This window comes from Eucalyptus grandis, chromosome 11 (genome assembly GCF_016545825.1).
Source record: "Eucalyptus grandis isolate ANBG69807.140 chromosome 11, ASM1654582v1, whole genome shotgun sequence".
Lineage (NCBI taxonomy): Eukaryota > Viridiplantae > Streptophyta > Magnoliopsida > Myrtales > Myrtaceae > Eucalyptus > Eucalyptus grandis.
The window spans coordinates 27,416,321-27,487,814 of record NC_052622.1 but is presented as its reverse complement, the minus strand read 5'-3'; the positions used below and the strand labels follow the sequence as shown (position 1 = coordinate 27,487,814).

The 71,494-nt window shown below is 38.7% G+C and overlaps 5 protein-coding genes across 6 annotated transcripts; 3 read left to right on the top strand and 2 right to left on the bottom strand.

Annotated features, from left to right (window-relative positions):
• The first annotated feature begins 14,592 nt into the window (after positions 1-14,592).
• On the top strand, positions 14,593-22,442 carry LOC104425634. Its single transcript, XM_010038371.3, has 12 exons — positions 14,593-14,961; positions 16,625-16,689; positions 16,880-16,952; positions 17,205-17,223; positions 17,679-17,798; positions 18,266-18,335; positions 19,577-19,620; positions 19,715-19,756; positions 19,835-19,894; positions 20,573-20,640; positions 21,993-22,050; positions 22,165-22,442. The coding sequence occupies exons 1-12, from the start codon at positions 14,681-14,683 to the stop codon at positions 22,252-22,254; spliced, it is 990 nt and encodes a 329-aa protein (XP_010036673.1). The 5' UTR covers positions 14,593-14,680; the 3' UTR covers positions 22,255-22,442.
• Positions 22,443-29,252: 6,810 nt separating this feature from the next.
• On the top strand, positions 29,253-32,392 carry LOC104425633 (alpha carbonic anhydrase 1, chloroplastic). Its single transcript, XM_010038370.3, has 6 exons — positions 29,253-29,678; positions 29,893-30,107; positions 31,057-31,163; positions 31,491-31,593; positions 31,763-31,945; positions 32,089-32,392. The coding sequence occupies exons 1-6, from the start codon at positions 29,597-29,599 to the stop codon at positions 32,221-32,223; spliced, it is 825 nt and encodes a 274-aa protein (XP_010036672.2). The 5' UTR covers positions 29,253-29,596; the 3' UTR covers positions 32,224-32,392.
• Positions 32,393-34,689: 2,297 nt separating this feature from the next.
• Positions 34,690-36,577, bottom strand: LOC104427601. Its single transcript, XM_010040670.2, has one exon. It carries the CDS (start codon positions 36,406-36,408, stop codon positions 35,173-35,175), a length of 1,236 nt encoding a protein of 411 aa, XP_010038972.2. The 5' UTR covers positions 36,409-36,577; the 3' UTR covers positions 34,690-35,172.
• Positions 36,578-54,232: 17,655 nt separating this feature from the next.
• Positions 54,233-57,063, bottom strand: LOC104425632 (replication protein A 14 kDa subunit B). Of its 2 annotated transcripts, none has more exons than XM_010038368.3 (3): positions 56,873-57,063; positions 55,727-55,990; positions 54,233-54,691 (listed from the first exon to the last, which is right to left on the bottom strand). In XM_010038368.3, the coding sequence occupies exons 2-3, from the start codon at positions 55,980-55,982 to the stop codon at positions 54,627-54,629; spliced, it is 321 nt and encodes a 106-aa protein (XP_010036670.1). In that variant the 5' UTR covers positions 55,983-55,990; positions 56,873-57,063; the 3' UTR covers positions 54,233-54,626. The 2 variants fall into 2 exon arrangements, with proteins under 2 accessions (XP_010036670.1, XP_010036669.1); XM_010038367.3 differs by having other exon boundaries at positions 55,727-55,996; positions 56,873-57,062.
• Positions 57,064-61,058: 3,995 nt separating this feature from the next.
• On the top strand, positions 61,059-66,543 carry LOC120286009 (aspartate--tRNA ligase 2, cytoplasmic-like). Its single transcript, XM_039304966.1, has 9 exons — positions 61,059-61,756; positions 61,861-61,974; positions 62,457-62,747; positions 62,819-62,929; positions 63,033-63,086; positions 64,937-65,016; positions 65,128-65,243; positions 65,728-65,842; positions 66,035-66,543. Exons 1-9 carry the CDS (start codon positions 61,157-61,159, stop codon positions 66,159-66,161), a joined length of 1,608 nt encoding a protein of 535 aa, XP_039160900.1. The 5' UTR covers positions 61,059-61,156; the 3' UTR covers positions 66,162-66,543.
• Positions 66,544-71,494: the final 4,951 nt, after the last annotated feature.

Genomic DNA, 71,494 nt, shown 5'->3' with positions numbered 1-71,494 from the left:
CTAACCTCAATCAAGGACACCGGTTGGTACCCGACCTTTCTCGGGAGATGCGCCGATCTTTATCAGGGCATCGATTTGTTGGGTGCCTGACTTCTATCGAAGACACCAGTTGGTACCCGACCTTTCTCGGGAGATGCGCCGACCTTTTTCAGGGCATCGATTTGTGGGGTGTCTGACTTCTATTGAAGACACCAGTTGGAACCCGACCTTTCTCGGGAGGATGCGCCGACCTTTCTCAGGGCATTTGTTTTGTGGGGGTGTCTGACCTCTGTCAAAGACACCAGTTGGTACCCGACCTTTCTCGGGAGGATGTGCCAATCTTTCTCAGGACATCAATTCTTGAAGATACCTGGACATTCACAAGCATATCAAAGAGTACCTGGATATTCACAAGTACTAACCTGAAGGATATTTGGGCCTTTGCCGACGTCGAAAGGAGTATTTAGCTGATCATACGCATTGAAGGGGTACTTGGATGATCACAAATACGAATTCTTGGGAGATACTTGGACATTCAGAAGTATCGAATGAGCACTTGATAATTGGAAATATCGATGACATACCTTGGGTATTCGTGAAGGTCTCCCACCTCCTAGCAATTGGGAAATATCGAGGGCGTACCTGGGATATTTGTGAAGATCTCTCACCTCCTGGTAGTGGGAATATCGAGGACGGATCTCGCATATTCGTGAAGGTCTCTCACCTCCTGGTAGTTGGAATACCGAGGACGTGCCTCATACATTCATGAAGGTCTCTCACCTCCTGGTAGTGGGAATATCGGGGACGTACCTGGGATATTCGTGAAAGTCTCTCACCTCCTAGTAATTGGGAATATCGAGGACGTACCTGAGATATTCGTGAAGGTCTCCCACCTCCTAGTAATTGGGGAATATCGAGGACGTACCTCGCATATTCGTGAAGGTCTCCCACCTCCTGGTAATTGGGGAATATCGAGGACGTACCTCGCATATTCGTGAAGGTCTCCCACCTCCTGGTAATAGGAATATCGAGGACGTACCTTGGATATTCATGAAGGTCTCTCACCTCCTAGTAATTGGGAATATCGAAGGTGTACCTGAGATATTCGTGAAGGTCTCTCACCTCCTGGTAATTGGGAATATCGAGGACGTACCTGAGATATTCGTGAAGGTCTCTCACCTCTTGGTAGTTGGAATATCGAGGACGTACCTTGGATATTCATGAAGGTCTCTCACCTCCTGGTAATTGGGAATATCGAAGGCGTACCTAAGATATTCGTGAAGGTCTCTCACCTCCTAGTATTATAAACTTGAATATAGCACAAGACTTACCTGGATGACTGCAGGCACTTAAAGGGGTGGAACACCTAGGTAGCCGCAGGTGTACAAATTATTGGAATACTTGAATAAACACAAGTATTTAATGATATGATCTGGGACCACTCAGGTTGGTCCAAGTGTTAGAAAGCATACCTGGATGGCAGTGGGTACTTGATGATATGGGGATACCTAGATAGCAGTAGGTATTCAACGATAAAGGGATACCTGGTCAATCACAAGTATCAATACTCTGGGGACAACTCAAATAGGTCGAGTGTCAGGAAAATGGAGTATTCGAACGGTGGCCGGTACTCAAAGACAATAGGGATACCTAGACAGCAGTAGGTATTCAATGATAAAGGGATACCTGGTCAGTCACAAGTATCAATACTCTTGGGACAACTCGAATAGGTCGAGTGTCAGGAAAAGGGAGTATCCAAACGGTGGCCAGTACTCAAAGACAATAGAAATACCTAGACAGCGGTAGGCATCCAAACTTAAGGGACGACTTGAATAGATCGAGTGTCAAGAAAAGAGTACATGGACAGTGGTAGGTACTTTAAGACAAATGGGGATAAGGATATGCTTACCTAGCAATATCTCTTATCTCTGAGAGTATGTCTGTTATTTGCACAATATGTACACATGATTGTATATGTTGTAAATTCATGAGTTTAAATGAGATTCATGCATGATAATTTTGTCAATTTTGCATCATCTGATTTCCACTAGGGAAGATTTTGAAAGACAACCTTCATTCAGAATGTAGATGTCTTGAGCATGCCAGATGAGGGACTTTCAGTCTGAAAGGACTTTTCACTCACTCTCTTGGAAAAGACTATCCCGACCATTAATGCAGGATTTATAAGGACCACACTTCTCACTGTCATCACGTCAGCAGGGGTCTGAGTATTCTCGCAAGTGGTATGACTTTACCAATGTGAGAGGTCTTTGTTGAAATTGTGATGAAGTCTTGGTCAGCGGCTCATCAAATGGGATTGTCGAGGTCAAGGCTCATGAACAAAGTGCCACATGATCATCTCCGGGTTTGCAAGTCAAGAATCCTGCAAAAAGAGATAGAGTAATCTTGCTCGTACTTCTTCGAGCGATACTTATGTAGACATGAAATCCTACGTTAATTGAAGTGCCCTAGTCTGAAGAGACTTTTACAATGGGATGCAACGTAGATTTGGCCCACATGTAAGAGGGTGAGAGTTGGTGACTGTCTTGGCATTCGTCACTAGTCTTTCTTGTCAAATGGAGGTTCTATGGACCACAATAACAACTTTTTTTCTTGACTGTATTTTTGACTGGGGGGCATTGGCCTTACTTTTACCAGGCACACTGCTTTTTCATGCCCCTATTTTTTATTCAAGTTCTTCTTTTATGGGCATTGACCTTACTTTTATCAGGTACACTGCTTTTTATGCCCCTATTTTTCATTCTTGTTGTCGGAGGAACTGGCCTAGGCAAGTTTAATCGAAGCACCGTTATTAGATTCTTGAGTCTTCATCTTCAACCGGCGCTCAGGCTATGGCAATAACTTCTGCTTTGTCTCGATGTGAGGGTAAAATTACAGACTCACTTGGATTGTACAATGAATACAAGTGCGTAAAGAAAAAATTGTTCTTCATGACTCTAGGGCACTTAAATTAACGCGAGTGTTCATATGCAATAAAGACACTCGAAGATTGATGCAAGTGTAAGCAAGAAAATTTCTATCCCCTTTCTCACCTTGTGATGCTGACTTGCTTTCGACTTGCCCTAGTGTGGGGTGGTTCTTTGACGGGAGTATAGCATAAATTTGTCAGTGTATGCGGCTCAAAGTGAGCGATGGAATGCCTCTCACTGCTTTGGTCATCGTACCATTCGCGAGAGAACTCTTTACCCTGTAGTCAAGAAATTTTCTACACTCATCTCACAAGTGTATAGATGGGGGGGGACTGTGTGTAGGATATAACTTGCCTGTCATCATTCTGACGCGCCTCATCCAGCATGCTCGATCAATCTTGTATTCTTCACTTAGCTGTCTATTCTAATAATCCTCAGTGGAATCAGTGACTTAGACAGACAAAATTATCATCCAGAATTCATCTGGAAATAACATGCAACATTTTGAATATGATGGAGTTTGAACTCTTCAAAACAAGTGAATGGTTTTGACTCAAAAAAGACCCTATTGACAACTTTAGGAGTTAACATAATGGTGTTTTCAAATATGTTAAATTTTGAACATCAAAAGGGTTATTCGCAAATGGGTGTCAATAATTATCCCTATTGATTAGGGATATGACACATGAAGGATCAGCCGAGGTTGGGGATCTGATTAGGCATCTCTATTTTTGCCCCTGCAGAAGAGAAGATGAAAATTGATCAATCAACAGGGCCAAAATTAAAGGTGAATTGAGGCCTGAAGGATCTCTGTCATTTGCTTTGGCAATACATGAGACGTCATTTTGCTTGGGAGAGTTTATCATGCCTCTCATTGATTTGTTATCTTTATTTTTGACAGTCTGGTGATCCTGCAACAAACAAGAGGGAATGTGTTAGTCATGAACTCTTTCAAGAGTCGAATAACTGGAAGCGATACAACTTTACCCTTCACTGGTTTGCAAATGATTGGGTGAACCTGATGTGAGAGGGGGACACGAAGTCCTATGTCCCTTGCTTCGTTAGGTCAATTATTCTCTGAATTGGCTCATGGATGACATGTCTTTTTACACGAAGCCAGGTGAATTTGATGTGGGTCATTTCCACATACTAGCTTGGCCAATATTGATTTGTCAAACCTAACCATTGAGTTTGGTTCTTGAGTTGTGATGCTCCCTGTCAAATAGGGAAAATACGTCAAAAGCGGGTTCAAATAGTGGAAGTATTGGAAACGATACCAAATTACCCTTCCCCAGAGTTTGTATATGTTGATTCCTAAGGATTTCTATATACTGATGACAGCCTCTTCGTCTTGGCATAGTTCAATATTTCCTTCAATTGGCCTTCCTCCTTTGTGACCATGTATGCATGATTGTTGGTCGTTGATTCATCTTCAACGCCTTCCTTCGTGGAATTTCTCCTTCGTCTTTAACTATAGCATCATTGGGCAAAAGTCATGTACCTCAAGCTTCTATGGAATCTGAGATAAAAAATTTCAAGCTTTCTGATGGCAATTACTCCTTGGAAGGAGGCTAATGGCTCGACTGAAAATCGTTATGCCCGGACTCTCCCAAGTCCACCAATTCACAACTTTAATAGTCTAAGTTTTTAACGTGTAAATCAATTTTTAAAATGGAGTCGCCACTAATCAATTTTTGGGTGGGTTGATTAGAAACCAAAGTGAAGTATCGGGAGAAACACTCACTCCTGCGCAACCAGAGAAATTAGGATCGGGGACTTGATTACACTAGTTAATCACTAATGCCCTTTTGGTACCTAATCTTGTTTAAACCTTAAGGTTTTTTTGATGTTCGAGGGATTTTCCATACAATTTGGGGAGGAAAAACATTTTTAGGTCTTTTTCTCATTTTTTGGACATAAAAGGGATTTTTGGATTTTTGGTATTTTTAGAAAATACAAGTCTTTTTGGCTTTTTATGAATTTTTTTGGCTTTTTTGGATTTTTGACATTTTTTGGAAAATATGAAATTTTTTTATTTTTTTATTTTTTCGGAAAATAAAACATTTTTAACATTTTTTTAAGCATTTTTTCTGTTTTCTGGAAATTAAATTATTTTTTAATATTTTTTCGAAAATAAATTATTTTTGATTTTTTTATTACAATATTATATAAAATAATATAAAAGCCGACCCAGTCGAATCCGCGGGTTGGGTCCGACCCGGTCAACCCAAAATGCAAACGGGCCCGACTTTTTTTTTTTTTAAAACGACGCCGTGGAGGCGCAGCGGCGACGACGGCGATAATGACGGCGACGGCGGCAATGACTGGACCGAGAAGAGGGAGGTGGTGATGGCGACTGCGATAGCGCAGTACCTACTCGTGACGACGGCGTGACGAGGGCGGCGATAACAGCGAGACCCCCGCGAATCTCTTCTTCTCCGGCCTCTCTCTCTCTCTCTCTCTCTCTTCTCTACTCCTCCCTCCGGTGAGACCCAAATCCGAAGCCGCAAGCCCTCGGCCCCCCTGAAGTCTCTCAGTGGGGTGTCCAAGGGTCACGACTTCGATCTCCTCTGCCTCTCTCTCCCTTCGTGTGTCTCTCCGGCAGAACCTCTCCCTCTCAAGCTCACCTACTCGCGGATCTAGGTTCGCTTGCCGCCGGCCTCCCCCAATGTCTCTTGGTGGGAGGTCGTTTAGCTTGCGACCCGATCCTTCGCCCCCCCTTCACTCGCTCTTTGATTTCCTCCCTGAAGTCTCTCAAGGGGAAGATCTTGGAGTTCGCTGTTCTCTCACTCCGGCCATATCCGAGCCTCCACCGGCCAGATCTAACCTCCTCGGACTCGCTCGCCGCCGGCCTCCCCCGAAGTCTCTCAGTGGGAGGTCGGCTGAGCTCGCGACCCGACTTCTCTCTCGCTTACTCTTCGATTCCTCCCCCGAAGTCTCTCAGTGGGAAGATCTCAGAGCTCGCTCGTTCCCTTCGACGACGGAAGTGCTCCGCTATTAATAGGCAAGGAGGTCCGGTCGATGGAGAGGTCGGCCGCCGGTCTTTGGCTTGCCGACCAGACCCCCGCGGCTGAACCGGCGTCCCATCCGCCACCTGTCCGCCAGCTGCCCCCCCACGCGCGTCGCCGTCCATCCGTTCATCTGGCATCGCGCCCTCTACGCATGTGTTGCAGAGCAGATGAAGGAGGAAGAAGACCGAAGAGGGCCGAGCTAGAGGAGGAGGAAAATGGGCTGTTGGCTTCGTTTTTTCTTTTTTTTACTATATTTTTTTGTTGTTTTTGTTATTTGTTTATTAATTATCTTATTTATTTGAAATGACAAAATAAAATAAAATTTTAATTAGTAAAATAAACCTAAATAAAATCAAGGCGTCAACACCACTCCGGTGAAAATCCGGCCAAATGACTTATGTGACAATTTTCCAGCGAGTTTGGTCTAAAATGGCGTCGTTTTGCACGCTGATGTGACGAGAAAATGCAAAAATGACGCTGTTTCGTGTCCGACATGTAAATAATAATATAAAAATTAATTTAATTAATTTAAACTTAATTTTATTTAAAATATTCAAACAAAATTTTTTTAAAAAAAAGGGGAGGTCAAAGGGGCGGCCGAGGGCCGAGCCCTCACCGCCGCCGCCTCCCTCCGTCGCCGCCCTTCCCGGCGGCGGGGGAGGCGGCGAGGGCCCGCGAGCCCTCGCCGACCTAAGCAGGGCCGCGACCCTCGCCTAGATCTAGGGAGGGCTCGCGTGGGGCGAGGGTCGCGGGGAGGCAGGCGACGACAAGGGCTCGCCCTCAACCGCCCCCTTCGACCTCCCCCTCTTTTTTTTTCTTAATTTTTTAATTTTTTGAATATTTTAAATAAAATTAAGTTTACATTTAATTTAATTAATTTTTATATTATTATTTACACCTCGACACGAAACGGCGTCGTTTTTGCATTTTCTCGCCACGCGCCGTGCAAAACGACGCCGTTTTGGATTTCGCCAAAGTGGCACTTAAGTGTTCCATTTTACTCCGATATTGACACTTAAATGTACCATTTTAAAGTTATGGCACTTAAGTGTCCCTCCATGCCAAGTTATAGACTCCAAGTGTCCCAACCTCGACAAAATGAGAATGCAAGAAAACATCAAAAGAAAGTGGAAGCCCACTCTTGAGAGTAACCTTCAAAATGTACTCTCTCCGATAACTTCAAAAATTCCGTGTCTTTACCATAACTAAATCAATAAATATAAATGATGCAAATATATTGTTCGGGAAACTTTAAAAAGAAAAACTCCTAAATATATTATATAGAGGTCAATTTAATCTTAAGTCTTTCAATTTAAGCAATTGAGTTCTAAACTTGTTGACGATTTGCTTATGTAATCATTCCGAATAATTTTGATAGGCAATCATTTATGTGGATGCTCGCTATTTTATGTGACATGGCCAATATTGATGTAGACAATTTTTTTTGAATCTTTTAACCTTTTTGAATTTTTTATAAATTTTTGAGCTTTTTTCCTCTTTTTTTCCTTTTTCTTTTCTTTCTTTCTTTCTTTTTTTCTTTTTTTATCCCCTTCTTCCATGACTAGCTGCCAGAGGTGAGGTCGAGCCTCATTGGCTCTCACCTATGGCTAACTATAGAAAAAGGGTGAAAAAGGAAAAGAAAAGAAAATGAAAAGGAAGAAATATAGAAATTAAAAAAAAAAAAAAAAAAAAAAGTATTCACGTCAACATTGATCATGTCATGTACAATAGCTAACATTCGCATTAGTGATCACCCACCAAAAAAAGTCCAAAAAGACTATATTGACAAATCATAAAAAATTTAGGATTCAATTGGCCAACTTGAAAGATTAAAGATTGGATAGTATTTGTATAATAATTTCTAAGATTTTTTTTTTATAATTTTGTCTATCTTGTTCTAGCTTGTTCTATTGTTGGCAGCTAGTAAAGGCCAGGGGGTTCGAAGTAGAAAAATTTCCATCCGTTCACTTTAGTTGAACTTTTTGAGAGAATATTTACACGGGGGTCATGATCATGGAAAGAATACATGGAGGCAATTTGCCGAAAAGTGTATGAATCGGGAAGAATACACGATAGTGCTAGCTGATGGTCAACACGCATGCAAAACATAAGCGGGGTTTTCCTCTAAAAACGCTTTAGTGGAGCAAGAAAAATCAATCCCTTCAATGGAGAACGAAGAAACAGTGATGAGCCCTAGATAGCGACTTTCAATGCTTTGGCCGACCACTCGTTACTTTGTGAAGAATTGAGAGTGATCGGTTGTTCTCATCTCTCTGTCTGTTCTCTTCTTCTTTTTTCGGTAAAAGTTGTTTTGAAAGATTAAACCGTTTGGAAATGGCATGTGTTAAATCGGGATAATCTAAATTTAAGGGGTGAATTTACTTGGAAAAGTTATTTATCGGACCAAATCATCCGTTTTCTTTACGCAACAGACCACGCACACATAAAACCCTAATGTTCTCCCCTCCTCCTTCCTCTCTTGCCTACTCTCAGCCGACCCACCCAGCCATGTCGCCGAGTCTCCATTGTCGTCGCAGCTCGACTAAGTTTTTTTTGTCTTACCCTGATGCCCCCATTTCTTATGAGTTGCGATTGTCTTAAAGTTTCAATTTGGGTTGTGAAGTCCCCGTCTTGATGTTTCAACTTGAGTTGTGACTTGTGAGGTCACTGATGAGCAGATAGGTTCTCCGCACTATGAATAAACCTTATATGAGAATTTATTACATGTGTACTTCATGTAATACTTTTTTTTCCGGCAAGGATCATGCCATACTTCACTATCACTATTAGCGTAAATTAAAATCGTTCGCATTATTTATCAAATGCGTGACATACATATCCATATTATTATATACGTGGTTGAATGACCTCAATATCATGTCAGACATATCAATAAGAAAAATTTTACACTATGTTTATTAGGAGGAATTTGGAAGAAATAGAAATGATTCAAAATATATAATTGTGTTTAGGGATTCGAAAGATTGTGTTTTTTTAATTAATGAATTCTTTCGAACAAAAAAAAAATAATGTATTCTTCTTTCTCACTTAGACAAATATTTACATCTTATTTTATATGCACAAAAAAAATCTATGCCAAAATCCGTTTTCTTTCCCTTTGTTCCCTCACCAGAATCCAAACAGCATCATAACTCAATTCCTTCAAATTTTTCTCCTGGGCTTATCTATATCCATTATTTTCCTGCCTAATCGTTCCATTCAAACTGAGTGTTAATGTTACAATCTAAAAACTTGTTAAGAAATACCGTGACAAAAGAAACACAGAAATCCATCGCAAAAGGATCGTTAAACATTAGATTGGTTAACGGCAAACTCTTCCATTGCAAAAAAAATATCCTCATTAATAACAAGGGATAATCTGACGGTATGTGTAGTTTATATCCTGTCCTAGGGTTTACTAGTTCAGCTAAGAGGAGATCAAAAATGGTCTTTCATCACGTCAGCCTGATGAATGCACCCGAAACCCTAGCTAGTGCGCATTATTAATCCATTCAAAGCGAAATCGTTTTTTTGCTCTCTCTTCGTCTTACTCTAATCTATCGCGTCTCTGTCGCTCCACCCTAAAGCAAGCAAAGCAGCAACCATGCCGTCTTTGAAACGCAATGTCCCAGTTTACTGTCATTTAAAAATAAAAAATAAAAAGGTGTTTTTAGGGCAGAGAAAGAGAATAGTCGGATCGAGATCTCGGTAACAACCCCTTTTACAAGATTCGATTCATTCTTTCAAGATCTCGTTGACAACCTTTACTTGGTAAAGAAGTTTTAATTAACCGACCAAAAAAAAAAAAAAGTTTTTTTAATTGCATTTTCTTGATACATGCGGCTGGGCTTTTTGCGTGAATTAAATACACGGGTTCAGTCAAAAAGGTCGGGGGTTTGCGAGGGAGATAGAAGTTCAGTTGGCGAAGCCAGATTCCACTTCTTGTTTTGCTGTTCACTTCGTGGTTGATGTCCGGTTTTTTCTTTGGAAAAGCTGGACCCATTTCAACGAGACATATATTCCTTTCTCATTCTCTCCATCATTCCATAGTGGTCCCCTCCATTTTCACTTTTAGAAAAAAAAATGTTGGGATAATCAATAAAAAATTATAGATTTTTTTTTCCTGTAAGACAGCAACTTCCTAAACTTTTCTCTGACAATTACCTTGTTAGAATATTTAATAAAATAATCCGTCCATTCGTCTAATAGTTTAAGCCTTTAAAACAATTAGCAGTGGTCCCACAAAATCTCATATGATATTAAACAATGAGGTCATAAGAATCCCCAATCAAATATTTAAGAGTTAATATTATGAAAAACCACAAAGTGATTTATCCTCTATTAGTTTCCATTTTATCATTAAATGACTGAGTTAAATAATACGTGACAATTGACAAATGCGTTTTTGTCACAAGTATACCAGTTCATGATTTTTAATGGTATTAATCCAATTTAATAAAAACTAATGCAGTACATCAATTTGGGATTTTTTATGGTAAAAAAATTAATTTGGGGTAAATTAATCACAAATGTATTAATTTGAGATTTTTGGTGGTCAAAAAATTGGTTTGAAATAAATTTGTCATAAATATATTAGTTTGGAATTTTTTTTGGTATTAATCAAATTTTAACAACCTTTATATAAATGAGGGGAGGTTTTTTTTGGGTCATTGGTATAAATTTCAAAATTTGGGTGAGACGAAAAAAAGTTTGGAATATCCATGCACGTGGGAAATACTTAGCACTTTTTGTGGGAATTTTCCAAAAATATATTTGACCCACAAACTTTTATGCTACCAATGCAATGAAAAGAAAAATTATTGGGATTTCTGAAAATAGATATGAAGTTTATAGTATAGTTCTTTGAACTTAGCCGCAAGGAAAATAAATATATGATTGAAATGGAATTAGACACAAGGTATGACAAGAACCATTTTCAAACCTAAATTTCATTTTTGTCGTATTTTTAGACCATGTTACTTTCGATTTGCAGTTTTGCACTCCGAGGATAAGAAAAATCTACACCACAGCAGCTCCATTCCATGTCTTATAACTCACAATATTTTTCATAATGGTATGGACTACATTGTTATGAAGTAATGACCTCAAGATGCGAGTGCAGTCTTTTGAAATTACAGAATTTAAATTTTAAGGATTAAAAAAATATATTTATGGTTCTTAATGGTTATCTCAATCTCTTCTGAATTTCGCTTATTAAAAAAAAAGCGATCAAATTGATGGAGCCAAAATGAGTTTTACATAAAAGGGTTTTTGTCGTTTTCCGTTGCTGGTTGGCTTCTAGATAGTGGGGGACCACTTCCCAAGAAAGGTCGCGGCCCTTTGTCTGCAGACGTGGTAAAGAAACGACGACCCTTCCATCTCCATGGTCGGGCCGCACCGCCGGGTAGAATTTGTTCTGGTTTTAAGGCATGGTGCGCTCGGCCGTCTCAGGAAAATGATTGCGGTTGACGTCGATCACTCTAACTCAAGACAAACAAACACGTTTTTCTCAAAACTTCATAATTGTTGCCAAAAGATCTAAGGATGTGTTCGGAAATAATTTATGGTATGTTTGTTTCACAGAAAAAAAAAAAAGAGAATAATTTGGAAAATATATTATCAAAATTGATTGGTTACATCCCTTAAAAGAATCAGTAGAAATATTTTTCATTCATTTATTATTTATAAACAATATAAGTGATTGACTTTCAAATCATGAATTTTTTAGTAAACAAACGTATTTTTAAGTGAAAGAGATTTTTTAAAATGTAAATAGTGTTTTGTAAATTATAAAATAAAAACACATTAAAAAACAATTTTGACTTAAATGCTATTTGGAAAACAACGACACTTTGTAAAAGACTTATGCTATTTCTTTTTAAAAATAATTCCAACTCTTTCTGGCAAAACTCAACTACCGGTGAGGCTGTTAGCTAGCATCACCTAACCTAGAAATCTAGGGTTTCTAAAATAGTAGGCAAAATTGGAATTTTAGTAAGTACTTGAGGGCAATAAAAAATTTCATTAATTCTAAGACATGTATGTTGAGAAAGCTAAAAGTTCAAGACACCGCAAAACCTGCTTTATGGCAAAGTCAACTCTTTCTCAAGGTGAATTGAAAAAAAAAATCACTAAATGCCCAAACAAAGCCTTTAAATATATAAATATATATTAATAGTCTCAATCATTCTTATATGTACAAGACACGGCCTAGACTAAACCACATCTATGGGATGATTGATAATAACATGGATGGGTGAAAACATAACCTAGATCTTTACTGGTTGGATGCAACATATCATTGCACGCACATAGAAAACATAAAGGGAAAATGACGGATTCTCATACATCAAGAAGGTAAATTTTCTTACAAGAACAATTAAACGATGTTTACAAAAGCGAAAACACCTTAGTACTAGAATTATTCGAACTAGGACATAGATGATTAGGAGCTTTCCAATTGTACGTATTTCCAATCTGAATAAGCTTCCGAACAACATCATCAATGGTGGGAAAATTTCTTGATTTGAGATTATATTCCATCAAGATTTGGCAAGTAAACCATCCTTTGAATGTTTGTTATTAACGAAATCAATCTTGTGTAGAAAAGTCTTCAAGCTCCAGGACATTGCTTTTGCCTTAAACATTCAAACTCGTGTTCAGGGGCCTCCAGCAAGAAGACCCAATCAATGGGCCATCTACCATTTCTTTGTTGATTTATTACGATTAAAAATTCCAACTAGTGTATTCATACCATATTTATGTCAAATTAATTTTCATGTCACAAAAGCCCAAATCGGTACACTCGCAACAAAACTACATTCCATTAGCTTTTTGTTGTGGTAAGCAATTCAGATGATCACCATGTGGCATGGATCCAACGGAAAAAATGAAATATAAATGTATCTCTTGAACGACATCATTTTGGTGAAGCCGAATCTAAAGAAAATGAACTGAAATTCAAAGGCCTACTAATGTTGCCTCAAGAGCTCCCTCACTTCTTGAAAATCTACTAAAACCACTAAATTTTCCCTGAAGATTTCAGTAGATTTGTCAAGGTTGTACTGGTCTGAGATCTTTTATGACCCAATAATTAATTTAGAGTAAATGTAGCACACAATGTTTACATATATATATATATGGTATGAATCCCTTACAAATATATAAGAAAGGTAAAGTGGAATTGCCAATTAGCCAACAAATATGCTGTCCCCCTTTTTAAGCCCACACTCCTTATTAAGGAGGCTTTGCCCAATGAGTTGGGAGGCTAAGGCCCGTGCGAGCCCCCATGGATCCGTCCCGTCGCAAACCCAAATAGAGGTTAGAACAATGTCAAGTTGTCAACCTTTCTTTTTTGGCGAGAGAACCTTTCTTTCTAAAATAGCACCATGTAGCCTCTTAGTTTAGTTTTCTTTTTACCTCCTTTGTTTATTCTCCGAGAGAAATTTAATATTCTATAAATCTTCATGTTTTTATTTATAGAGATTACTCTTCATTTTTTTAAGGTTATCATCTTTTCTTTCTTCTTTTTTTACCAAGTCTTCTCCATTTTCATTCATCTTTGTTGGGAAATGAAAAATTATATGTTTCAGGAAATCTTCTTCTAGCTCAAGCATTTGCATGTGCCATCATGTAAAAACTTGAGCTGAAGGCCTAACAATGATGGGTTTTTCCAATTTAGAGAGAATTAGGCGGAAAGCCATGAATATATTATTAGATGTACTCGGTATATGTGAGCTTAGAGCATCTCAATTCTTAAATATGTTGGTTCAACGTGAGATCCACCGAAATCAAAAGCTCAAATATATCGAGCTCACATCACTTGGAGCATCTCAGAATTTTTCGGTGTCACGGATATTCACCATGGGGAGTAAAATTGGTCAACCCTCTTTCTTTGAATATGGAATGGAGCAAAGTGCAGAGAAACTTATATAATGAAATTGCCTAAATTTAGTACATTTTTATGTCAGAAGTAATTCATTTCGCAAGCGCTCTCAGTGATCTCCAACCTTGAACAGGTGGGCCGAACTTAGCACGTGTTGAAAAGCTCTTCCATTCAAAGTGCAAAGCTATGTCACCTAAGATGGGTCAGAAAATGGACGAATGGCCATGTTGAGACAATCCTTCACTTTACCACACTTCATAGAGGTGGTGGGTTTCATTTTCTAAGGCTTAACAAGGGCTGAGCCATTTAAATTTATATGTATTGTGAGGAAAGTCATTAAAGACGCAAAAACAATGGCGTTGAAGATTAGGAAGAGACGTATGGAAATACATGATTTATCACTTTAATGTGCTCAACTATGAAAATAGTGTCAATTTAATTAGATAAGATCTGAAATTGACATGCCACAATTCATGTCACTGGCCACAATTCATCAAGTTAAAAACACACGATCTATTTCTAGTCGTTTGTGCACCTATCTTGCTAGTAATTTGCTCGCTTGCCCTAGCAAAAAGCCACCACCTCTCTCGAGGCTCGTCCCCAACCCATCTCTCTACCTCCTGCGCAGATTAAGAGCAAACATTGAAAAAGAATCAAGAATTGCAAAAAAAGATTCTCTTCTTTATTGGGTAAAAGAATAACTGAATTACTTTCACCAAAAAAAAAAAAAGAATAACTGAATTACCTAACAGTTCCCGTCACAAATTGCCCACCTCAAAAGAGCTAGTGCACCCGTGCGCAGTCTCTTCACCACTGAACCACTCCCACCACCACCACCACCTCCAACCACAGCGCACTCCGCAGTCCTCCCAACGATGGCCGGAGTCCTGAACATGCCTCAACCGCCGCTGCTGAGGCCATTCTCGCGCCACCGCACGACCCTCAAGCCCTCGGTGGTTTCCGTCAGCGTCAGGGCGTCGAGTACCGACTCCCCTGAAACTTCCACGGCTACCAAGCCGCCGACTTTCGCTCCTCCCCCCGATTTCAAGCCTCCCGAGCCGAAACGGTTCGGCGTGAGGCCGGACAAGGTCCTCGACGTCTTGGGTGCGTCTCTCGCCCTGATCTTCCGATTGGGCACCGGCGTTTTTGTCTCCGGGTATTGGGTTTTTCTCTGTTTGCTTAGTTCTTTGTTGAGTTTGCCTAAAGTTTCGGTTTTTGAGGCATGAGTTGGTGCTTTTAGCTGGCTGGATTGGTTAATTTGGATTCCTGTGGTGTAAAATCGAAATGGGTTATGTCCTTTCTGCTCTTTTTTTGCGGATTGTTGGTGTGCTAGACCTGCTTTTGGCTTATAACGTTGTGGGGCTTGAAGAATCGTGCATCTGCAACATACGTTTAGGTATTCTACTGTTTGTCTGGTCTTTGAAATGGGCTGTTCAAATAACCAGAAACCTAGCAGTAGACACTACGTGAGTCTTGAAAATTGTAGTGAAAATCTCATTGAAAAATAAACAGGTGTATGAACCCTAGTTCTCGTCAGTAACCGCAATTAAATGACAAACTTCATTTAAGCAAAGCAGTTCACATTGTTAAGCACCTTCCACAAATTTTTGCCATCATACCTTTAAACTTTTCATTATAGCTTTGTGACTAAGGATGAATCAAAGACTTTGTAGTGCATTAAAAGTGCACAACAAACCCAAGTATGCAATGAAGGTGGAGTTCATACTGAAGACAGTTTTGGTTAATATCAGGTGTTTTGTTCTTCTTTTTCACTTTTTGACTGGATTTTCTTCCCTATTGGAAATATGTAGTGACAGTGTTTGGCTAATATCAGAATGGTTCTTTCTGGTTGAATGGGTTTACGAACACCCGTAACAAATGCTTCTTTGGCCTTTGAAAGGAGAAAGAATGGAGTTTCCGAAATGAACTTATCAGGAATTGGAGAGTTCTTCACGGGTGGAAAAAAGGACGAAATCCAACAAAATTACTGTACTTGAACTTGTGCAAAAATGTTGACAGTGATAATTCTCATCATATTCCTTTTCTTAAAAAGCACCCAGACAGTCGCATATTGGGCAATTTTTGGACTCTTGCTGCTGTATTTAGGATCATTGAGAAAAAAGAAAGAATACTATTCTTCTGAGAAATGCCACTTTGAGGAGTTTAATTGAGATACCTAAATGAGACATTATTATTCTCATCATATTCCCTTTCTTAAAAAGCACTCAAACAGTTGCACATTGCGCAATTTTTGGACTCTTTTTACTGTATTTAAGATCGTTGAGAAAAAGAAAGAATACTATTTCTTTGTGAAAGGCCACTTTGAGGAGTTTAATCAAGATACCTAAATGAGACATTCGCTCTTTCCTTTATTATCGAAATTACTGGATCAGAATAAGACATCTGTTTCTTCCCCCTTTCACAATACATGAGAATTCACATAGGGAGTACAGGATACTTGAGATTGTGGTGACCGGGGGATATGATTCAGTTATGACCCGAATAGTTGAAAGTCCTGTCTTCTTTTATTTTACAAGAAATATCAGAACTGAATGACTATGATTATATAGTGGGAGACTTGACATATATCTTTATCTTGTAAAAAGGATGAGACGAATATAGTAATTGCTAAAGAATACAGCGTTAGATCTGAACCTCTTTGATATTGGTTTTGACTAATAAATTCAAGGTGAAAGGTCTAGCTGAATTTATGGTAATGGGGCTTGTATCTTGCATTCTTATTATTTTTCTTGAAAGGTTTGTTAGAATGCCGCAGGCCATTTGAATCTGAACCAGTAACGCTTGTCATTTTATGACAGGTACTCGGCATCCTTTGCTTCCGAAAATGAGATTCCACCTGGCCAGTATGCTTTAGATATTGCTGGTAGGCTGTGGCACCTTTTTTTCATTTAAGAGTAACTTCACTTGCAAGGTTGTTACTTAGCCACTTTTGGTCAATGTGTGTGAAAGTTATATGCAGAAAACCAAGTACAAGTGTTACAGGTTCATTGAGCTACTACTTTAGCATGCTTACTTTCTGATATGCATTTCCTTGTATTCTTCGATTTTAATAGGTGTGAAGGTTAAGGAGACTTCAAAATTAGGTCCTCGGCCAGAGAAGCCTATTGAAATTTATGAGTTTGAGAGGTACTCATGTTGGTATTTTTCATTTTACTTGTTGCTAGATTAGATGGATGATGTCATTGTAACTATCAGATCTTCTTCTGCTTATGGGATGCCAGGATCTTTTTCTATTCGTATGATGTGTTTATACTAATTTTCACCCAGTGCTTTAACGGACGCATTCTGACAGTGTCTTTTTGTTCCCTTTTCTCCCTTCCCTCTCTCTGCTCTCATTCACCTGGGGAATGTGTATGTGTGGATATCGTGGATCACCAGCTGTCCTTTTTGTCGAAAGGTAAAATCTAGTCAACAATCTCCTCTTTTTATTTTTTGATGGATCTACATCTGTCCTTTTGAGAAATATGCCCATCCTTGAATGATTGACAGAGCTAACAGCCGACTGGAAATTGCTCTTGATGAGATACATTCCCCATTGATTTTGTGGTACTGAACTTACCATCTGGGAAGAAATTACACCATTTTTGTTAAAACGAGATGAATTAGTTGTGATTTTCATCTTGATCATAAATTGTTGAAATTCGGTAATGTTCCTTAATCCTCTAATTAGACAATCGACAACAAGTAGTAAGATTTGCAGATTAATGTGACTCTGCTTTTACTATTAATAAGGTATGAATTCTGTTTTGCTTTTTCTTTGTAAATCCATTAATTATGGCGTTCTTTGATGTGCGCCTTAAGACTCAAATTCTGGATGCGGTATTCCAAAATGACATCTCGAATCGTCAACAGGTTAGGGAAATTGTTGCAGTATTGGATCTTGATGTTATATTCTATCCATGCCCACGAAATAGTCCAAATTTCCGTCCCAAGGTGGCTCAGATGGGCGGGAAAAAACAATTTCCATATATGGTATTGTACTCTTCTTCTCAATGTTAAATTTCATCCTGGTGTCAAGTAAGAAGAGGATTTAATTCTTCCTTGAATGGATAAGCTGATACTCCTTACCATGAATTTTTTATGCTGAAGCGTTAGATGTAAGTTTTATAGACTAATGGAGCACATTTCTTAAAAAGCATGAGAAAGATCTTAAACCATACTAGTTAATGGCGCTTTGTGGCTTAAAGCAGGTTAATGTGGTTATTTGCCTTCAGTTTCTGGACTCTATATCCAACAAATGACAAAGCATAGTCTTTTTCTGAAACTCTTGGATCACTCTTATGACCACTCTCCAATCAAATTCCATCATTTCCAATGGAATACTGGTTTTTCATTATGTTCATTTTGTAGCATCTATCTCGCATTGTGGCTAATAATAGGGGTAAATGGTATTAAAGGATCCTGGATTTCAATTAGTATTTCCCTTTTCCTCTTTGCAGGTAGATCCAAACACTGGAGTCGCGATGTATGAATCGGATGATATAATCAAGTATTTGGTAACAAAATATGGTGCGTGCTAGAATAATTTCCTCTTCTGAGTTGGGTTTTCTCAGAAATTATTTATTCTCCTCTTCTGTTATGCACATATGCAGTTGTTAAATAGTTGCTAGCATAATTTCCTCTTCTGAGTAGGGTTTTCTCGGAAATTATTTTCCTCTCCTCTTCTGTTATTCACATATGTAGTTGTTGAATAGGGTTGATGTTGAAGTTGGATAATATTGCACACTTAAAGCAGTAGCATATTCTCATGCAAAAGTTGCAGAGATCATATCATGCCCCTGTTAACAATGCCGTTGCGATATTCTTGTTCTTGAGGATGTTGGTTGAACTTTATTATGAAGGGCCAGAAAACTGAGGAGAGAAAAATTAACCTAGAAAAGGTGAATGCATGACCAAGTTGCAAAGCTACTTGATCACTTTTTGCATCTTGTCTAGTTTTTCTTTATTCTTAGATGTTGGTGTTAGTCTTGTGAAGAATAACTACATTGTGCCAGAAACAAATAGGTTATTAGTACATATTAGAGTCTCATATTGCCCACAGTTGCCCAACCCGAGATTCTTTCCAAGCACATCTAACTTTCCAGTCTCTTGCCATGCCTTCACTATGTCCTTTATTTCTATCCTTATTTCCGTTTGACCATTTGCTAGCCAAAATGGTGCCAACTTTGTAGCACTTGAGTCTTTTAACTATCACTTTTCCATATATCATGTTACTGCCATCTATTCATCTAGACCAATTTTTACCACAAGAAGTATGAAAGTGTCCCAGTCACAAGGCTCCCACAATGCAGGGGTTTGGGGAGGGGTTGATAGACACAGCCTGTTGATCTTGAATGTTCTTAGCTTCGGTAGGTCGTTCATTAGCTTCATGAAAATTATTGCAATGACTCATCATGGTCGATTGCTTAGTGATTCATCTAAGAATCATTAAAAATGACCCATGCCTAACTTCATTTTGAAGCCACCTTTTCTACAAGAAAGGTAAAATTGTTCACCAATGTAGAAAAATAATCTGATTTATCCAATATTAGTTCCAATTTTTATTTATTTAGCTAGCTCTTCAGTAGCATTGACTTACTTTCGATCAAATGTTCTTGTTCTATCCTCTTCATAAATAGCTAACTCGTTCTATCAATTTCTTCACTTATGATGATTTTTAAACTTGAGGTACTGGACTAGTCTTTTTATTATCTCTCATTCTTTACTAAGTACTGAACCAGACAATTTACTTTGTTTTTCCATTGTTGCAGGTGATGGAAGTGTTCCTGTTTTGTTATCTCTAGGTCTTCTCACGGTTGACCTACTACTCTTAGTGGCTATTCTTGTGAATTTCCTGGATTCTTTTACAAATGTGTGATCTCATTTCCTCCAATTCGTCTACATTGCAGACCCTGACTGAAGGCTTTGCTATGATTGGTCGCATGGGAAAGGTGGCAATGCTAAATCTTGTAGCTGTTCATTACATCTCTTGTACTTATATTATTGGCTCATCCCTTGCTTTTGTGCAGGGTTCATCTTACACACCCGCAAAACTACCACCAAAGCCGCTAGAGATATGGGCATATGAGGTTGGTATAGTTAAGTTGCCTTTTAATTTTTGAGTACCCTAATATCACTCTTGCTGATTATAGTTCGGTTGGAGTCCTGCGACATTGTTTTTGCATTTCAATTCCTGTTTCTTCATTTGCTTTTTGTTTCTGCAGTAAATTGACTTTGTCCCTAGATAGATTTTGGCATAGACCTGTACTTGTTAGCACGAGAACAAAGAGCTTTAAGTGATGGAACCGAGATAAGAGCTTTACACAGAAATTTCAACCAGCATCAAGGATTTTTCTCATAGTGTTGATCTTGGACTATTAAGATTAGAGGGATTTCACTAGGCCCACAGTATAATGAGCTGTTGCTTTACCAAGAAGAAGCATCTATTTTGTACCTCACCGTGGGGCAAAGGGAGGAAAATCAAGTGCATCAATTTATTTTAATTGCATATCGATTCATGCCAAGTAGTCTCCGACCTGTTCATTATACGTGGCTAATTCTTTTAACTGTTTTAATTGTGAGTACTTCTTGCTCCTGAAAATTGACCATCTGGTGAAGTATTTTGCTGCCCTCAAAATAAGTCACATATCATAGAACTTTGCTTTCTGCCACATAGTTGGCCAAGTACTTGAGAGACTAGCAGAAGCTCCAACTGAAGAGAGATGAGTTCTATTATGTTGGTTTTCAAATATTTATCCTCATTTCAGGGGTCTCCATTTTGCAAGCTTGTACGTGAAGTACTAGTGGAGTTAGAACTACCTCACCTAGTTCGCAGGTAATGGCTAAGTATTATTATAGGAATTCATGCACCTCAGTGTTGCTGGCACGCTGCGTTTATTGATTTTATTTACTTTATCTAAATTTCTGCACGTCAGAATTGTTCTTTATCCTACGAAAGATGACTCTTGGTCTGCAACAACACGATAGCTAAAAGCACCTCAGATGTGAAGGTTTTTTTATGCAGTAATAGTGTTAAAAAGACAGTAGTTCAGTTTTAATATCAACCATTAGTAGTCTACCTAAATGCAAGAAAGTGTCTAGTGTGTTCTCCATGTTTACTGGTGCTCCCTGCATTAACTTATCAAACGCTTAGATCATCAATGCTTCCCGTGAAATTCAATTGCACAAGGTCTGGTTAATTGTGGGTTATTAATTGAGTACTTAGTCTCTAAACAACTTGCTAATTTTTATGTCATCCACAATTTGAATACTTTTCGTTCAGAATTTCCTTGGCCACAAGCATTATTACATTGTTCCTCCTGAAATTTTACTTGAGTGAGCCCCTACGAAGCACGGACACTCTCCAGGGGCCTCCGCATCAATGTTAGATGCGTGTCGGTCAACAAGTGTTGAGCATCCAACACGTGGTCAATACTCCGAACACACTAGTGACACGCAAGTTTGGCATCCCGACATGCCATTTTGACTTGCACGAAGTCAATTTCAACATTTTCAATAAGATAGAAGTCAAAATGCAAATCTATCAAAAAAACAAAAAACGGAGAGAGGGAAAGAATGGGGAGAAAGATGAAAATGAGTGGATAATGTAGATGGATGACTTTTTGTTATGGTTAATGGTGAAATGTGGATTTTTTTTTTTTTTTTTATTAATTGTTAAATGTTATATCTAATGATGGAATATGGATTGCTTTTTCTTTTCTCCTCCAAGTTTTATGGATTATTGGAATAGAATGTAGTTGAATTTGTCAATTCAAAATAATGAATAATATTAAGAAATGATGGGTTAATGTTTTTAGTGTAAATTCATTTTAGGCTCTATTTTTGTTATTTTTATTTGTGAATTTGAATCAAATTAATTTGATTGAAATAATCATAAAAATGATAATTTATCATATATAAGTATATATACATTTAATATACAATATGGCCCAATATGTCAGAATTCTCTAATTTTTTAGAAATAATGTGTCGGCATATCGTGTCATGTTGTCACCACCGTGTCACATGTCGTATATCAATGTCGGTGCTATTGAGGTGAGCCCTAATTGGGATCTTATACTTCAGATGTCTGCTATCAGTTCATTTTGTTTATGTGCAATGTCTATTGGATTATGCTGCCATAGTAAAACCTTTTCTCATTAAGTAATATTGCATTTCATGCTTCAGTTGTGCCCGTGGCAGCCCAAAACGGCAAGTTCTCTATGAGAAAGCTGGGCATTTTCAGGTAATTAAGCAGTGGATGAGCGTCCATATTTGTTATCTCATTTGTCAATGAAGAATCCAAATTTGCCGTGCATCGAGTACTAAGAGGATTCCATGTCTGCATAATGGTTGACAGGTACCTTATTTGGAAGACCCAAATACAGGGGTGCAAATGTTTGAAAGTGCAGAGATTGTGGAGTATCTTAGAGCTACTTATGCCCTTTAATAAGTGGAGCTATAATTACAAGTATACACACACATGTATTTTGCAATTTTAGATTGAATTGCCTGAAACTGATGCTTGTGGTAAGAAGCAGAAACCTGCTTCTGTTATGTTGTATATATAAGCAGCAACGTTTACTGCCCTACCTTTTGTAACTTGCTTCGTGCTTTTTCACTTTGATCTTGGATGAATGTTGGATCACAAAGCTGCTTTTATAGTATTGCCTAGAAAATGGCGTACTTCAATTTGAGTCCCGGCGACAGGATAGTATTGTAAAATGTTGTCTATTTAGCGCTAACTAAAACAATGCACTAAAACAAGAGATGCTTGACAATTTCTGGCAAGAGAGGAATAACTCTTCACTTGGCATGAGAATGGCGGATTGGATATGCTTATTAGTTGAAAATGACGTTTGGGAAAATCCTTGAAGACGACCAAGTAAAGCGGAGAGCGCCAACCCTTGACAGTGTGGCGCTTGCTCTGGTAGGGAAGTGATGGCGAGTTCCAACAGTGTCGACCCGTGCGGAATCAATCTCTTTATTTTTGAAGCAGACTGGAAGTCAAATAGGAACCTGGGATGCTTTTCTCCCAAAGCAATGACTGGGATGGTGAAAGAAAAAAGTTGTGAAGACCACCACTTAAAAAAGAGGTGAAAAGAAGTGGTGTGATGACCACCACTTCAAAAAGAGACATCTCTTTAATGGCTTGCCGATAGTGGTGGCACTGGCAGTGTCCTTGTGCACAGAAGATGGAATCTGCTGGGACATGCTCTGTCGGTCAGTTCGTCAATGTCGATTTACTGGATAAGTGGTGAAGAGAGCGAATCGCTGTACAATACCTAGTTCTTATTTGTACAGTTACCAGGGTCTTACAACAAAAAAGCTAGTCGGGCTAAGTCAAGTCCCCATGTAATCTCTGCACCGTGATCGGATACGTTTGTCCAATACGCCGGTCACAAACGAAGAGCACACAAGAATTTTCATGATCTATTTGCTTGCTGCTCTAATTTCTTCAAGTCTCCATGGCTTTCCTTTTAGCACAGACCATGTATTGGAGTGAATCAAAAAGGAAAATGGCACTTGACATGGAGATGATGGGGACATGAAAGTAAATTGCAAAATTGACAGAGCTTCCTTTATCTCAGAGAATCTTCTTATCCCCCGTTTCTGAAGCTCAGAACAAAAGAGTTGTCCCAGAGTTTTGTGAATGCTTTAGGCCCATTTTTTGCGGCACTTGGGGTGTGATATCTTCATCAGATGGCCTTATTGTGAGATCTGCACCCACCATAGTGAAAAAAGCAGGATCCCTTTTTCAGTGCAACTATATATTCCCTCTTCTTTTGGTGGGATGATGAGGCATCTGCCATTTGATGCCTTCCCTCCCTTCATGGCATTTTCACGAGTCAAAACAAGGTCTCTTCTGGTGTATTCTGAGGTCATGCAAGTCATTGTCTGCTTTATGTTCCCTTCCCAGTTCCCAATCCGTTCCCACCCCAATCTTATCATTTTGGAAAGTTCTCGATTTTATTTTATTTTTTTGAAACTTTTGTCCTTTGGTTATGAATAAACAAATGAGGGATTTCATTTAGTGTGACCTTAGGGGCCACACTACCACCCTATGAATGGATGTCAACGAAAGAATGTGAGTATGACTGTTTAAAAGCATCGTGAAGATTTGTCAAATCAAAAGTCAATGCTCATAAACACTACAACAAGTTTCGAGTAGGTTGCGGACGCCTGACTACTCCAATAAATCAGATTTGGAGAGTAAATGGAATTCATAGGGACAAGTAAGGATGGGATACCAATCTCATCTCCTCTCGCTACCGTCGACATCTTAACATGGTACTGGGTTTAAGATTTATGAATATACTGGACAATGCATTGAACAATGCTTGCGTGAAGTTTGATTTGTGAAAAGGAACGAGGTTGGAATGGAATCGCTATTTCATGAGAATAGATATTTAAAAATAGGAATGCCCTTGTTTGGTTTTGTAAAATGAAATATCAATCCCAAGAATATATCTCTCTCCCCCCTCCCCCGGCCCAACCCACCCCTCTCGGTCATTCTATTATATAATTTGCTAGAATTGCATTGCGTATCATCCCTTAGGTTTATTTTCTTTTGCAAATGTAACCAATAGGATAGAATAAGGTAATCTGCATTGAAGCTAATTTACTAAATTAATAAAGCAAAAGATGTGACAGACTCTTTATCGATGCAATAATAGCAGAGCCAAAGCCTTTTTTTCAGTAGGGTCGAACAATAAAATCCAAACGGTTTTAAGTAAGAGACATTAATTCCGTTCAAATGGCCAAATTATGCACAGGCTATATGAATAAGTACATGAAAGTGAGTCCACTTCAAACTTGTGATGTCACAGAAGAAGTCCAAGTTCTCTTATGATCTACATTTGAGGAATGCTTCCCCGGCGCCTCCCCTTCTCCCAAGGGTCATTTGTCTCTTTATTTTGTTCATAGTTAATACCTATTGACTTAGACTCCATTTCTTTCGTTAAAAAAATTCTAGAAAAATATTTTTTAAAATTTTCAGACGTTTATTTCACGAAAAATGAGTTGATTAAGAAAAATATTTTCCCTTAAAAATGAAAAAAAAAAAAAAAAAAAAGTCTTCTAAATAGGGGGAAAATGTTTTTCACATTTCAAAGAAGGGAAAACATTTTATTCACTCGCTCTTATCTTACATCCCTATTATCCCCCACTTCTTTCTTTCTTTCTCTTTTTATTATTTTAAATTTTATTTATTTTTTTTCTTTCTTTTTGTTTTGCTTCTTTCTCGGCAGTCGCCAACCACAGCGATGATTGGTGACCGGCCACACATGAGCCTCAAGCTCGCGGCCTTAGGTAAACTCGAGGCTCATCAATCTAGTGAGGCCCGAGGTCAGCGAGTGAGAGCCTCTAGCTCGCCCATCTGGCGAGGCCTAAGGTTGGAGCTTATGATTCACCCAATTGGCGAGCACATGACCCGTCATAGGCTCATGCTCACTGGCCTTGGGCCTCACCAAAACGACGAACCTTTTCGAGGCCAATGAGCTCGAGGCTCACCGACCTCAGGCAAGCCTTGAGCTTGCCTTTGGCTAGTTGTCGTGACTGGCAACCAATCGAAGAAGAAGGGGGAAAATAAAAAATAAAAAATAGAAATAGAAAGAAAATAAAGAATAAAAAATTGATTTTTAGAAAAAAATAAAAAAATTATTAATATGAATGCACGAGAGGAAAATCATATTGAATTTTACATACCAAACGGTAGAATATATTTCCTAGTTCATTTTTAAGTTTCAACCGAGTACCAAAATATTGTCATTTTCTAAGAAAATAACTTTATGGAAAATATTTTCTAAAATTTTTTCAGAAATACAAAATTTCGCTACGAAATTAACAGAGCCTAAATATCAGAAAATGCCCTTGTACAAATGCCCTGGGGACTTTTTTCTCTGTGATGTGCAGAATACAAATCGCGGAACCCGCGGAACGGCCACTAGTGGGGTGTGAAATTTGAGCATCGAGATCCTTTGTTTTAAAGCTTATGAATTTTAAGTCTTAAATGGCGATATTTTGCCCATTAAAACTGAATATTATTTTTGGTGTAGTATGGATAGTTTGCATATATATATATATATAGCCACTTACTTGAAAAATAGGCTCTGATAGCAGGAATCATGATAGAACTGAGTTACACGACATCCACCGAACCATTTCATCTCAGGTCATAATTCCTAAACACGAATCAGAATAGCTCTCCATTGACGACGCAATTACTGTACGTGATTGAACTAAATGATAAAATAATTACATTATTAACTTACGCAATCCAAAGATACCCCGGAAATAAAAAAAAATTTAAGGTTGTGTTTGGCAATCAGGATAAAATTCAGAATATGATATGATTTATCATATCCTACGTTTGGTACTTACTCAAGATAGGATAAAGTCGGATATAAGGGAGATATGGGCCAAATAAAATTATTTTATGGGGGATGTGGGATAAAGGTGGATATGATTTATAATGTCCATAATTAAAAAGTTATTTTTATTGAATAAAAAACTTATTAAATTAACAAAATTAAAATTATATTTCAATATAAATAATATTTGAATTTTGATTTAAGAAATTAAAAATTAAAGATAAAAAATTATTTATTTTAATTTATATATTCACCTTTAATTCTATCTTATAATAAACATTCAATCTATAAATTATATATTTATATTTATTATATATTTTAGGTATTTTTGTATTTTAGGTATGTTAGTACAATTTACTATTTGATAAAATTTTATTAAAGAATGATGAAAAGGAAAAAATAAATAATTAAAAAATAATTAAAAATAAGAAAAATAAATTAAAAATAAATTAAGGAAAAGTGTCATGAGAGATTTTTACCATCTCCATTTATGAACATTTAGGTTCATTTACAATGATATGCCATTTATATTTAAAAAATGTACATGATATGATATGAATATATCTAACTTTAATACCGCGATTCACCAAACAGTAGATTAGATATAGAAAAATAACACGATTTTATATCATATCCTCCTTATTAGAAATTCGGACAACCAAACGTAGCCTAAAATTAATCTGACACACATGTGTTATGACCTAAGTTCAATGCAAATACTTGTCAAAGACCATAGTCAAGCAATAGCAAAATTTGAGAAATAGAATCTCTCTTTTTTTTCATTATTTTTATATTAGTTGAAACTTATAAATATTTCAAGTTTATGAGTTGGGCTAGAGGGAAAAAATTTTGTACAAAGAAATAGAGGGGTCAAAATATATATTAAAAAAATCAGGATGGAATTTATAATTTGACTACTTATAAGTGAAAAGTGAAAATTGTTGCAAATTGAGCGGAGGAATTGCTCCCTCTCCTTATTGGGCCGCCCCATCACAAGTTGAATGCAGACTTTATTTATTTAAAAGGGCCGTGTTACCAAATACAACACATTATTTAGTATACCAATTTGGTAAATCTTGATTAATATATAACTAGAGACAATAATAAGGGCCATTAAAATAATTATCACTAGATTGTGGTCGGTTGTCGACATACCTAACTCGATCGCATTAAACAACCCAATGGCAAACTCACCTACAATGGTGGAGGTTCATGGCCAGGGAGGAACACACTTTGGCCAATCTTAATAGGCCTATCCTCCATTTCAGTTAAGATTATGAGACTCCGACCAAAGATCCTACCACTTTCTTGGAAATGACAGTGTATTATACACACTTAGTGACCTAAACACATACGCCTAATTCCCAAAATAAAAATAATAATACTAATAATAATTTTTTTTTTTTTTTTAAGAAGAAGAAGAAGAAGAAAAAGCAACCAGCACTATTAGAACGATATATCTTTACATAGAACTAACGTGGCATTCTCTCAATGAGTAAGGGTAGATAAAATTGTAATCCAACACGCGGGATGAGAGAGATTCTTATGGATGGGAGTTTGCATATAACTATCCACTAACGAAATAAATATGTATTTATTCAAGTTCTTTTACATAGAACTAACGTGGCCGCCGCTTAGTTCTAATATTCTTAGTTCAAAAGCTTAAGTAATTAGCCGGCGACAAGAACATGTACACAAAAGCCCTAATGAAATAGCATTTGTGCTTAATGTGTGAGAGAATCTTAATATACTGCCTTTTTTTCATGCGCAAGTAAGGTAAAAGAGAGTTTACCAAATGGCTTTTTCACGTCTAAGGAGATGCCATGCGTGCTTTTGGTTTATACTTATCTTCGCACAAAGGACAAAAATGATGCACTTGTGCTAATAGCAAAAATATTTTTAAAAAAATATATCTAATTTATTTATTGTCCCATGAATAGGAAATATGAAATCGATGCTTAAAATATGATGTAAAGTCTCATGAAAAAATGGGGACACGAAATTAAAGGAGTCGTAGTAACAATTTTAAATTTGGAAAAGAAGGTTAATAATGTAACAAATCCACTTTTTTGCAATGAAGAGCATATTTTATATATCAGAAGCACTCACGTTACAATGACATGTAGATAAGCAAATCACTCATAAATTGAGAATTTTCAAATTTTGGATGAAAAATAGGCTGTAAGAGATAACGTGAATATTTTATTAATCTGTTTCACCTACTTGCTTCTTACACATATCATTATCATGTGAGTGCTTCTGATGCATAAACTATGTTCATGAAATTATCACATATTTAAGCAATGAATACAAATTTCTTTCATTAAAATGACTATCAAACATTATCCAATAAAAATCAAGACTTCAGATATATTCTTTGTACACAAAAGAAACCAGAAAAAAAAAGAAAAAGAAAAAAACGAAAAACATTTGGACATGGAGAATTAAAATTAGAATTCTGCAATCTGTAATGGGCAGTTGCCTTTTTCTCTCAATTACAACTTGTGGTCCACATGTCACCGTTACTTTCAATAATAATAGTGACCATTATGCTAGCATTGTTCTAACGCAAACATATGTCATTCTAGAAGCCTAGAGAAAACATCCTTATTTGAATTCAAATAAAACAACATTATTATCAAGTCCTGAATTAGATTGGATATCGAAAAGTGATTCTTGAAATGATTGAAGATATTTTCTATACAAACTCAAAAAAGTCTCTAATAAGCACTCGTTATCCAACAACAATTTGATGGAAAATTGATTTTATAAACTTTACTGGAAAAATGAAATTTCGTCTTTTCAATGATAAACCCTAGTCGAGAATGGGTGATCTCCACTTGTTTCACTGAGACAATCCTTAAATGGTAACAATTCGATCAAACGGAGAAATCAAAGCACGCAATAGGTCACGATCTATCTTTACATTTTCATTTCCCTAATTCTATACCTTTCTTATCTCATTAAGCATAAAGACGAGAAGAAAGAACATGTTTCATTCGAATCACAACTAGAATGCTTTCTCTAGACATGATAATATGAAACCTTCTTCTGACAGGATATAGCCAAAACAAAAAACAGAAACGAAACGATCAAGAAACAGGAATCGTGGTGGGCACAACAAACGGGTATAAATGGACAGGAGAGGCCAAAAGAAGGAAATGGGAGGTGCTCCAAGACTCTCGAGGAACAAACCCGTCCCAATTATAGCCCCTCCCTCTTCTTCTTTCCTCGCCTGAATCCGCCATTCGTGAGGTTGTCGAATCGCTCTTCTCAACCAACTCTCTCTCCCCCATAACGGAGCTTTTCCAAAGCCTCCCTAAAAAGGGCAACCCCCCCGTCTCCTCCCTGGTCATCATCCTCATCGGAAAGACACATTACAAGCTCTTTCTTCGCTAGCTCTCGGAATAGCCGCCCGCCATGCCCGCCATGCCCGCCGCGTCAGTCTCCTTCCCCGCCCTCGTGGCCCTCGCGTTGCTCCTCGCCTCTGCTTCGGCGGACGGTAGGCATCTCTCTCCGTTGGTCTCTGTCTCGGAAGGAAGTGTCGGGAAAATCTTTGCATGGATCGAAAGCATGTTTTTCCAGGCTTTCATGTTGTTCTAGGAAGAGCGTTCATCACATCCACATTTTCGTTCTGATCATCCAATTCATTTAGGAATTTAAAGTGTTGTCGACGACTAATTGAAAGATCGAGCTTATCGTCTGGCATGAAACAGATACCGGAGATGTGAAGTTCGCGTATGCAGGCCCTCAGGGTCCGAGCCACTGGGGGAGCTTGAGCCCGACGTTCGCGGCTTGCGCGCAGGGGCAGCGTCAGTCTCCTGTGAACCTAGTCAGGAACGCGACGGTGCTGAATAAGAACCTCAAGCCCTTAACCAGGGATTATCGCCCTGCGAACGCGACCCTCGTTAACAATGGCATCAACATCGGGGTAATTTGTTAATCGTTCTAACTGATTAATCGCTAAACTAATGGTGAAAAGCATTATGATTTCCTCTCTTCTTTTGAGCATCTAAGTTCCTCAGTTTCGTTCATAGGTGATTTTCCATTGACTTTTAAGTCGAAAATCGAATGATTTTCCTCGTCGAGATATATTGTTATGAATAATGTCCAAGTGAACTTACGACTTCTTTTCAAAAAATTTGAAAATTTAATGAGTATTGTGAATTAGTGAGTGTCTAAAAGCTGACATCTAGGCCCCACGTCATTCACTTTACACCAAGATCGGAAAGTGATGATGCAGATGAGTCAAAAGGAGGGGTCTTGCTGGAGAATTGCATCAAAAAAGAGAATGCTATATAATTGATGGATGAAGTGTCTTTTGTTTTTTTCTTGGCCAAAAGCATAGTGATGCTTCACATATGTGTTTGGAAGAAGAATAATAAGAGGTGAAAGAAAATCTAGGTCATGAAAATGGAGTGAAAGAAGAGAAGGTGCAGAATTCGACAGTTTTAGTAGGACTCATTGCATTCATGAACTATGCACTTGGTACACTTGATATTATATCGACTGATTTCCCAACCTTAACCTACCCATGGATTTAAATATGCATGTAAATGGGTTTTTTTTTTTGTGTATTTAGAATCAACAAAATTATGATAAGGTTTCAATATCGAGTTACCTAAATTTGTGACATCGGCCACACATGAATTTATTTAATGTATTTATCCTGAAAAAAAAAATAAATAAATAAATATATATATATCTATATATATATAAAAAGTTATTGATATGGCCTTGGGTAATGTGTGTGTGTGTGTGTATTGCATCTCTCTCGCTCTCCAGTCCTCGAATAGACATTGCTAATGTATGTAGAATGAAGTTATGCTTGGTAAACGGGGGTCGGTTGCATGAAAGATGATGAAACGATTGATGTGAAGGTGGTTTACGAGGAAGAAGTGGGGAATCTGTCCGTGAATGGCAAGAACTTCAGCTTAAAGCAAATGCACTGGCACTCTCCCTCTGAGCACAGCATCGATGGAATCCAGTGAGCAACTCACACTCTCTCTCCTCTCTCTCTCTCTCTCTCTCTCTCTATGTGAGAAGATACTGTTTGAAAACTAGTTTAGCAAGACTGTCAAGTTCAGCCCATGATCTGTTATCGAATGGGTAAAAGATGGATAAGGGCTTAGCCACTAGGGTTTCCCCCGAGTTTCTTGGGCTCAGTAGAAGAGCTCTGATCCACAATCACCCCTCAAGAAACTGATGCTTCTAGCTTCCCCTCCATTAGGGTTTGGGAGCTTTGATCAATTGAAGCAAAAGAACAAAAAGAGAAGAGGAGTGAAAGTTTGTCTTGCTTCACTATTGAGTGCAGGTTCCCAGCTGAACTCCATCTAGTTCACAAGGCGAGCGACGACGAATTCGCCGTGGTGGCGGTCCTCTTCGCACTCGGTGACCCCGATCCCCTCATCTCCAAGGTAAAAAAAAATAAAAGGGCGAATGCATATGTTCATTGAATGTACACGAGCACTTACTTCCGTTCAATTCGAGTCTCGAGTCCTTCCGCGATCGAAAAGGAGTTACTAGTAGTACGTGTGGAACTCGGTTCTATTCCGTCGTCACTGATCATGTACCGCGGAAATGCAGATAAAGAACAAATTGGACGAGCTGGCCGAGGACGATTGCAGCGACGACGAGGAATCTCACATCCCTCTGGGTATCTTCGACCCCAGGCAGATCAGGAGGAACACCCGCAAGTACTATCGGTACGCCGGGTCTCTCACGACTCCGCCATGCTCCGAGAATGTCGTCTGGAACGTCCTTGGCAAGGTATGCGACCTTAGACACATACGCGCGCGCGCGCGCTCCGAATCGAATTCGCAAATTCACGCCGTACCAACCCGACCGATCTAGATTAACTGATGAGATTGAGTTGATTAAAAGGGCAATGGACAATCTTAATGTGCGTGCAGGTGAGGTCGATATCGAAGGAGCAGGTGGAAGCTCTCAAGGCCCCGCTGCCCACCGACGACAAAACCAACTGCAGGCCGCTTCAGCCGCTCAACGGCCGTCGCATCGAGCTCTACGACGAGCTCAGCAACGAGTGATCTGGTCATCTTTCGCATCGCCCAACCTGTTCGAGTTTAATCATTTTGAAAAAATAGCGAGACGGAGAGACCGAGAGACAGAGAGACGTGGTCGATTGAGCTGTATCTGTCATGTACCGACGTTGTTTGTAGTCCAACTCGCTCGTAATCTAAATCCTTTTTTCGTGCATCCGACTGCTTCTTCTAATCTGATCCAGTTAGACCCTGTAATTCGGAGTGTAGGAACTGAACTGGAACCTGAACAGAACCGGAACCATCTGAAGGGAACCAAATTATGGTGCGTTTTCAGTTTGGTTTGGATGCCAGTTTGGATAATAAAAAAATAACTATTTTTTATTCCGGTTCGGATAGTCTCGGTTTGTTTCAGTCAACCGAATTGAACTGAAAATCGCCCCATTAATATTACAATTCACACAATCTCTCTTCTTTTTTTATATTTAAAAAAAAAAACAAAAAAACCGAACCGATCCAAGTCTTTGGTTCTAGTTATTCGGTTTGCAGTGCACTTCAGTTCGAAATTAATGCACACCCTAGGAGTGTAAAAAAAAACCCATGTGTGGCCCAACCCGACCCGACCCCATCATAAAATGTAGGGTATTCTAGGGCCGGACCTTAGTCTTCTTTGGGTTGGGATTTTTAGATGAAGATATTGTTAGGGTTGGGGTCAGGTGAATCAGGCCTGGGCCCTGGGCCCAGCCAGCACAGGCTTTTTAACACCCCCAAAGCACAATGAAACGAGGATGAAACCTTTGATTTCAACCCAACTGATCAGGTCTCAAGAGGTTCAGATTGGGTTAATTGTGCCCCTACAGGTTTTCAAGTCAGGTCAAGTATCATAAAAGCTTGGCCTGACCTGACCCTTTCGTACCCCCAACACACCCATATGGTTAGGTTCGGCTCTGATTTCTAAAAATTCAAAGCGAACTAGACCATTGACATCCCTACCTATGATAACACTATGATCGGTGCTGATTTTCTACACTCGATGGGTTGAAGTTGAATAGAGCTCGCAGAATCCAACCTAAGCGCCTAATGACCTCAAACCTCTCTGCTTTTGGACCACTTTGATATAGAGCTGCGCTGACAGGGACACCACAGGTGAACGAAAGTCAATTTGCGCCCCTCAATTTGCGCCCTAATTTGAGTAAGGTGATTATTAGATAATAAAAAAAATTGACAAATGAGAGAGCTATTTCGTGACTAATTTACGGAGGTCTATCATTAGGTCTTCAGGTTACCTGAAGATATTGTAAAATCTGACTATAGTCATATTGGTTCTTATTATCCAAAATATATGAATTTTTTTCAATCATTTTTCGCATTTTCGTCTATGTAAGAGTGCGCCCTTCTTTAAACAGACTCTTGTTAGGTTCCCAATCTTCGTTCGTGCAAAAGAAGATATAGTTCGTAACTATTGCACATGCAAATTAAATCTCCAATTCCATCTTTATCTTAGGGTCATGAATATAATACAATTTTTCTCTATATAGGAGAGTATTGAAAATGACAACGGATATACTACAAATCCACATAATGAAGACTAGACTTGGAAAACAAAAAAAAATCTGAAAAATTTTACTAAAAAACGAAAAAGTGCTAGACTTAGGCGCTGTGTTGACTTTTCGGTGGTTACCCCTTCACGGCGGCCGCCACCACATTAAATGGCGCCATCGTCGTAGTGTCCCATAGCACCAAAAATGTCAAATGGAAAGATAGCTCGTGTGAGACAGAGAAAGAAAGAAAGAGCGATGGAGATGGGTGACTCAGGTAATTGCCACACAATGTTGTCGCGCTCCCTAGGACCTCGTGGTGGTTGTCGACGGACGGCGACCGTCATGAGAGGCCACATCGTCGTACACCGTGCGGTGGTGGCCGATGGTGCCGTGGAGGAGAGGTTGCAGAGTGAACGATGCTTGTCCAATTTGTAACCACGATACGTTTATCTTTTCGATATTTTCCTTCATCCGATCCAAAGGGGATAAAAACCCATCCCATCCCCAAGCGCAGGATCGACTGTGCACCATAAGATTTCTATTCGTACTGGTCTAGTAGACCTGTCTGGTCCAATCTGCCTACCCAAATCATTGTACCGGACATGAAGGTTGTTTCAACGATATTTGCTATTCCAACATATGCATCAGCATCACCATCTTCAACGTGACAGGTCGGTATCAAGCGAAATTGATCGAACAAAAATTTTCAGCCTAGAGAATAAGCCGGCCATCCAAGTCAACAGTTTGACCCAGGCTCACCCTGACGCGACACCATCGATGCAGTCAAAATTGTCCAAATGAACAACATTTTCCAGGAAAGATGACGACGGTCCGATCTCACGGGGCATTTTGCGCACATAAAATAAACGAGAAAAAAACAGAATTTGGGTTAATTTGCACACCCTTACGTCAAAGTCGAGAAAAAAAAACAAAGAATTCGATGACAGCGCTCCCATGTGGGATTTGAATTGAGGGGGAAGTAGGCTTCGAATACCATCTTTGTTTTTAAATAAAAATATCTCGAGATCGCCACTTTGAAAGTTGTCAGATGGGATTTGAGACATCTTGAGTTAAAGAAAGAATCTCTCGCGATCTGCGAGTTGGGATCGACCAGATCCCATCCGCCGGACCGGAAGCCGCCGCCGATGATGATCGGAAACTACACAGGAACGGCGACAATTTCGCCGGTTCTGTTCATGTTATTCAATCCATTCATTCATTTTCCCTTCCACCGCCCTCGACAAGAAAAACTAGCAAAGAAAAAAAGAAAGGAGCAAAAATCCCTGCTCTTGCGTCAAACCTCTCTATTTACAAAACCTTGAAGAAGCCCCTTACACAGATCGAAAACCAGATTTTCGGCCCCCCTCAAGGGAGAAAAGAAAAGAGAGAGAGAGAGAGAGAAAAAGAAAACAAAAATTATGCTGAGCGGGGTAAATTCGCACCGAGTAGTTTGTTCTTATTTACCTCGTCCCGAACAGTCAACGCGCCACGTCAGCCGAACGACGACCTGCCCACCTGCCCAAAATCCTGGCCAGCGGGCCCCACGCGGCAGCCAGCCAACCGAGACCCAGGGCATCCCGATCTCGTCCCGATCGATTTCTCCGTCCTCGGTGGGGCCCGAGATCCGCCCGCCCGGCTGGCGTCGCCCCCTTTGACTGCGGAGGATCTCCGCTATGCCACGTCGCTGGCCCAGGCGTCGGACCTCCGACCCGACGCGAACCGCTTCATCCCGCCCAGGCCCAGGGCGTCGCCGTCCGCCGCGCTCCGCCTGGGCAGCGACTCCGGGGAGAGCGCGTCCGCGTCGTTGGCCCAGGCGTCCGACCTCCGGCCCGACGCGAACCGCTTCATCCCGCCCAGGCCCGGCGCGTCGCCGTCCGCGGCGCTCCGCCTGGGCAGCGACTCCGGGGAGAGCGCGCCCGCCTCGCGCGCCGGCAGGCGGTCCCTGATGTCGCGCGTGACGCTCCTGGCGGAGCTCCTCCGCGGGGGAGACTCCCCGGGAGCGGCGCCGCGGCGCGGCGGTCGAAGCTTCCGGCCCGCGACTTGCCGCCTCTGTGGAACATGGAGCGGAAGCTGGCGAAGAGGCCGGTCCTCTTCTTGGCGGCCGGCTTGGCCTTCCCGCGGCCGGTTCGACGGCACGGCTGCGGCTGCGCAACCTCCGGTTCCGGTCCCTCTTCGACCGGACCCTCCCCATGCACGAGACCTTGGGCGACGACGGCTCGATCAGCGACGGGTTCAATTTCCCGCCCGACGATCCGTTGCGCTTCGGGAACAGCCGCGCGTTCGCGGCCTTGGCGGCGGTCTTCCGGTTCTTGGCGTCGACGAAGCAGGACTTCTGCGGCTTCGGGAGCCCGATGATGGAGGCCTTCGACTTCCGGTTGAGGGAGAAGCGCTGGGAGTTGGAGTTGGAGTTGGAGCTGGGGTTGAGGTTCCCGGAGTTGGTGCTGGCCTTGGTGGACTCCTTGCGCTCGTAGAAGGCGTTGCGGTCGAACCAGTCGAACTCGGCGTCCTTGGAGAGCCAGAAGGACTCCGGCGGGAAATCGGGGGGGATCTCCGGCCGATCGGAGAGTTGGTCCAGGCCGCCCTCCGCCGGCTGCGCGGACGCTGGATCTTCGGCGCCGGCGATGGTCTCGCAGGCGATCTTGCGGTCGCAGGAGCCACCAGCGCAAGCGGAGACGAGATCCACCTGCGGCATCCTATCCGTGCTGCGAACAGGCAAGGGTATATGCAGAGAGGGGGTGGCGGCGGCGGTGGCGGTGGCGATGGTGGTGGAGGACGGCGGCGGCGGTTGCGTCTGCGCACCTGCTCCGATGAAAGGAAGAAGATGAAGTTGGTTTGGTATCGCTGCACTGACTGCGGCAATTTATCACGTTAGAAGCCCGTGGGATATAATAGGATCCCCAAGGATGCGACAAATCCCCTTTTTTTTCTTCTTTTTTTTTTTTTTTCCTTGTTTTTATTTTTGTTTTTTTATCTTTTGCTGTTTTCGTCGGGTGAACGCGAGAATAGAAAATTAAATTGCGGGAGAAGTTAGGTCACGACATTTCCCCTTTTTTGCTGATCTCTTTCTCTCTCTCAAAATCTCAATAGGATTTGACCCCCCAAAAAAAAAAAAAAAAAGATTTCTCGATTGGAAAAATATCCTATAAAACTTTGTTGGACACGAATGTTAAAATATTTAGATGATAATCCATATCACTATTTAATAATATTAAGCTTTTAGAATAATTAATAGTGATCTGAGATAATCTCCCGACAATTATGCCAATTTTTTTATCACCAAAATCTTACATCAATACAATTGAAATACCACTCTGCCTACATTAATAACCTTGAAATTTGACACTTTGACACTAATATTTTAAACTTTTTTTCGTGTTATCAATCTCTAAAAAAATTTTGTCTATGAAGGTCGTTAAATATCTAACGTAACAGTTTACATGGATGACAGCAAGGTATGTGGGATGTAACTGTGGTAAAGGGGGATTTTGGTAACGTAAAAAATAGAAAAATTCAAGACACTAATGTCACATTGGATATGATTAAGAGGTTTTGATGATGTCACATCCGAATGGCTCTTAAGGACTAAGCCTCTATACCTCGGAGGAAACTAGCCTAGCGACCTATAGCTAAAGCCTCTCACTTGAATTGCTAGCAACTACGAGTTTCAAACTTTCGACCTCTGAGATGAGGGAATGGACTTCTACGATGAGGGAGAGACTTTCAACCAACGCAATTACCCACGGATGGGTTCAATTAATGTTTGCGAAGTAACCGCAGAAAAGTGGGGATGCTTTTGGTTACCAAACACATAAGTTGTCTTAATTTAAGAAAATTATGATCACACGAGTAATTGAGAAAATTTAAAAATCTATCGTATAAAAATTGATTTATCTATTATTGACATAGACTTAAACTCCGTTTGTTTTACATAAATATAAATGATTTAGAGAATATCTTCCAAAAAATGATCGCTTGTGTCACTTGAAATAATTAGTTACTATAATTGTCGATATTAATTTATATCTAACTATCTTCATGAATGGCGAAATATTTTTCATTCATTTTTTTGGATTTATTTAACATGGTCCTTGAACTTTTAATACATATTTAATTTAGACCATGAACTATATGGAAGTAATTAATGTTATCGTTCAATTGATTCAAGTTCTAAAACAAGATCAAACATTTTCATATAACTCAAGAACTAAATTAAACACGTTTAGGAACCACATTGACCAAATCAAAAATTTAAAGATGATATTGCACATTAGGACAAAGTTTAAGGACCCCGTTGAATAAATTAAAAATTCGGAGACAACAGTACACATTAGCCAAAAAATTTAGAAATAATTTGTGTCAATTTTAAAAAGGAAAAAGAAAATAGAAACACTTCGTCGCTGTGATGAATGATGATGACTTAGAAACGAGTGCAAGTGTTTATGCCTATTCGAATTGAAAAATCTCGACTAAGTTGCAAAAACATTCCTCCTGTCAACTTGTTACTCAAGTACCATGCAGAAACTATATTGTAATTACATGACAACATATGCTTCTAGAAAAGGCGGACAATATCGGAGGGAAAGCACTGGGAATGCGAGAGATGGGAGCAAAGCATATAGGCATCTGACATAAGGAAAGGTGACGAAGGAAAGCACCATGGAAAGTTCAAATTCGCTCTTTTGCAGGCATAAGCAATCCAATGATGCACGGTGGGAGGCGTGAGAATCACAACTTCGTCGAACAAGATAGGAGCTGAAGAAGACCCGACGCAAGAAGAAAAGCGTTCATGGGTAGAGAGAGACTCGTGGAAAGAGCAAATTGGCCATTAAAATCGAGAAATTTCGAAAATCTAAGAGGCAAAGTTGGTGGAGGTGAATATCACACTATGTGAGTAGATGAAACATCTTAGTTCCGGTTGCACCATTGCCCTGTCCCTCGATTTTTACCATCGATTGGTCACCACAATGCGTGTCATTGCCCCGTGAGGCTAATCTCTTTTCCAACGTCTCTCACTAGCTCTCTCTATTGACAAGGTTGAAGATATTATATCTAATTTTTTTATCGATATTTTTCTTCAACTAAAAAAGAAAAATCAAAATGTAATCCTATTATTATTTTTGATATTGCTCATTGTACGATGAAATTATAATTCTTTTTTTCTCTTAAAAGTAACTTCTAAAAATAATGGAGCTACAGCGCTGGGCTGCTTGAATTCGAGATAGATTGGAGTCCTTTTGAAACGACAGAAGTAGATTACTATACAAAACAATCATTGGGGTACACGTTTCATATAACTTGTCCGTGGAGTCTGACAAAAAGTAGATAGTCAAATAGGCAATAAATGAACACTTCCGGATTAAGTTTCTCTTTCAATCGGAATTATCCATCAATTAGGGAATTAATGCTCCTATTGATTTTTTGGGGGCTAAATTTAGCTTTAGTACCATGCTTAAGATTTTTGCACAAGACCATAAAGTTTATCGGATGTACATAAATTAAAGAGGACCTCTTATTTTACGTTAAGGGATGCCGATTGTTTCTCTCTTTTCCAAATATCCTGAATTACTCAATTTACGAAAAATGTACACACATAGACAAATGCATAAGTCGATAATATACCATATTATCCCTCGCATGTTTCAATACTAGAATCTGAATATACCCATCTGAAAACTACCTTCTCAATAAAGCTTTCAAATCTTGGACATTAATTCTCTTCCACATCTAATCTCTACTAGTTTCCGAAGTATGTATTTTTATCGAAGATTTCTTTTAATTTTTTAATGGTTCGGATACTTCATAATAAAGCAGCTTTGCTTAATATTTTGAATGTCAATTTCTTACATACACATGGAAGATGCGCGCATTTGCTAGCACATATGAAGTCAATAAGATAATTATAGACAAACGACTAGGGATGAACCTTAACAGATCCATAAATCATACTATACTTAGCTTCTTTTTCCTTTTTTTTCTTTTTCTGGTCGAAATGCTATACTCAGTTGATAAAGCCAAAACACATAAAAAAAATTAATATCTTTTCGACAGGGTATAATTTTCCCATATAAGTTAAGTGAGCTTGAAGAATCAATGGACTTTTCTGTAGTTCCATCGACGACACCTCACCGATTTTCTTCGTCTTCCTCGAGTCCCCGAATTTTCAAAATCGAGCCACTTTTAAAAGGGTCCCAACGACGACGTTTCTTTCAAATTATTTCAGCACTTCATTATTAAAATAATGACCATATAATATATATCTATACGACTAAACTTTGAATGGTCCACACCTATCATTTAATTCTTTATTTACGTACTCCCTATTTCCTAGTGCCCTATAAATTTTTAATTGGTTATTTTTTGTTGTTGTTCGGAATTTTTTTTCAATTGATTCTTTTTTTTAGGTGTTGTAGAGACCAAAGTTGGTGGCGCCGTCTTGGGCCCGCTCTATTTTTTATGATTAAAATTTAGATTCACATGCTCTGGTGTAAATATTGGTGGCTGAAAATATGAAAAATTTATTGAAAAATCAAAAATTAAATAATAAAAATATAAAAATATAATAAAGGTAGGATGTGTAGAAGTTGAAATGGCTTGTTTTGGTTGGGTGATGGCACAACAACGTTACGTGATTAGATCTAATGATTGTGGATCGTTCAACTAGAATATATGATTGAGCATCATGATCTTATTGAAGTTGGACGTACGAATAAAGTAGAAAAGGGTACAACGAAGGAACCAAAATCGAAATTTAGGACACATTTGGGCTCTATTTATTTCACAAAATATAAATTATTGAAAAACTATATTTTTTTAAAACTATCATTTCTATCTCTTACGGATACAAATGAACCAAAAACTTTTTATTATCCACAAAAATATTTCAACTTAAGTTACCATATCGTTGATAAAAATATTTCAATTAACTAATTACTTTAAGTGATATGAGTGATTATTTAAAATAAATATATCTATATATATATATATATATATATATTTCAAATTATATATTTTTTGCGAAACAAACTAAGTATTTATGTTTCATGTGGACCGTTTAAGTTTTATGACTTTGAGTGAATGGACAACAACTACCCGAATCACCCAATATCACTTTACAAAAAAATTAGGAATGGTTGCAAAATATCCTCAACTTTACTTTACATATCAAATACCTTCCTCGCATTTCAAAACTTACATTTTGCATCTCCTCAACCAAAAAAAGGCCCGTTTGTCCTCCTGCACATTCGAACTCCTCTCCTACTCTCGTCCTCTTGTCTTTTCTCTCTATCAAGAGCTACGGCACAATGACAATCAAGAGCTACCCGCATCGCTCTCCCCGCATCTTGTCTTTGTTTGTGACGAGATTGCTCGTAACAAGTGACAACGAGGCCACGCAAGCTTGGCCTAACCCCATGACTTGCAATTGCCGAGGTTGTGCAAGGTCGGCCTTGAGCTCACTAGGCCGTAGTAGGCCATGAGCATCTACAACAGCCTCACGAGCTAAGCAGGCTCTATAGTAGAGCTCGATCGTGGCTACAGTTCAACCTCAATCTGGCCTTGAGCTCGGCCACAGCTACACTTAAAATCTACCAGCTACACTTAAAATCTACCGTAAAAAATGAGAATGATGATTGTAACAGGAGAATATTTGATATATGAAGTAAACACGAAAATGGTTTTTGTAACTTTTTTTTTTTCACAAATTCATGTAAAATCCTAGTGAATGAGAAAAGCACACAATACCATCATGTATGTAAGAAATTGAGGGTTATCGAAATACAATGAAGTGAGTTTGAGGGTCTTTCCAATTGCAGCAAGGGCATCCACACGTCGATTTGCCTTTGAGGGTCTCTCCATCTAGATGTTGAATCTCCCCCCGTTGAAGCTCCCACTATCGCCACTGCTATCTTCAAATAGCCCTCTCCGCAAAACCACTTCACGAGGCATATCTATGTTAATTTATCGCATCTTTGACCGGGAATATCAAATGTTGACTTAATTTGTCTAGTCTGGTGTCCACAAGTGATATAATTATTTTACTAAGGTAAGAACAAGAATGGGGGAAGAGGGGAGCACTCAAAGAGCTAGTTAGGTGCGACTCGTTGACGCCACGAGCGGAAGAAAAGTCTTCGGTTGTCACTGTGTCGCGACCGGTTTCGTCTTCTTGTGCTTATCTCGATCGATGTCGCCCATGTCAAGAGCCCTCCAAAGTTACTGATGGGCGGAATGGGACTAGTTAGGTCTTGCCCGGAGAAGAATCACAATAATATCACATAAAGAAGAAAACGTAAGTGCATACATATGTAATATAACGTAACATGTTCCCTCAAATCAATCGAATTATATGTTGTTTCACTCATTCAATTAGAGCCCGCATGATAAGGATGAGGATCGTGACATATAAAGCCATAGATTGATCTTAGAGTACTTCTTTTACACGGGTTTGAGATTCATCGTGCAAAACGGATGCAAGATGAGAACTTCAAACATCAACAAGGATTTCAATCGGCACAACAAGGCACATGTGATCGATGCGGATACATATTATAAAAAGAGGACATACATAAGAATAGTTTATTATTTTGAGCGATAATAGGCTTCTAAATTTTCAATTTCTCGAGATGGTTTTCTGATTCGACGTGCCACAATCCAAACCCACTTGAGCTTAGTTTTGTACACTATTAAAGATAAGCCTTGCCCATTAAATAGGTGATTCCTTTGGTCTATAAGAAATTGCCAATTTCGATGTCAATAACAGTGCATGACCATGTGGGACAATGTGATGGGATTCCTCACCTCCTCTTAGGGCAAGCCCAGCGTGGGCACCGCCCCTTGACGTTTGTGCTGACCCCTTGAACCCTTTGTCTTTAAATTATTTTTGTAAACAAGACGTCTTCATCATACTTTATATATGTCCACAGAGAGAGAGAGGTCAATTTTGCACTCCAAAATTGAATGAGCGCAATTGACAAGGAAGCTTAGTTGGCACCTTCACTTTTGATTAAGTCACAATTTTGATGCTGGCATTAGAGCTTTACAATTTTTCTTAGGCATCAATTTATTGAAAGACCCATGTGATTTCTTGTCAGCCTCGCCCTGGAATTTTATCACCACTTCCCTATCTTATTTCCTTCTTTGGCAATTGTCGGATGCGTTGCCCTTCATTGGATACAGGAATTTCCATGGAACGTTCTCTCTCTCTCTCTTCGAAACCTTTTATTTGTCGCCCTTATAATCATCTTTCATGATCTATTCTTAGGCCTGAGTTCTCATCTATGCACGATGGGGAATGTCATGGATTGGGATCCTTCATGTTCCGTTTCTCTTGCATTCCTTATACATCGGTGATGGATTGTGGAAGTGTTGCCTCACGTCACTCAAATACAGGCTCGATCTCCATGCTCTTTATAACACATACGGTGTCTCTCCATCTTATAATTTAAGGTTTTACTTTGGATTTTCTAAGATGAGTCTTATATGAACAATAGTCAAATTACCAAACAAATTGTCTGAGCGTAAGATGACTAAACTAATCCTGAAATGAGTTGGTATATGTGAACAGGGGATAAAAAGGAAACACGTTTGTCTTTCGGCCTCTCTTCTCTCTATCCCAGGGTCAACGGTAAACAGGTGTGGATCGCTTGGTTACGCTACAGTGACAGAAACTTCCTCCGCTTTTGAAAGGCACATGAAATCAAGATGTTTGAGATGGAACAAAAGAAAATTAAGGTTTGCTTGATATTACGCCCCAATGACCATTTAAAAAAAAAATTATTAAGCGAACTGAATGAGTTTATCTGAATTGACTTTACTTTTCTTAATTTTATGATTCTCGCAACATCTACATCTATAATAATTTTTTAGAAATAAAAAAGAAAATCCCATCAGTTTCGACAAGAAATTGAAGAAAGGGTTCATTTTTTTAAAGTCAACAGATTTACCACCTTTCCCTTTTCTTCTGCCCATTGCTTTCTGTTGTTGATCTTTTACTCACCTCTTGGAAGTCTCCTCCTCATGTTAGAGCCGGTCAAACTCGTGCAATTAGACAAGACATCGTTGAGGTTTTAAGAGGCGTTTAATCAAAAGTGAAGAAAAGTGTGGAGCGGACAAGTCAACCACGTTTTCAAAAGAGATGGGATGGGGACATGGAAATTTGCTCCATTAGAGGCCCACCTCTCCAAGCAAAGCCGCCGCCAATGAAGATCTCATCCCTCTTCTTTCTTTCGATTCCCACATTTTGTCTCTTCTTTTTGCTTTTTTCGTGCAATTGCAAAGATCATTTTGACTTTCTCGGCTCCAGTGGCATTCTAGAAAACCAATACCGAGCGCCGAGTGCCTTCATCATAACATGCGTTGAAATATTTAATACTGTTTGATAACGAGGTTTATATACTCTTCACATACATATACATATACATACATATATATATATATATATATGGTTTCTTTTCACTTATTATCTTAAACTTTTAGAAGAGTTAACAGTGATTCAATAATTTCTAACATGGTAGCTGTGTTAGACTTTTTTATGAACGGGATTACAGGAGGATACGTCACCCAATTAGACAATAAGAGGCCTTAACGATGAGCCTTCGAAATCCAATTAGCGGCCTCGTTTGTTTTTGCTATTTGTGGACAAGAAGAGAGGTTAAGATTAGAATAAGTGTCGCACGAAACTTAGGACGCTTATAATATTCTTTTCTTGAATTAGATCAATGACTGCACTCCTCAAACTTTGACACATGTAGAGAATGTCTTCGACTTGCCAAAGTGGTTCCTCACCTTCAGTTAGAGATTACCTAGGATTAAGGCACAACTCCAAGGGGTGCCATCGTAGATGTGAGATGCAGTTGCATTAGCGACTCGAATCTTGATGTTTAGAGCTCAAAGCCTGACTGATGAAGAGGCAGGGCCGATTGAACAACAGTAGGAGGGTTAGGACCATTTGGACCATGTTCCAATCCATTTGACCTCTCAATCTGATTAAGCATCCGCACTTCTCCATTCTTAAATTCGTAATTAACCGCTACTTTCACACGTATATCTAGATGTCCAATCGGCCCGATATTCCTTTATTCGATTCGCTTCATGATCGCTCTTTCATTTTCTCCTCCTTGAACCAACGACTACTTCGATAATTCTAATTCATGAAGAAGCTAGAACAATGTTGTAAGTTCCATCAAGGTGAAAAAGGGCAGCCTATTTTGACAATAGAGATTGGAAAATGGCGTTTACTTAAAAGCATCATTCTTCTCCATTAAAGTGGAAGTTCATGAGGATAAGGATGAGTAGTAAAGTATTGTCATTTTCAGTGAACATTATGTGGGTTAAGATGGAGCATATTGGAATTTGGGAGTATATAAAACCTTTTCTAACTTAAAGGTTTCTAAGAGATCAGAAAGGAAAGAATATGATCATATATAAAATGTATAAGTAATCTTTCTAAAATCAAAAGGTTTCTAGAGGGTCATAAAGAAGAGAGTATCTTCATAAATTGTTTTTCAAGGGAAACATAGTCCCTTTTGAAAAGATTCATGGAATCCCTAATCCCACAAACACTGCCAATCGATTGGGCCCCATCTCAACTTTTTTGTTTCCCAAATAAATTATGCATTTTTAACTTTCACCTTTGGATGGGTTTGATATTGTCCAAAGGACTGACCTAATCAATGTTAGCATTATTGAAGTCCCACACCTAATACAGTGGTAGTACTCGTGAAAAGATGGATTAGGTGGACTTTTGTTCAGCACGAGTCATCACATAATCAATGTAGGACAACATAGTAGATGGGTTGATTCCAAGTGACACCTAACATACGATTCATGAGATTAATGACACCTTTCTTTTTGTGCTTTTTGCCATCAAGCTCTCTACATTTTCCATTAATCTCCTAAGATGTAGGGTTGGCAATTTATGACACGTAAGACTTGCATTAACAATGCATGTAGTAAAAGCGTGTTCATAAAAAGTCTAATTGTGTCCTTATCATAGTAGCATGTTGTAAAGGAAATGCACTCATACAAGATAAGTGTTACATGTGAATTGATCCATTAAACACATTATGGCAAATTCTAAATGTATTGGACCACCAAAGCTGTCATTTGGTTTACTTAATCAACACATGCATCCTAGTTTCTTTTATACACCGTGAATAAAGCATGTCAATATGATGATAATAGTGGTAGGGATCTTGTTTAACATTATCTCCATAGTCACGATGATTATGTGTATGTTATGTTTTTTGGTGGTGAAGATGAGGGCAGTAGGCGACAGAGGAGAGAAAGCTAGTATTGGATAGAGTACCCAAGTATGTGATGGATCTGGTTTAAAAGGGTAACTAGTGTGTGGCTGGCTAAGCACTTTTTTAATACCATCAAGGCCATGCCAAAAATCAAAAGTCCTCATTTCAAGGAGTTAGTGAAAGAGCAACTTAGGGTTAATATGTCTACAAATCAATACAAAAGGGTTAATTACAAAGTGATGTGTACATTGATCAGCATATAAGGCAATGTAGTCTTCAAATCCCAATCACTAGAGTGAGGTTGTCAAGAAGCCACTACTTGATTTGGGACAAAGTTTGATAGGATGTATTTCCGCTTTGATGCATGCAAAGGGGTTTCTTGGTTGGCTATAGAAGATGATATTTGTTGAAGAGTTCATATAAAGGGAAGGTATTGTTACCATCAAAAGACATGGAAATAACCGGATGCTTTCACAAAGCTAAGCTATTGTTAAGGTGGAGAATAGAGACACTTGGTCTTAATTTTTGCAACAATCCAATGGCTGAACTTGGTATAACCAATGGGTGAGGTCAAGCATTCATGAGTGACCACAAAGGTAATGTTATTGTGAGATATTATGTTTGGAGTAGCAATCACGTATTGCTGCTTATTGATTTGAATTTTTGTAGAGAGTTGATTCTGTAGTTGTTGAGTTGATGCAAATTTAATGGCACATTTATGCAAACTGAGCCATGAAATATAGAGGTGATAAGCTACGGAAGTCATATTAGCTTATTGCTTGGAGCACCAACTTGGCAGATTTCAAAACTCACTTAAAAGCTCCATTAGCCATGATAGATGGAGGTTACCAAGCACTCTTCCACATTAAAACTAAGCATTGATCTAGGGTCTTATTTAGTGAAGAATTCAAGTGTGATGCTAGTGACAGCAAGCTCCGTGGGGCATTCCATTGCAAAATTGTAGAAGCTAGACGCAAATCAAATTATCAATATGTTTGAAAATATAAGAGCTATGGTCATGACTAAGTTGCAAAGATAGATGATGTGCAGAGTGGACTAGATAGTGTGGCCTTAAAATTGTCATGAAATTGGATACAAGCATGGCTGCTCATAGATTTTGTTGTCCAGTGTGAAATTGGGATGATGGATATGAGACCATGAACAACAATGAAAATTATGTTTCCAACTAAAAAAGAAAAGGTGTTCATGTCAAGCCTGACCAGTAACCGAAATACCCTATGTTCATGCTATTTATGCCATTTAGCATAAGCAACACAATACTTCGAAGACCAGGACGAGACAAGTAAATATCATCCTTCATGCCAATTAATGATGCAAAAAGTAAATAATGTAAGCAAATCATCAAGCCCTGACCTTTTGCCTCTGAAGAAGTACCTTGGCAGGGCAAAAAGCAAAAGGAAATCCAAGGCAAATTATAAATTCTTGTATTACGCTCTCGAATTCTAATTACGTACAATCGTAGTCTTTCTTGCGGATATTCCGGAGAAATCCACGGCAAAGTTCAGGCGAATTTTGGGTGTGTATGGATTGAATAAAATTGGAGAGGCACCAGACAAGGGGTCTAAACCCCTACAAATAAAATATTGTGTCGTCATAGCTCCAAAATTAGCTTAGAATTAAATAAGCATAGTAGTTGCTCTGCTGGATCAAAATTGAATATTCGTAAATAAGTAGATCGACGTAATGCTTAAAATTAGTCTTTGAAAAGTACAAAAAAATGTCTTTGTAGCTGTCATTTTGCTAAAATAAATCTAGGTATTTTATAAAATCTCTAAGTCATAAGTCTGCCTATTTAAATATTTGCGCTGGCAACCCAGATTCCATGAAAGCCAGAGAGCTAAGTGCGCCTTGGGATCATGAACCAAAACCTTGAGCATGTCCTGAATTTTTCAAACTATTTTTTTTTTTTATCAATCATACTATACTCCTACTTTATCTCTAATTTAAGACTTTTACCTTACTTTTTACAAAATGTGGGAGTCGAAACTCACACCTGAAACTAAATTGTCACAATCCCAATCTCTTGAGAAGATAAAGATTCAAACCCCTCACCTCCCATTTCCATGTGGTTACTTTATTTTAAAATATTTTCAACCTTTTAAAACCAATATCAAAGGACAATAATAACTTATCTAAGTTGGTCAAGTAAGAACATAACTTTGTCAATTTCAAAACTCGGCATGCATCATCAAATAAAATGTCATTTAGTCAATCGCATTGGTATACGCATCACAATTAGGACTCGCGCATGTACATTTGCATATTTTTAAAATAGGGTTAATATCCTGAAAAACTCCAAACTGGTACACTTGTGACAAATTTACCCCAAACTATTTTTTTGATCATGAAAAACCCCAAACTCGTAAACCTGTGACAAATTTACCCCGATTGACTATAAAAACCCTAAACTCGTACATTTATGACAAATTTACCCCAAACTAATTTATTTGACTGTAAAAAACCCTAAACTGGTAAATATTGAATTAATACCACAGAAAAATCACAAAAATTGTAAATTGTGACAAACGGGGCGTAAAATCCTAAATTGGTATATCGATTAATTGTCACGTGTCATTTAACTTAATAATTTGAGAATAAAATTTAACGAAAACTAACATAGGGTAAATTTGTCATAAATGTACCAGTTTGGGGTAAATTTGTCAAAGGTATACCAATTTGGGGTTTTTGGTGGTCAAAAAAATAGTTTGGGGTAAATTTGTCACAAGTGTACCAGTTTGGGGTTTTTCAAGGTATTAACCCTTTAAAATACAACACGAGGCATCATGCTGGGGAGCAAAATGATGAAAAAAATTCTAACAATACCTCTTTGGAAAAATCAACAAAATTGCATTTGATGTAAAATCTTGCAAAATCACTATCAATTATCCTAAAAATTTAAGTTATTAAATAAATGTGTATGGTCCTTTTTATTAGTACTAACCATGGAAATATGTAATTGTGGTGAAAAAAGGGGTTTGGAATGATTCGAACTTAGAAGTTACTGCTTTGATATCATGTAAGATTTCATGAAATCACTGCCGGCTATTATAAAAGCTTTACCTAATAAATGAAAGCGTGATTTATTATTTAATTATGCTATCATAGCATATTAGGAAGTTACTTTGTTAGTCGCATTCAAGAGATTCAATTGAAAAATGTGAGATGAAAAAGGTATTGCGGGGACGCTAATCTCTCTTAACCCATTAGATAAATGGGTAGTTTATTATTTAATTATTCTATTACAACATATTAGGAAATTACTTTGTCAATTGCATTAAAGAGATTCAATTGAAAAATGAGGCATGAAAAAGGTGTTGCAGGATACTAGTTCTTCCTTACACGTAATCGAATCGTCCGACCACAGTTTTGTTGGTTTTCGTAAATGACCAATACCTTCGCACATGTATTTGTATCCAATCCGCCTTGTTCTTCTTTATTCAATCGCTTCATGATTTACTCTTTCATGTTCTCCTACCAAAACGAACGACTACTTTAATGATTCCAATCTCTTGAAAGAGCTAGAAGCATGTTAGGAGTTGTCATAAAAATGGACAAACGCAGCCTATTTTGACAATAGAAATTGGAAAATGGGGTTAAACTTGAAAGCATCATTTCTCTCCGTATAAGCGGATATTCAATCATGAGTGAAGGATAGGAAGTCCCGTCTTGTCATTTTCAATGAATATTATGCGCATACGTGCGTGCATGTGTGGGTGTATCTGTGTGTGCGCGTGTGCTAGAGAGAAAAAGAGACGGACACAGAGAATGCGTTTATTTGTGTTTATGTTAAAAACTTGTTCTAGAGAACAGAAATAGAAAAAAATATTTATGTTTCGAGAAACAATTTTTTACCGAAAAAACGCATTTGATAAACTTGTTCGGAAATAAATAAATAAAAAGAACCGAAACACATTTGGTAAATTTATGTTCTTTTTTAAAATATTTTTTTTTTTTTTTTTTTTCTTCTTTTTCTTCTTTTGGCCGATCGCTGGCCTCAGCCATGGCCAACGACCAGCCAACGAGGCCGAGCCTCGCCAGGAGCCGGCGACACTCGGCCTCGCCGGGGGCCGGTGACACTCCGGTGAGGTCGCTGGCCATGGCCAAGGCCAACTACCCACCAAAGAAAAAAAGAAGAAAAGAAAAGAAAAAAAAAAAAAGAAAGAAAAAGATAGTAGAGAGAAAATTTGTTCTTAAAAATTATTTCAGAAATAAGAAATAGGTTTTTTTTTCTTGTTTATGTTCCAAATGTGTTCCCGGAAACAAAAAAAATAAATTTGGAATAAAAACGTAAAAAACGTGTTTCTATTCTTTTTTGTTTCCGAGAACAAAAAAATAGAATTTTTGTTCATAAAAAAAAAAAATTTTAAAAAAAAGAACACAACCATACACGCCTCGAGTCGTTCAATAAATAAACGATGGAGCATGTTGGAATGAGTAGCCGTATGTAATCTCTCTGAGATCAAAAGCTTTCTAGAAGGCCATAGAGAAAAGGGTATATTTCATAAAATATTTTTCAAAGGAAACATAACCCCTTTTTGAAAAGGTTCGCGATACGGGACAGCCAAGAGATTGCACCCCGTTTCTTTTTTCAGTATTTTTTTTTCTCAAATATAGCTTTTTGGCCTCTTTGATTATCACCCTTTGATGGGTTTGGACTGTTGAGGAAATGATATGGCGACTAGGACAAAATTGTCCGAACGACGGACCAATAATCGATGTCCCTTTCTCTTCAGATAACTAACCTATGTTAACATTATTGAAGTCCCACACCTCATACAGGAGGAGTACTCGGGAAAAGATGGATTAGATGAACGTTTTGTTCAGCAAAATGATAAATCTTGTACAACATAGTACATGGGTTTGATTGCAAATGACCCCTAATATACAATTCAACTAAATAATTTCACCTTTTCCTTTTTGGTCTTTACTAATTAAGCCACAGGGCCGGCAATTCATGACACGGTGCACTTTACATGATGCCAATAATGTGGCAAAAGCACGTTCGATATAAGTTTTCATTGTGTCTATATCATAGAAACATAATGCATATGATATCCATTGATAAATAATTGGTGTTCCGTGTGAAAGTCGATGCCCTTCATCCCATTAAACGCATTATGACAAGTTTTCAATTAGATAGGACCACCAAAGCTATCATTTGGTTTAAATAATCAATACATGAATCCTAGGCTTTTTCATATACCATGAATAAAGCATGTCAATATGTTGTACCTTTTTACTAAAGTCAATTTTTTTTTCGATTTCATGTGTGGAACAATAACACAAATGGTCTTTAAATGTTTGCCCAATGTGTAATATGCTACTTAAACATTTAATTTATTCAATATAATTTCAGAACTTTAACTTAACATGTAATGTGATCCTTAAATTTCTTATACATGTTCAATCTAGTAATTTTTTTTTGTTCAATTTAGTAATTGAATTGTATGAAATGTTCAAAGTTGCTTTTCCATTAATTTAAGTTCAAAGACAACGATGGCAAAATATTCCAGCAAATTAGGGATGTTTTCATCCAAACGCAAGTTAGATTTAAATTAAATTAGATTAAAATTTTATTTTAAAAAAAAAAAAAGAAAAACACAGAAGAGGACGTTGCCCCATTACTGTTGGGGCGGCGACAAGGGCGGATAGGATCGCCAGCGCCTGAGCAAGGGCTGCCAAGCCTGCAGGAGGGCCAGCAACCCTTGCCTAGGCCAGGGTGATGGCTTTGGTGGCAATTGCACTAGTACACACATCACAGTGCATATTGCATATACTTGGCGTCATTACACATCTTTTTTAAACACAAAACATACACGGTACCTGAAGTCATGCCATGGTGTAAAATGATGGAGGAACTTTCGAGAGTACGTCTCCAATCAAAGATTGCATCCACTATTTGATGAAGGTTACTTTAATTGTTGGATTAAAGAATCTAATTGTAAAAAATGTGGCGCCGAAACAACATTGTGGGGACTCTAATCCCTCTACACACACACACACACAACCCCCGGCCCACGGTTTCATCGATTTTCGTAAGGTGACCAGTACCTTCACACGTGATTTCTGTCCAATCAGCCTAGTTTTCCGTCCGACCCGCTTTGTGATTACTCTCTCAAGTTCTCCTACTAGAATGAACGACTACTTCGATTATTCTAATCCCTTGCAAAAGCTAGAACAATGTTGGAAGTTTCGTTAAGACGGGAGGAAAAAAACGCAGCCTACATTGACAATAGAAATTGGAAAGTGGCGTTTACTTAGAAAGCATCATCTTTCTATCTATAAGTAAAAGTTCATGACGGATAAGTACTCAAGTTTTGTCCTTTTCCGTGAATATTATGTGCTCGCACGAGAGAGAGAGAGAGAGAGAGAGAGAGAGTAGTTTAGTAAATAAAAAGATGGAGCATATCGGAATTTGAGAGTATTTCTAAGATCAAAAAGGTTTCTAGAAGATGACAAAGCAAAAGGATATGTTCATAAAATGTTTTTCAAAGGAAACGCAATCTCCTTTTGGAGATTTATGGAATCCCTTGTTCCTTAACCACTGCCAAGTGATTGGACCGCATTTCTTTTCTTTTCTTTTTGATGGGTTTGGACTGTCGAAGAAAAGATATGGCAACTATGACAATATGGTCCAAAAGACTGACCTAATCAAATGTCCCTTTCTTACCCAAACCTTATTAGTGTCAACATTATTGAATTCCCACGCCTAATACAGTTGCAATCCCCGTGAAAAGATGGATCAGAGGAACTCTTTTTTGTTCACTAGAGGTCGTGGACATGATCGATCTCGGATGACATTGTACATGGGTCGATTACAAGTGAACCCATAATTGAGTATTTTGACTAATTAATGTCACTTTTGTTTTTTTTTTTTTAAATTTATACTAGCCATTCTTGACACGATGAGCTTTGCACGATACTGACGGTACATGTAGAGAAACCATGTTCAAAAAGAGTTCAATTGTGTCCAAATCCTAATAACAAATTATAAATGAAATAAGATGGATGCTCCACGTGATAGTTGGTGCCCGTGATCCATTAAACACGTTATGAAAAATTTCAAACATGCTATCATCCCTTTTACTTAATCTACACACCACATCCTAGTTTCTTTTATTCAATAAGTTGTACTTTTTAGTAAATTCAGATTTTTTTCTCTGTATAGGTTTATCTCCCTTACTCAATTCATGAAGAAATTTGTGTAAAACCATGTAATTGAGTGTCATTGTTTATTGGAAGGTTGCCAATATGTAAAGTATATCGTTACAAAGTCTCGTTTAACACAATCACATGGACATTTTTCAAGAAGTATGTACATACCACTAATTAGTAATTTTTCAATGCTACTAGTAAGGGAGAAATAATTCATCAGGAATCGTTAACTCGAATGAGTTTTTCTGCATTATAAAGCATGAGTTCGCAAGTATTCAAAATGATATAAGATTTTTCACATTTATTAATGACCAGAATTAAGTATCTACCAATAGGCATTGAACAATTTTCTCCACATTTCAAATTCCTTTAAAAGTGCTAACAGAAAAAGTTGCTACAAAGTCTCGTTTGACACAACCACATGGACATTTTTCCAATCGCTTTTGGATGATACGAGGAATCGTTTGCTTGAAAAGATCAGAGATTGGCAATGGATCTAACCATGGGCGTTAGATGATGGGCCAGGCCTAGAAAGGGAAAGCAGGCCCAAGCATCAGCCCTGAGGCAACTGTTCGTATTGGTGATGGCTGTGCCTAAAATCCAACAAGGCTTTTCGGAGGGCCCAAATTTTAATCTCTGTTAATCTTTACATACACAAAATCTCTTTCTGATAAATATAAAAATAAGAGAGAGAGAGAGAGAGAGAGATGGAATTGAGGAGCACCAAAAAGAAAATCACAGAAATAGGGCGTACATGATTATGAGGAAAGAAAGAAAGAAGACAAACTTGAGTAAGGAATCCCAACGAACAAGCTTGCATGACAAGCCAACACAAAATTATGCCTCAAAGCGGAAAAGTCAGATCTGGATTGATTTTTACTAACTTTTTCACTTTTACAACATATGAATGCTACTGTCGCGTAAATTCAGGTATAACTTTTTTGTAATATTTAAAAGTCGGATGAAATTTTAATAGTGCCATTTGCTTTTGAAAAGTTCAAAACGGGCATGATTGTAGAAGTCCAAAATGACAAAGATTACACATAACCAAATAGCAAGTGGGTGCGACCAAGTACCGATGATCGCGAATAACAACATAGCTACTGCCTAAATCATCAACCATTAATGCAGCCAAGTAATAGGATTATCCACAAACGTATGTGGGCAAAAATGCAAATCCAAGGGAATGTTACTTCTTCCTACCTCATCCATCTTCAACAAAGATGAGCTCAAGAACATGTCAATTGCACTTCTGATGAATCCAAAACATAGCTATCTCTAATAGAAATTAAACCCTGGCATCAAGAGAAGGTAAAATATGTTTGCGATCGACTAAGGGGACATCATACCACATGACTTAACAGTACCTAAAGCTTTCTACAATAAAGAGGTCACAACAGATAAAGCAGCCTCATCATTCATGCTTTTATCCCTCCAAGCATGCATGATATGGCAGAAACCTTTGAGCTTCACCTGCGGGGGATCTCATAGCACCTCAAAGAAATAGGTGCTGGTATTCGCCATTTGCAAGTTGACAAAGTTTGTTGTAAGTAAAAGTGTCTGGCAAAGAATAAAAAAGTCATTCGAAATAAATAATGGAACTCGCATCAAAGTCTACAAAGACATGCAATGCAGCAAAACTGATTTATATGTTTTGGCATGGACATCAGTGACTGGTGAGCAGAATTTGCATGTACAAGTCCTCAGTCACTGGGAAGCGATAAGGGTGCTCCAGAAATTCAGAGATGCCCCAACAGCTAAGTATCAACTAAGCAATTTTTGTTTAAATCAATATGCAACTTAATGTTACCCAAAAACAGTTTGAATTATATTTGCATTCTAAATGGACACCTACCTAATTCACTGACATTCGTAATGACCCCACAGCTAAAAACATAAATCAACCAGCTGAGTCAGACAAAGAGGAAAAACCTAAATATAGATGAAGACCAACTCAAGCACCTTTTACAGAAGACAGGAAGCACATGGCATTGTTTCTATTCTCAGTGAAAAAAGGCTGCCAAAACAAGCATTGCTTATGCAACAGGGTAGTAAAACTGTAAAATATCCTATGTTTGGGTTGTTTTATTTTCTTAGCAAGGAACAATCAGCTTTATGCTAAGTGAAACTAAACGAGGGCCACATTTCTTGCTCTTAACAACTGAAAAAGTGGAGGAGCTCAAGTGCATTCATTTCCACCTAACCATTCAAAGTTTTTGACTCACGACATACATATCCCATCATCCCACAACAAAGCAGACCTTGGTGTTTAGATGCTATGGAGAGCTCAGTCGCAATTGTAAGTGTTACGCTACAAGGCTTCGAAAGGTTGGTCATAATGACTAGGACAGTTGGAGAGGAATTGGTTGTATGGATTCTTTTATCCAATTTTTACCCAAGAAAGCATTCAGAAATTCAGAAAAAAGTTGATATGAAGAAAGATCACGGCTACAAGCTCTCCACTATTGCTAAAATTTTAACTTCACTAATGCATTGACCTTTCTTCTTAATGTAAAAGGGACTAATTGATTAAACAGAAACAACATGTTAGTGCAAAGAAAAAGACTAGGAAATCTTCCAGAGCTAGAAGTATACCGAAATTATCGCCAAAGTTGGTCCACTTATCAGCAGAGATGGAATTTTGACCTTCAGCAATCCCAATAACCTCAACAAAAGTTGTGAGTTGGGAGGGCGGCAAGCCCTTTACAATTATCTGCTTCTCATCAGTAGATTTTCCAATTACTGCTGAACCGTCATTTCGAATAACCTGAATTACTGCCCGAACCTTCCGTCCAACATACCTACCAAGCAACTCAGCATTCACAAAAACTGCTGGATTCGATGTATCCATGACTAGCTCTGCAACTGAACATGAAAAACTTATTTAGATGTTCTCCAGACAGCTTCACCTGCTATTATATTTAGTATTACAGAATGCATGATCATGATGGGCCTATTGATGTCCCCGTCAGTGTTTATTTACATAAAGTAGGAAGGCATAACAAGAAAGCCATCCCGGAAACCCAAAAGTAGTCCTCTTTCAAACTTTTCACTTGGTACTGCTACAAGATTGCTCGATAAACCGTAATTTCAGCTGTTCCGGTGTGTAATTTATTCAGATAAGAACCAACAGCAATGAGAGAGAAAACAAGCTTGACATTCCAATAGCAATTAAGCCGTAATATAACTGATGAAAGGTTATCTAATACATGAAGCAAACAGCCGTCGGCTCTAACAAGCTAAGAGCTCACAACCATAGAGAAGATTACAGACATAAGCATGGGGTCAACATATTCTATCACCGCAAACTCAATGTTTCTTTAACACCAACAACAGACTGGACCGACCCCATGAGCCTCCAGGATTGAGAATTAAAGACGCAGACCCTAAGCTTCGGCGACTCGTCAAGGCGGAACCACAGATCGCACCCGCAGAAACCTCAATCTTACTGGCCTACATCAAGCACGCCGAACGCGACACGCTAAGCCATAGGACGGCCACAAGCTAAGCCGAGCGCATCTCATTTCTTTCCTTTCGATTTCGCATGCAGAAACAAGAAATCACACGAGAATCCCGGCCTAACCCTGAAAAGATCGAAAACCCAGTTCGAAATCAAGCCCCTTTCACGTCCCCGCAAAGCCGATTCGTAGAGCCGAATCGAATTGGGGAAAGGGTTCGAGAAATTGCTTGCGGAGTAGAGTTACCCCACGACGAACGATCGTTGGGGATCAGGGTTTTTACCTGAAGAACCGGCGGCGGCGGCGGCGGCGGCGGCGGCGTGAGGGTGGCGGCGTGAGGTGTTGAAGCGACTCCGGAAGGACGAAGAGCGCGGCTCCTTAAATGGCTGCGAAATCAAATTGTAGAGAGCGAGAGAAAGGGAGGGAGGAGGGAGAGTATCGATTTCGTTCCCGCGCAGAGCACGAGAGTGGGGGCTTCCGCCTTTAGATGGTGGGCCCAATGGAAAACAACCCAATAAACCTACAAATTTAGAGGTGGGGATTAAGCCCAAGTTGGAGCAATCAAATTCCAAGTCAGAGCATCTACCAATGAAATACCGACACGTGTCCCGTGCGCGGGACCCGCTAAAAGGGTAGGGCTGGTTGTCGGTTAGCTCGGCTCGGCTCGGCTCGGCTCCACTGCAGAATAAAGAATAGGTCAGCAATACTCCCGCGCAAAATATTTTTCTCTCCTCACTTGAATTTTCTAGATTTCTCTCCTCGTTAACAAACGAGAGATGTCCAAGCGTAAGAAATGGAGGAGTCTGAGCACGAGAGATGGAGGATTGAGCCTATGGAAGATTTGAGCGAGATGGAAGGGAGAGACGATATGAAGACAAGTGAAAGCAATTGAAAAGTCAATCCCAATTGCTCATCCAATAGGATGTCATTAATGACGTGGAAGTGCCACGTAGTCATTAACAGCCACTTTGGACGGAAATTAATTAAATTTGGGACAACAGAAAAAGTTAAGGGTTTTTTTTATGAGACATGAAAAAGGTTATGGATAGAATTGGGACTAAATTTAGAGTTGCAATTGTTTTGGGTATTGGGCCCTTCTTCTCTGGTTTCCACTAGCGCTCTTTTGTTTGAAGCTTCCGAGGGCAAGAGAGAAGGAGAGAGAGCTAGAGAGAGGAAATGACGTCCAATTCCCCTTAACCTTCTCTTCCGTAGAATTGCTCACGTTCGTCTTTTGTTCAAAATCCTTTGCAATCGCCTGACGAACACCAATTTCGCACTTCAACCCTAGAGTCTCACTTTCCACACCCTTGCCGGGATTTTGTGAGAGGGGACCTCGCCAATATCAAGCAAGGCTCGCCCTCACCTCGCCAAAGGCCGACAAGGGTTGGCCTCGCCGAGGCTAGGGAGGTCGCCCCTTGCCAGATCTCACCGTGGGTTGTGGGAGGTCAACCCTTGCCAGCCATTTATGAGGCCCGACAATCGATAGAGGAAGAAAGGAAAAAAATAACAAAAAATTAATAAATTTTTATCAACATTGGCATCAATCTTACCATGTAGAGCAGTCGATGTCCATGTTAGCGATTTTCGACCAAGATCGGTTAGATAACTTAATTTGTAAATTATTAAATAAATTTATAAGCATTGAATTGATAAATTTGAATAGTTTAGCATTGAATTGTTAAAAATGTAATAGATTTATGATTTTTTCGAATAATTTTCTCACATTATTTTGGTTAGACATTCCGACCAAAGTCAATTAAAAGGACGATAAAAAAATGCACTAAAAGCATTCATAGTCAATGTTGAAAATTCTTTGAAGTCTTTAACCGCACTTTGCAAAGGCATATGCCAAAAATAATATATTTTTACATCTATTTATTCTCCTTTTCGCTATTAGCATGGTTAAATTTTTGTGTATCTTATTTGGGATTGTAATTCATGGTTGGATCCTCTTAAATGCTATTACAATTGCTAAGACCTTACTAAATGAAGCGACACATACCACGGGCTTTCCAAGTTTCGACTTTCATTTTTAATTTTTATGAGCATGTAATGATTCTGGCTTGCCTTGCGTGAGTGCACCTTCGACAGACAAGCAAATGGCGTATGCACGTGGAAGAAAAGGTAAAATAATTTTGGAGGAAAATAAATGTTTGAGAATCTATTGGTTTAAGAAAGAAATTTATATGATTGTGAGAGGAGATTAGGAGAGGTTTACAACTTTTTTAGGTCAAAAGAGGTTTACAAATTTAAATGAAATTTTAAATGTTCGGTTAGACAATTTTAAACGACGATAAGACAAGAGACATGTAAATTCAAAATCAAATTTAGAAATTAACCAAAAAACCATGATGAGTATATTTCGAATATTTCCATTATCTCACAACCTATTATCACCCTAAATAAGGCACGAAACGCAATGGGATTTTCTTTTCCTTTTTGTTAATTACAATTCATATTTTAACTAGCAATAAAATTACGTTACGTATTAAAACTTGATTGATTAGAACTTAGCATGTTTTGAAACTGTTTCATTTGTATTGTGAGGATATATTCTCTAGGTAAGAGAAGAAAAACTTTCTTCCCAATCGAAAATTAAAGAGTGGATATTTACATGTTAAAAAAAATAAAAATACAGTCCTATTAGCCCAATGGGCAAAACTGCCAAATGAGGCAGCTTCAATGGAGCTTCCGAGCACCTGTATTGTGACTACCAAATGATCCACATCGCACAAAATTTGAAAAATATATATATATATATATTTTTTTGTTGGAATATATTTAAAATTGGGACGCAATCTTTGAGACGTTCACGAGTCAGCCGCCCGATGTTTAAGACTATTCTTGTCCTGACCTTTCCTATCGCGAAATTACGGTTATAACCCCAACAGCTAATGGTAGAAAGAATAGTCTTAAACAATGTGCATTTAAGACTATTCTGTGGCTGTTAGGCGTTAAAAAATATTCTTAAAAGAATAAAAATTCAATTGGTCATGTAATTAATTTTTAATTTCTGAAATAGAAAAGTAGCAATAGAATATATTTGAAACAAAAATAAAAGGTAGAAAAAAGTAACTTATTACTCCCAAAATAATTTCTAAAAGCAAGTTATTTTCTTTCTTTTTTCTTTTCTTCTTCTTCCTCATTGTTAGTCACCAATTGCCGCCAACTGCCAATCGTTGATCACACGAACACCACTAATTGTCGAATGCCATCATTGCCAGTTGCTGATCGCCGCTCGCCACTTGTTGTTGCTACCCATTGGTTCACCGATCGCCAAATGCCACCGCCATCGATTGTCGCCACTATCGGCTAGAGAAGGAGCAAGAAGAAGAAGAGAGAGATAATCTATGGGTCATATTAAACACGTTCCTATTTTTTTTAAAAAAAAAAAAAAAAAATAGAAGTTTTACGTAGTTACAAAAACACGCTATTTTACTTAGAAATGTTATCAAATAGATATTAATGATGCATTTGACAACTGGCCAAATAGTAATTGATTCTACTTTTTATTTCTGGAAATAGATTTAAAATAAAAATCCATTTAGTAAATTTTTTTTATTCTCCATAGTAGATCTAGAACAAAATTGATGGGTTAAAAAAACTATTTATTTGTTTAAAATAATTTCAAGATCAAGCCAACTCAATATTATTTTTTATTTATTTATTTTTTGTGCTGGAGGAACCGCCTTAGTCGATGCCGAAGCGTAAAGCCCCGATGCTACTTAAGCGGGAGGACCCACCACCCCGGTAGCACACTTAAATCACAAAGTAACTCCGCTAGAGCTTTTGCTTCACAAAGGTTTTCAACTCCTCATTCTCTTGCAAAGGTTCACTGAAGCCTATCCAACGGAGCCACCACGGCCGGTGGTTCTTTTCTCTTATTATGTTCTTCATCTTCTTCCTTCCCTCTTCTTCTTCCACTGTTGCCATCATTGGCCATCGCCATCCACTGCTGTCAATCGCTAGCAACTAGTTGGACAAGATTTGACGAGCTCGCTAGTGGCCAAGTGAGCCTCACCTATGCCTCCCCTGGCAGTAGGCAAGGCTCGAACAATGAGGCATGGCCTTGCCAAGGGTCGAAGACGCTCTGATGAGGTTACTAGCCATCGTTTGATTGGTCGTTGGTCATCTCGAGATCAGCAATTGATCAAAGCTCGATGAAGGAGAGAGAAAAAGAAAAAGTAATAAAATTATTTAAATTTTTTGAAATTTTTTTGATTTATAATTTTAACAATATTGTCAAACGCAATTCTACTTTAGCAGTACAAATTTTGAATGAATGTTTTTAAATATATAGAAATTATTTTTGGGAATAAAATAAAAATATTATTTTTTATTAGAAATTATTTCGGGAACAAATGCTTACAAAGGGAAGGATTCTTCTTGTGCCGACTTTTCCTATCGCGAAATTACGGTTATACCCTCAGCAGCCAACAGGAGGGAAAGAAAACGCTGTGCTTAGCGTGGATATGAGGCTTTAGGTTTTTTTTCCCCCTCTTCCCTCGCACGCCGTCGCCGATCCCTCCCTCCTCTGGCCTGCTCGTAGCTTTTACTGATCGTCGCCATGTCGTCGGAAGCCGAAGCCTCGCCGCCGGAGCAACCCAAGGTGAGCAAGAAGGCCGCCAAGAAGGAGGAGGCCAAGCTGGAGAAGCTCCGCCGCCGCCAGGAGGCCTCGTCGGCCGTCGCCGGGGCCGCGCCGGACGAGGAGGATCCCCTGGCCGGGAACTACGGGGAGGTGCCGCTGCCGGAGCTGCAGTCGAAGGAGGAGGTGCGAGAGCCGTACACGGCGATCGGGGCGCTGGCGGAGGAGATGAAGGACGAGACGGTGGTGGTGAGGGGGAGGGCGCAGACGATAAGGGCGGTGGGGAAGAAGATGGCGTTCGTGGTGGTGAGGGAGAAGGGGTTCACGGTGCAGTGCGTGGTGACGGAGAAGGAGGGGCTGGTCAGCCGGCAGATGGTGAAGTTCGTCGCCTCCTTGAACCGCGAGTCCATCGTCGACGTCCACGGGTCCCTCACCGTCCCTTCGTCGCCCATCAAGGGCGCGACCCAGCAGGTGGAGATTCAGGTCAGCAAGATCTACTGCGTCAACAAGGCATTGCCCACCCTCCCCATCAATCTCGAGGACGCTGCTCGCAGTGAGGCCGAAATCGAGAAGGCTCTTCAGGCATACTCTCTCTCTCTCTCTCTCTCTGATAATCGTTTCTTCTCTCCACTTATAAAGTGAAGGCTAGGTGTCCTGTTTATGTTCCGTTTTTGCAAAATTTGCAGGCTGGAGAGCAGCTCGTTCGTGTTAATCAGGACACGAGGCTGAATTTCAGAGTGCTCGACATACGCACGCCTGCTAATCAAGGAATCTTCCGAATCCAGAGTCAAGTTGGCAATGTGAGCTTCCCCATATCCCATTCCTGATGAAATTGGACAAACTCATTGCATTTCTTTTGTCCCCTCTTCCTCAAACCATGCCTAAATCCACAACTAGTCCGTAGAAGGGAAGGGAATGACATTATTTTGACTTGCCTTTGTTTCAGTACGTGCAGTATATGACTGCAAGATGTTAGGAAATAGTTTACTTCCAATAGCTGAGGAGTAAATGTTTCAAAACACAGTGGAGCTTTATAACGCATGGTATGAAAGGATAGGATAGGAGAAATGGGGAAGTCTTTTTCCTTTGTTTGTGTGTGCTTCAAATGTTAATGGGTTGTTTTGGTAGTTTCCAATCTCCATATGACTGCGAGTGCCATTTCTTAAGGTAAGATGCTGATGCTCTGTCTGTCACGCATTCAGTGGCCAAGATTCTGCTGTTTACGTATGTATTGAGTACTGTGTTTTGAGTACCTAAACTTATATAGTTCCACATTGTGCAGATATTTAGGCAGTTCTTGTTATCTGAAGACTTTCTCGAAATCCATACACCGAAACTGATAGCTGGATCCAGTGAAGGAGGTTCTGCTGTTTTTAAACTGGACTATAAAGGGCGCCCTGCATGCCTGGCCCAGTCACCTCAGCTTCACAAGCAAATGGCCATTTGTGGTGATTTTGGGCGTGTTTTTGAGATTGGCCCTGTTTTCAGGGCTGAAGACTCTTTCACTCATAGGCATTTGTGTGAATTTACTGGCCTTGATGTTGAAATGGAGATCAAGAAACACTATTCTGAGGTGGGAGTGGATACTTTTTCAATTTATTTTGTGCTTTAGTTCAGTTCAGTAAAGTAGACATTTCTGTGCAGGTAATGGACATTGTGGACCAGCTGTTCGTTAAAATGTTCGACTCACTGAATGCAAGTTGCAAGAAAGAACTTGAAGCTGTTGGAAGACAATACCCCTTTGAACCTTTGAAGGTTATGATACGATATACTTTTTTTTTCTTTTTTTTGGGCAATCCTCAGAACAGTAGGTGATGATTACAAAAAGAACTCATGGGCAGGAACTTTTAAATTGCAGTACTTGAGAAAACCTTTGCGGCTTACATTTCAAGAAGGGGTTCAAATGCTCAAGGTGAGGAAATTTTTTTCAACAGCTAATATAACTGCCAATATTAGAAAACAAATGAGCAGATAGAGTGGCTACATATGCGTTCATTGGCACTTCTATAACATGGCTGTAAAAGTAGGAGCATAGTCTCTTAAAACTGATTTTTTGTTTGTTGCTTCTAAATGAAACTGACTGTTTGTGTTGGAAGAGGGACCACAAAAAGTAAATGACAAGGATATGCCATGTATGTGTACATTGGGGGCAGATTGTTGGCTTGGTCAAGTAGATTTGGATGGTCAACTACTTAGAGCAACCAACTCGTTTCCTTGATATGTTAAGGTCCATCCTCCCATGATCATGGGCTCTCTCCAGTCCTTGATGTGCACCTAGGGGCTCAATGCGATGAGTCTATTTTTTTACATAGACATTCTGTTTTAAGGTCTATATGATGTTGCGAGAGAAATATGAAGTTCTTTGACTCCAAAATTTAGCTTTGGAAAGGTGGTTTTCTCAATGTAGGGTCTGACCTGCATTGGTATTTTAACATTTTCAGAATGCAAATGGAAGGAATTAATGGATTTTTTTTTTTTTAGTATTCTTGTTCTACCCCATATGCGGCCTTCATAATTCCAATTTTGCCCTCTACGACTCTACTTTCTGGAAACCAGCAACCCTGCCACCTTCCTTGGTGGTTTCCTTGCAATTCTTCACAGCTACGTAGTTGGTGGCGGTGGGATTCAATGGCAAGGTTTTTGGTTGCCCTCAGTGATATATCTGCCTTTCTGTGAATTTCAACAGAACTGGCACATCTCTCTCTCTGTCTCGCTTTCCCCAGCACACTCACTCACAAAAGCCTTAGAGTAAAGTGCGCCAATCTGCACCCATTTTGTCTTGTCCTCGGTCAAAGAACTCCAGTAAGCAGCAACCTGGCCAACCCAATTTGGACACGATATTGGTGTCGCTCATGGATCTCCATCCTTTGCTCTGTTTTTTGCCTACACTGTACTCTTTTTTCTTTATTAATTGATCTTTTAGTTAATTAATTTATCACATAACACCCATTTATCTTTAAACCTATCAAAGCAATACCAACCTTGAGATGATTCTTAACTTGGTAATTGTCTGTTAATAGGAATGATCAAAAATCTTTTTAAGTATAGTTTTCAGTGAACAAAAGTTTCTTTCAAATGGGATTGGAAAATACTATCTACTAAACACTGAACTACTTTGAGTGGATGCACGTTAAGTCAAAGCCCTTTCTTTAAAGGAGCTTTCCAAATGTCAACACACTCCTAAACTCACCCTTATTTCCTAGCTTGATGCATGCTGGTAAATAAATAATTGGGTTTGAATCTTACGGATGCAGTTTATATTTTTGAGTTCTAGCATTTATTTTGGACCAATTTTCAGCATGGATTTTCTAGTTGATGGGTTTTTGCTGGAATTTCGCTTTTAGTGAATTTTACTGTAGATTGTGTTGGGGAAAATCATGTCCTTTCAGCAGGAAGCTGTTAACATTAGCTAATTCTATGGGTCGGTTGTTGTTGCATCTTATTTATTGTTGTTTGGAGTTTGATTTCTTGTCTCCCTCAGAATGAGTGCATTGAGATTCTGGAGTCATTTCATTGTCAATAGCATGTATAGATCGCATCAACTTATGGATTGAAGTGAGCAGCATCCATTAATTGCTTTTGGTCCAAAATCCTTGAGGTTGCTTTTTCCATTAAATGTTGGTTACATTCCTGTATAGTTTTGTAACAGTTACTGGTTTGTGGATAAGCGTTTGTAATGTAATTAGTTTGGTTCTGAACTTACATGCCCTCATATGTGCTAATATTTTTCCTTGCTGCTCTGACATTACTATGCTTGTACAGGATGCTGGTATTGAGATTGATCCTTTTGGTGACCTGAGCACGGAAGTAGAGAGAAAATTGGGACAGCTGGTTCTAGAAAAGTAATAAGTTAATTAATCTTTGATGTGCCTGAATTTCTAAGTTAGGTTTGTGATCGTTATTGCAATTACTTTTGGCTATGATTAACTCACCAAGCTTTCTTTTATTCTTAGGTATGGCACCGAGTTCTATATACTTCACCGATATCCTTTTGCTGTTAGGCCATTCTATACCATGCCATGCTATGATGATCCTGCCTACAGTAATTCATTTGATGTGTTTATTAGAGGTGAATTTTTCGCCATCCTATACCTTCAGCAAATTTTCTCTGATTGATGGTTTGGGAGTTATGCCTTGGTATGATTATTTGGTGTTACGGTCTGTTAGAAATGGTTATGCATGTTCAAATTGTTCAAAAAGAAACATAGGGAGGGAATTGGTGGGAAGGGAAGGCTTGGACTCTTTGGAGAACCATGGGTTCCATTGATTCTTTATAGACCATGAAGTCCTTAAATAGAGACAGTATCTTCCGTAACTCCTGATGGTTTAGAACTTCTTCCATAGATTCTTGGGCTTCTCCTTTTTCTTTTGAATGGCCTCTATTATAAAGTTGCATATCGAGGCCCTTTACTAACATCCAGTAAAACTTTTGTCTCCTCCCATGATTGGGCTATAGATGTGAGAGTTGCCCATATGAGTCTCTTTTAACCTATAAACCTTGCATTCAATGCATCTTTGATTGCAAACTTCTGATATGTGTCATTTTGTCCTAGGTGAGGAGATCATATCAGGAGCTCAGCGTGTCCATGTTCCTGAACTTCTTACCAAGCAGGCAGAGGCAAAAGGAATCGATGTGAAAACCATTGAAACGTACATCGACTCTTTCAGGTAATCCAGTTTGATCATCTTTGTTCTTCTAGAAACAGTCACATTCTTTTGCTATCATTGATGCAATGATTGAGTCAGTGCATCACAGCTTTGATGATCCATGTTCAGTGCTTAGTCATCTAGTTGATCAAGCTGAACGTGATTGTTCCTCCGTTATGACGGGACGTTATGATGGTGATTTTGGTGGTGCAGGTATGGAGCACCTCCACATGGGGGCTTTGGAGTGGGACTGGAGCGGGTGGTCATGCTCTTCTGCGGTCTCAACAATATTAGGAAAACCTCTCTTTTCCCTCGTGATCCACTTAGAATCTCCCCTTGAGAACAGATTCGGTGGTGCTATTCTGATGGGTCATCCTCGGACGTACTTATATTGGGGCTCGGCTCGAGTTTTGACTATCTGGTGCATATGAACTTCGCAGATTACCGAATGACCATCTTGCTAATAGGAAATAGTATAAAAGCTAGTCTTGATTTGTTTATGATCAAGAGGGGGTCTGGCAATGAATTTCTGATTAGATTACGTCTTGTCCCATAGTATAAAACCTAGTCTTGATTTGTTTATGATCAAGAGGGGATCTGGCAATGAATTTCTGATTAGACTACGTCTTGTCCCATACATCATACACGTTTTTCCTTTTCTTTTTGTCATCGATGATACAAGGTTTGAATTTCTACTCTGTTGGTGGGTTTTGTTTTTCCAATCTTCCGATACTCAATAATCTCGACGACGAGGGATGTTCTTGCCGACATATGTTGGTAGAATTTAAAGTGAATTGAGTATATGTCGAAATTGTTGATGAAATTTGCATGCGCAATTTAATTAGACAAAGATCATGTCACGGCAACTTACGGCTGATTTCTATGATTTTTAGTTAATGAATATTGTAGATTTAAGCATATATAGATTTACGCTAAATCCTTAAGGGGTTGAGCTTCAAAATCGGGTTTGAAATTAAAAATGCATGAACTTGGCGTAATTTTTTTCTTTCGAGGTAACTAGATGGGTCCTATCCTTTAATTACAACTTAACTAACGATGCAAATTTTAATATCCTGAAAATCCAATATTGGTACATGTGTGATAAATTTATTATAAAGTAATTTTTTGACCAGAGAAAATCCCAACTGATATACATGTGACAAATTTACCTCAATTGATCGTAAAAAAATCTCAAATTAATACATTTATATTAAATTTATTTAAAACTAATTTGTTCAATTGTAAAAAAATCCGAAATTGATATATTTATAACAAATATACCATCATTAAATTGGATTAATATTACAAAGCTACAAAAATTGTATAATTGTGACAAACATAAAGTAAAATCATAAATTAATACACCGGCCAATTGTCACGTATCATTCAAATTAATAATCGGTAAAATTTAACAGCCCTAACAGAGGATAAATTTATTACAAATGTACTAGTTTGAGGTAAATGTGTCAAAATTGTATTAGTTTAGGATTTTTTGTGGTCAAAAATTAGTATTTAATAAATTTGTCATATGTGTATCAATTTGGGATTTTTTCAAGATATAAACCTAATCTTTTTTTTTTTACCACCGCCTTGGTGGCCGCGATGGTTTGGGCTCTCTCCCTCTCACGAAGGGAAATAATTCGAATTCCTTCACGATCGCTTGGGGTTTTAAGTGGGATGTCGGGGGTGGTGGGAGGGTTGCTTGGGGTCTTAAGTGGGACGTCGGGGATGATGGCCTCCCGCTTACGTGTCCCGGGTTTCTCGTCATTGCTTACGGTTGTATGGGGGTTCCTAGGTCAAAAAAAAAAAACAAAAATCATAATCTTTTTTGGGCAAAAATCTAATTTTTAACTTTTTTTATATTAGTAAAGAATGTTATATATTGTTAACATCAAGTGCGTGCTTTTTAAAACCCCGGCAAGGACGGCGCAATTGTCTCTGGACAATACGATCTTTCTCGAGAGCTTAAATATCAATATCTTTCTCTTGAACCAAAATCAAAGTCGGCCTCTCCCCGGTTTGAAAGGGAGAAGCCCCACATACCGCCTCTAGAATGATGGAAATAGTAGATAAGCTCTTCACAGAAATCATCTAAGCGAAGGTTGAAACCATTGATGAATTACAGACAATATGATAGTGGAAAATGAAACACTTGAGAACTTAAATATTAATATCTTTTCTATTGAACGGAAGTAGCCGGATGTTGGCGAGGAGGGATTCAAACCTCCGACACCATGGTTCATAGCCACCTACGGACTCTAGAACAAATTTTAGATAAGCACTTTCCAATCCTTGGTTAGAAACCATTGAAACCGAGGTTGAAACAATCGATGAATTACCCGCAGTTATCTCGGTTTCATGTCTGCTAATGGCTTACATATGGGTAAGGAAGAGACGCGCCAATCGCTGTAGAAAGAGAGAAATTAGCGGAATAATACTTAAATTGATCTCTCTCCTTGGGTGGCTCCTTTTGGATATTGAACTCCGCCTTCATACTTTTATATATATAACAACAGTTAGCTTATAAAAATATTGCCTTACTCAAAAGATGTAATTAGTACGACTCACCCGATAGATTCATAATTTTTTGACGAACTAATACCCTATATTTAGTGAGAGCTCGACTCCAAATTCAATTACAATTTTTTAATCTAATTCCACAAAAACTTTTCGATAACCCCACTCTTGACTCAATTAGGGCCTTTAAAAATGGAGGTAGATCTTTGATCTCACGGGTGTTCTCTTCAGTACATTAGTAAGTCTCAAATAATGATTGACAAAATGAAATTTTATTGATAGTTGAAATTTCTCGAAATATCTAGGACCTCAAAAGTGACCTAAAGTTTTGCTTTGAGAGATGTGCAGATTCTAACACATCTAGCGGAACCCTTCAACCCAAGCCTGCGGTAATGACATTCATAGAAGATCCTTGAACATTTATATCATACTTAACGTAGGCCCTAAAATTTTTCAATTTAATTTCTTATCTTTCGAAGTTGATTTGATGTGATCCTGCCATTATAATAAAGCTAACACTGATTAGTTGATGTGTCCATCGATTCTTTACATGCTCGCATTCATATGAAGCTAACTTGACTTACAAGCATGAACAACGGCGACAGCAAGTGGTGCGGACAAGCATGGACTTGGCCACCACCCTATGTGGCAAGGCTCCCTCGTTTGACAAATGGATCATATTAAGTCGATTTTGAAATGTTCAAGAATTATATTGAACAATGATGAAAAGTTGAAGTAATTCCTAGGTTGATAATAGCCCTTCTATTGAGTTGCGGACACCTTTGAAGTGTCAAAACTTGGCACAAGGGGACGTGCAAAAAGTTGGGAAAGTGACACTTAAGTACCAAAATCAAGTAAAATGAATCACTTAAATGCCAATCCGGCCAAAATCTGGCCAAAATGCCGACGTGGCGATTTTCGGCGAGTAAGTGCAAACGACGTCGTTTTGCACACCGATGTGGCTAAAAAATGGCAAAACGATGTCGTTTTGCCTTTGACATGGTAAAATTTAATATAAAATTTAATAAAATTAAATTTAAAACTAAATTTATTTAAACATTAAAAAATACAAATTTAAATATTTAAAAATTAATAATAATAATAATAATAATAATAATAATAATAATAATAATAATAATAATAATAATAATAATAATAATAATAATAATAATATATAAAAAAAAAGGGGGAGGGAGACGCGGTGAGCCCTCGCCGCCGCCTCCTTGCCGCCCGGGAAGGGCCGGCGACGGTGGGGAGGGTCGGCCGGGGTCGCCCTCATTTCTTGCCTCCTCTCCCCACTTTTTTTGTATTAATTTATTAAAATAATAATTTATTTTATAATTTAATTAAATTAATTTTTATATTAATATTTCAATCTGCTTAAAAACGACGTCGTTTTGGCTTTGTTCGTTGAGTCGCTCTCCGGCGAGCCACCTAGGCGAGCAAAAATAATAAAATATTACCACGTAGGATTTCCGGGCAAGGTTCGCGGAAATGGCACTTAAGTATTACTTTCCTAACTTTTGGCACTTAAGTGTCATTTCGTGCCAAGTTTTAGCACTTGGGCTGTACTTTGCCCCCCTTCTATTTATGAAAGGGCCCTTACTTTTACATTTCCCAAACTCCTTTTAGAAGATTCATTAGCATTAATCTTCATCTAACGACCTATTTCCCTTGTACACATATTTTCCCAATCTAATTATAAGATGATGAATTAATCGAAAGCACATCAAAATTACTAAATTGCACAACTCAAATGGTTGCAAATATAAACTACACGAACAATTGTTGAAATACATTAATGTTATCACCAATTAAGTTAATTTTTTTAGTGACGTTGTGTTGTTGTTTTTTCCTCTAACTAATGTGAATAAAACATGGAATATAACTTTTGGGCGATGTGATAGAATCACAGAATTTCATTTTACCTAATTATTTATAAGTGAACAGTAAATTATGAAGAATTATACGAGTATTGGCACCCAAGAACGCCAAAATAGATATTGGTCACGCGAACAGAAAAATCAACTCTATGAGTACTGACTATATTAAGGGCAATATCAATTTTATAATCGTAAGATGCACGGTCAATTATGTTAATCAAATCATGAATGGCACAAGTTTGGCAAGAGATAGAGTCGCGGCGAGTGGCACCGCATGTTAGGCTACGACCCTAGAATCTCAGGACGTTGGTATCAAAGCCATTTAATTGGCGGGCGTGCTCTCTAATTTGGCTCCTAAGAAAGCCAATATTGATATTGGCCATACAAATAGAGATATCGATTATATGAGGTATTGACTATATTTAGGGTGATATTAGTTTTATAATTGTAAGATGAGCAGTCGAATATGTTAATCCAATCATGAAAGTGTGAGTTTGGCGAGTGGTAGAGTCATAGCGCGCGATGCCGGCATGTTAGGCTACGATCCTAGAATCTCCGGAGGTCAGTATGATGGTCATTCCATTGGCAAGCATGCTCTCTATTTTGGCACCTAAGAAATCCAAAATAGATATTGGCCATACGAATAGGGATATTGACTATATGAGGTATTGACTATATTAAGGGTGATATCAATTTTATAATCGTAAGATGTATAGTCAATTATGTTAATCAAATCGTGAATAACACGAGTTTGGTGAGGCGGTAGAGTTGCCGCACGCAACACTGGTGTGTTAGGCTACAACCCTAGAATCTCGGGAGGTTGATAACATGGCCATTTAATTGGTGGGCATGCTCTCTATTTTGGCACCTAAGAAAGCCAAAATAAATATTGGCTGTACGGACAGAGATATCGACTATGAGGTATTGACTATATTATTTTGATATCAATTTTATAATCGTAAGATGTACGGTCGGTTATGTTAATCAAATTGTGAATAACACGAGTTTGGCGAGCGGTAGAGAGGCGACGCATGACACCGGCATATTAGGCTTCGACCATAGAATCCCGGGAGCTCGGTATCATGTACATTTAATTGGTGGGAATGCTTTCTTAGGCTCTTTCACCCCGCTACATTGTCTAGTCTAGGACACGGTCAAGCGACATTGGCTGGTATTTTCTATGCTTTCATTTGACCAAAAGTATCGAATTACATGTGAGCAAGCATTAAAGAAAACAAAAGAGAGCTCTCAAGAAGATGTAGGATGGGTGATA

Bases quoted from the DNA above. Each gene is read 5' to 3' on its own strand.
- LOC104425634 (XM_010038371.3), top strand. From the start codon at position 14,681: ATGGCCGGAGTCCTGAACATGCCTCAACCGCCGCTGCTGAGGCCATTC. The intron at 17,799-18,265 runs GTATTGTACTCT...TCCTCTTTGCAG, and splicing joins AAAAACAATTTCCATATATG to GTAGATCCAAACACTGGAGT. The intron at 20,641-21,992 runs GTAATGGCTAAG...TTCATGCTTCAG, and splicing joins CTACCTCACCTAGTTCGCAG to TTGTGCCCGTGGCAGCCCAA.
- LOC104425633 (XM_010038370.3), top strand. From the start codon at position 29,597: ATGCCCGCCATGCCCGCCGCGTCAGTCTCCTTCCCCGCCCTCGTGGCC. The intron at 29,679-29,892 runs GTAGGCATCTCT...GGCATGAAACAG, and splicing joins CGCCTCTGCTTCGGCGGACG to ATACCGGAGATGTGAAGTTC. The intron at 30,108-31,056 runs GTAATTTGTTAA...ATTGATGTGAAG, and splicing joins ACAATGGCATCAACATCGGG to GTGGTTTACGAGGAAGAAGT.
- LOC104427601 (XM_010040670.2), bottom strand. From the start codon at position 36,408: ATGCCGCAGGTGGATCTCGTCTCCGCTTGCGCTGGTGGCTCCTGCGAC.
- LOC104425632 (XM_010038368.3), bottom strand. From the start codon at position 55,982: ATGGATACATCGAATCCAGCAGTTTTTGTGAATGCTGAGTTGCTTGGT. The intron at 54,692-55,726 runs GTATACTTCTAG...ATTCTTTGCCAG, and splicing joins CAACTTTGGCGATAATTTCG to ACACTTTTACTTACAACAAA.
- LOC120286009 (XM_039304966.1), top strand. From the start codon at position 61,157: ATGTCGTCGGAAGCCGAAGCCTCGCCGCCGGAGCAACCCAAGGTGAGC. The intron at 62,748-62,818 runs GTGGGAGTGGAT...ATTTCTGTGCAG, and splicing joins TCAAGAAACACTATTCTGAG to GTAATGGACATTGTGGACCA. The intron at 65,244-65,727 runs GTGAATTTTTCG...ATTTTGTCCTAG, and splicing joins ATTTGATGTGTTTATTAGAG to GTGAGGAGATCATATCAGGA.